The 70,093-nt window shown below is 44.8% G+C and overlaps 5 protein-coding genes and 1 pseudogene across 12 annotated transcripts; 3 read left to right on the top strand and 3 right to left on the bottom strand.

The window, feature by feature from the left end:
* Positions 1-19,328: 19,328 nt before the first annotated feature.
* On the top strand, positions 19,329-24,212 carry LOC125507728 (uncharacterized). 4 transcript variants are annotated; one of them, XM_087518647.1, is made up of 9 exons: positions 19,330-20,003; positions 20,096-20,158; positions 20,237-20,312; positions 20,412-20,454; positions 20,711-20,800; positions 21,703-21,748; positions 21,846-21,923; positions 22,721-22,822; positions 23,833-24,212. In XM_087518647.1, exons 1-6 carry the CDS (start codon positions 19,899-19,901, stop codon positions 21,707-21,709), a joined length of 384 nt encoding a protein of 127 aa, XP_087374773.1. In that variant the 5' UTR covers positions 19,330-19,898; the 3' UTR covers positions 21,710-21,748; positions 21,846-21,923; positions 22,721-22,822; positions 23,833-24,212. The 4 variants fall into 4 exon arrangements, with proteins under 4 accessions (XP_048528188.1, XP_087374773.1, XP_048528181.1 ...); XM_087518642.1 differs by having other exon boundaries at positions 19,333-20,003; positions 20,711-20,863; XM_048672231.2 differs by lacking the exon at positions 21,846-21,923 and having other exon boundaries at positions 19,329-20,003; positions 21,703-21,719.
* Positions 24,213-24,985: 773 nt separating this feature from the next.
* Positions 24,986-28,529, top strand: VPS2.3 (vacuolar protein sorting-associated protein 2.3). The gene is made up of 11 exons (XM_048672205.2): positions 24,986-25,174; positions 25,406-25,450; positions 26,095-26,129; positions 26,378-26,428; positions 26,515-26,619; positions 26,703-26,774; positions 26,980-27,051; positions 27,223-27,303; positions 27,408-27,443; positions 27,533-27,588; positions 28,226-28,529. The coding sequence occupies exons 1-11, from the start codon at positions 25,141-25,143 to the stop codon at positions 28,275-28,277; spliced, it is 639 nt and encodes a 212-aa protein (XP_048528162.2). The 5' UTR covers positions 24,986-25,140; the 3' UTR covers positions 28,278-28,529.
* Positions 28,530-28,679: 150 nt separating this feature from the next.
* Positions 28,680-38,551, top strand: LOC125507722 (uncharacterized). 3 transcript variants are annotated; one of them, XM_087518632.1, is made up of 4 exons: positions 28,680-29,330; positions 29,761-29,898; positions 31,744-31,831; positions 33,569-38,551. In XM_087518632.1, exon 4 carries the CDS (start codon positions 34,305-34,307, stop codon positions 36,537-36,539), a length of 2,235 nt encoding a protein of 744 aa, XP_087374758.1. In that variant the 5' UTR covers positions 28,680-29,330; positions 29,761-29,898; positions 31,744-31,831; positions 33,569-34,304; the 3' UTR covers positions 36,540-38,551. The 3 variants fall into 3 exon arrangements, with proteins under 3 accessions (XP_087374758.1, XP_087374761.1, XP_087374757.1); XM_087518635.1 differs by lacking the exon at positions 31,744-31,831 and having other exon boundaries at positions 33,572-38,551; XM_087518631.1 differs by lacking the exon at positions 31,744-31,831.
* On the bottom strand, positions 29,915-32,766 carry LOC147990860 (protein FAR1-RELATED SEQUENCE 5-like; annotated as a pseudogene).
* Positions 38,552-42,638: 4,087 nt separating the features above from the next.
* LOC125507689 (uncharacterized) lies at positions 42,639-52,140 on the bottom strand. 2 transcript variants are annotated; one of them, XM_048672181.2, is made up of 13 exons: positions 51,675-52,139; positions 51,132-51,306; positions 50,961-51,044; positions 50,631-50,872; positions 50,297-50,522; positions 50,072-50,151; positions 49,905-49,989; positions 49,668-49,799; positions 49,423-49,536; positions 49,290-49,337; positions 49,095-49,179; positions 43,328-43,381; positions 42,639-43,253 (listed from the first exon to the last, which is right to left on the bottom strand). In XM_048672181.2, the coding sequence occupies exons 1-13, from the start codon at positions 51,875-51,877 to the stop codon at positions 43,087-43,089; spliced, it is 1,695 nt and encodes a 564-aa protein (XP_048528138.1). In that variant the 5' UTR covers positions 51,878-52,139; the 3' UTR covers positions 42,639-43,086. The 2 variants fall into 2 exon arrangements, with proteins under 2 accessions (XP_048528138.1, XP_087374754.1); XM_087518628.1 differs by lacking the exons at positions 42,639-43,253; positions 43,328-43,381 and adding an exon at positions 48,556-48,803 and having other exon boundaries at positions 51,675-52,140.
* Positions 52,141-52,744: 604 nt separating this feature from the next.
* Positions 52,745-56,730, bottom strand: ABCI18 (non-intrinsic ABC protein 4). Of its 2 annotated transcripts, none has more exons than XM_048672187.2 (4): positions 56,496-56,730; positions 55,889-56,415; positions 53,362-53,643; positions 52,745-53,207 (listed from the first exon to the last, which is right to left on the bottom strand). In XM_048672187.2, exons 2-4 carry the CDS (start codon positions 56,378-56,380, stop codon positions 53,139-53,141), a joined length of 843 nt encoding a protein of 280 aa, XP_048528144.1. In that variant the 5' UTR covers positions 56,381-56,415; positions 56,496-56,730; the 3' UTR covers positions 52,745-53,138. The 2 variants fall into 2 exon arrangements, with proteins under 2 accessions (XP_048528144.1, XP_048528152.1); XM_048672195.2 differs by having other exon boundaries at positions 55,889-56,412.
* Positions 56,731-70,093: the final 13,363 nt, after the last annotated feature.

Below are 70,093 nucleotides of genomic sequence, written 5' to 3'. Positions count from 1 at the left end.
ATTCATGCCAAAATTAAGAAGAATTACATTGAAATTATGCCAAGTAGTACTCCGCATCAAAAATTCTGTTTTTATCATTTACCTACTCGAGGACGAGCAGGAATTAAGCTTGGGGATGCTGATATGTCTCCAACGTATCTATAATTTTTTATTGATCCATGCTATATTATCTTATGTTTTGGATGTTTATGGGCTTTATTTTACACTTTTATATTATTTTGGGACTAACCTATTAACCCAGAGCCCAGTGCCAGTTTTAGAGTATCGCAGAAAAGGAAAATCAAACGGAGTCCAATTGACCCGAAACTTCACGGAACTTATTTTTGGAAGGAAAGCAACCCGGGAGACTTGGAGTCCACGTCAAGGAAGCTTCGAGGAAGCCACGAGGTAGGGGGGCGCGCCCACCCCCCTGGGCGCGCCCTCCACCCTCGTGGGCCCCTCGTGGCTCCCTTGACGTACTTCTTCCGCCTATATATCTCCATATACCCTAAAACGATCGGGGGGCACAATAGATCGGGAGTTCCGCCGCCAGAAGCCTTCGTAGCCACCGAAAGCCAATCTAGACCCGTTCCGGCACCCTGCTGGAGGGGGGAATCCCTCTCCGGTGGCCATCTTCATCATCCCGGTGCTCTCCATGACGAGGAGGGAGTAGTTCTCCCTCGGGGCTGAGGGTATGTACCAGTTGCTATGTGTTTGATCTCTCTCTCTCTCGTGTTCTTGATTAGGCACGATCTTGATGTATCGCGAGCTTTACTATTATAGTTGGATCTTATGTTTCTCCTCCCCCTCTACTCTCTTGTAATGGATTGAGTTTCCCCTTTGAAGTTATCTTATCGGATTGAGTCTTTAAAGATTTTAGAACACTTGATCTATGTCTTGTCGTGCGTATCTGTGGTGACAATGGGATATCACGTGATTCACTTGATGTATGTTTTGCTGATCAACTTGCGGGTTCCGCCCATGAACCTATGCATAGGGGTTGGCACATGTTTTCATCGTGATTCTCCGGTAGAAACTTTGGGGAACTCTTTGAGGTTCTATGTGTTGGTTGAATAGATGAATCTGAGATTGTGTGATGCATATCGTATAATCATACCCACGGATACTTGAGGTGACATTGGAGTATCTAGGTGACATTAGGGTTTTGGTTTATTTGTGTCTTAAGGTGTTACTCTAGTATGAACTCTAGGGCTGTTTGTGACACTTATAGGAATAGCCCAATGGATTGATTGGAAAGAATAACTTTGAGGTGGTTTTGTACCCTACCATAATCTCTTCGTTTGTTCTCCTCTATTAGTGACTTTGGAGTGACTCTTTGTTGCATGTTGAGGGATAGTTATGTGATCCAATTATGTTATTATTGTTGAGAGGACTTCCACTAGTGAAAGTATGAACCCTAGGCCTCATTTCAACACATTGCAATACCGTTTATGCTCACTTTTATCATTAGTTACCTTGTTGTTTTTATAATTTCGGATTACAAAAACTATTATCTACCATCCATATACCACTTGTATCACCATCTCTTCGCCGAACTAGTGCACCTATACAATTTACCATTGTATTGGGTGTGTTGGGGACACAAGAGACTCTTTGTTATTTGGTTGCAGGGTTGTTTGAGAGAGACCATCTTCATCCTACGCCTCCTACGGATTGATAAACCTTAGGTCATCCACTTGAGGGAAATTTGTTACTGTCCTACAAACCTCTGCACTTGGAGGCCCAACAACGTCTACAAGAAGAAGGTTGTGTAGTAGACATCACCCCCCTCACCGCCGCTCATGCCCCTGTCCCCTTCTGTGCGTCGCGTCCGCCCGCTCGCGCCGATGCCGTACCCTGCTCGCCGCTGCCCTCGCTGCAGCGCTGCTGCTGATGCACCTGCGCTGCTGCCCTTGCTGCTAGCTGCCGCTGTTGCACCGCCGCTCATCTGCGCCACCACCTCCAGCCTTGCCGCGCGCCCAGCTCGCCCCGCGTCGCCTTGTTCACCATCGCGCCCCCTTGCCCCGGCTCCGCCCAGCTCTTGTGTCGCCGGCCGCGCGCACCCTGCGGCCTCCGCCGGCCGCACCGCTGCACTCGGCAGCCGCGGCGCCGCCCGGGTCCGTCCCCGCAGGCACCCCGTGTCCCGCCTCTCACGCACCCGTGACCGCCAATCCGCGCGCCCACTAAGGCCAGCCCCAGGCCACTGACAGGGCCCCCACGCCTAGAATGTTTTTAAAAAATAAAAATAATAAAAATAGTAATTAAAATAATTAATTAACTAACTAAATAATTAACTTAATTAATTCTGATTAAATTAATTAATTATGATTAATTAATCTAATTAACTACTGTTAATTAAGTAAACAGTCTATGACCAGTGGGACCCACCTGTCAGGTTGACCAGGTCAACTGGTGACATCATGATGACGTCAGCAAACACTGTTCTGAATAATGTTAAATTAAATAATTAAATAAATCCTAAAATGATTTAAATCTTTTAAAATTAATATAAAATAAACCGTAGCTCGGAAGGAAAAACTTTGTACATGAAAGTTGCTCAGAACGACGAGACGAATCCGGATACGCCGCTCGTTCGTCCGCCATGCATCCCTAGCATAGAGAACTCACAACTTTCCCCTCCGATTCATCTGTCCAAAAACATGAAACACCGGGGATATTTTCCCGAATGTTTCCCCTTCACCAGTACCACCTCATACCGCGTTAGGGCACCCCTAGCACCGCTGCTTGTCATGTCATGCATCGCTATGCATCTGTTCGCTTAATATTTATTGTTTCTTCCCCCTCTTCTCTCGCTAGACACCGAGACCGACGCCGCTGCTACCCAGTACGACTACGGTGTTGACGACCCCTCTCTTATGCCAGAGCAACCAGGCAAGCCCCCCCCCCTTGATCACCAGATATCGCCTACTCTTCTCTCTACTGCTTGCATTAGAGTAGTGTAGCATGTTACTGCTTTTCGTTAATCCTATTCTGATGCATAGCCTGTCATTGTTGCTACAACTGTTGATACCTTACCTGCAATCCTAAATATTTAGTAAAGGATGCTAGATTATCATCAGTGGCCCTACATTCTTGTCAGTCTGCCATGCTATACTATCGGGCCATGATCACGTCGAGTGTTGATCACGGGTAAATACATACATATATACATACTATACAGGTGGTGACTAAAGTCGGGTTGGCTCGTTGAGTACCCGCAAGTGATTCTGATGTGGGGGCTGAAGGGGCAGGTGGCTCCATCCAGGTAGTGGTGGGACTAAGTTCCCGACGGCCCCCGACTGTTACTTTGAGGCGGAGCGACAGGGTAGGTTGAGACCACCTAGGAGAGAGGTGGGTCTGGCCCTGGTCGGCGTTCGCGGATACTTCAATTAACACGCTTAACGAGATCTTGGTATTTGATCTGAGTCTGGCCACTGGCCTATACGCACTAACCAACTAAGCGGGAACAGTTATGGGCACTCAACGTCGTGGTATCAGCCGAAGCCTTCGTGACGCCGGCGACTGAGCGGCGCGCGCCGGGTTGGACTGCGTAACACAACTTCCTTTGTAATAGAGATTGCTAGGTCTGCTCTCCGGCCGCCCTCGCAACGTGCAGGTGTGCAATGGGCGATGGGCCCAGACCCCTGCGCCATAGGATTTAGGCCAGTGTGCTGACCTCTCTGTTGTGCCTAGGTAGGGCTGCGACGTGTTGATCTTCTGAGGCCGAGCATGACCTAGAAAAGTGTGTCCGGACAAAGGGGATCGAGCATGTTGGGAAATGTGGCGCACCCCTGTAGGGAAGTTAATCTATTCGAATAGCCGTGATCTCCGGTAACAGGACGACGTGGAGTTGTACCTTGACCTTATGACAACTAGAACCGGTTACTTACTAAAACACACCCTTCCAAGTGCCAGATACAACCCGGTGATCGCTCTCTAATAGGGCGACGAGGAGAGGATCGCCGGGTAGGATTATGCTACACGATGCTACTTGGTGAACTTACCATCTACTCTCTTCTACATGCTGCAAGATGGAGGTGGCCAGAAGCGTAGTCTTTGATAGGACTAGCTATCCCCCTCTTATTCTGGCATTCTACAGTTTAGTCCACATATGATACCCTTATGCCATTTGATACCAATGCATACATTTGTAGTGTAGCTCCTTGCTTGCTAGTACTTTGGATGAGTACTCACGGTTGCTTTGCTCTCTCTTTTCCCCCTTTCTATACCCGATAGCTGCGACCAGACGATGGAGCCCAGGAGCCAGACGCCACCATCGACAATGACTCCTACTACACTGGAGGTGCCTACTACTACGTGCAGCCCGCTGACGACGATCAGGAGTAGTTTAGGAGGATCCCAGGCAGGAGGCATGCGCCTCTTTCGATCTGTATCCCAGTTTGTGCTAGCCTTCTTAAGGCAACTTGTTTAACTTATGTTTGTACTCAGATATTGTTGCTTCCGCTGACTCGTCTATGATCGAGCTCTTGTATTCGAGCCCTCAAGGCCCCTAGCTTGTAATATGATGCTTGTATGACTTATTTTATTTGTAGAGTTGTGTTGTGATATCTTCCCGTGAGTCCCTGATCTTGATCGTACACATTTGCGTGTATGATTAGTGTATGGTCAAATCGGGGGCGTCACAATGGTGTTTTCTACTAAATTTAGAGAAATTAAATTCATGAGACATATCATCTAAACTGATAGTAACAACATCCTTTTTGCAATCTATCTTAGCATTAACAGTGTTTAAGAAGGGTCTACCAAATATAATGGGACAAAAGCTATCTTGTGGGGAACCAAGAACAATAAAATCAGCAGGATATTTAGTTTTCCCACACAAGACTTCAACATCTCTAACAATTCCCATTGGTGAAATAGTATCTCTATTGGCAAGTTTAATTGTGACATCAATATATTCTAACTCAACAGGTGTAATATCATGCATAATTTCTCTATATAGGTCAATAGGTATTGCACTAGCACTGGCACCCATATCACATAAGCCATGATAACAATGATCTCCTATTTTAACAGAAATAACAGGCATGCCTACCACAGGTCGAGGTTTATCTTTAGCACAAGGTTTAGCAATTCTAGCAGTTTCATCACAGAAATAAATAACATGCCCATCAATATTATCAGCCAAAAGATCTTTAACAATAGCAATATTAGGTTCAACTTTAACTTGCTCAGGACATGTATATGTTCTAATATTGATTTTATGAACCACAGTTGAAGCTTTAGCATGTTCCTTTATCCTAACAGGGAAAGGTGGTTTCTCAACATAAGAAGTAGGAACAGTAGGATCATTATAAGTGATAGTTTTTTCTTCAACTTTAATAGGTACAGCTACTTTTACTTCTATGGGAGGATGATATTTAAACCACTTCTCCTTGGGGAGATCAACATAAGTAGCAAAAGATTCACAGAAATAAGCTACTATCTCAGAGTCAAGTCCATATTTAGTGCAAAATTTACGGAAAACATCGATATCCATAAAAGATTTAACACAATCAAACTTAGGTGTCATACCTGACTCCTTACCTTCGTCGAGGTCCCAATCTTCAGAGTTGCGTTTAATTCTTTCCAATAAATCGCATTTGAATTCAATAGTCTTCGTCATAAAAGAGTCAGCACAAGAAGTATCGAGCATGGTGCGATTGTTATCAGAAAGCCGAGCATATAAATTTTGAATAATCATCTCTCTTGAGAGCTCATGATTGGGGCATGAATATAGCATTGATTTAAGCCTCCCCCAAGTTTGAGCGATGCTTTCTCCTTCGCGAGGCCAAAAATTATATATATAATTGCGATCACAATGAACAAGATGCATAGGATAAACCTTCTGATGAAATTCCAATTTCAATCGTTTGTAGTTCCATGACCCCGTATCATCACATAGCCTATACCATGTCAATGCATCTTCCTTCAAAGATGAAGGGAAGACCTCTTCTTAATAACATCTCCGGGTACACCTGCAAACTTAAATAATCCACAAACTTCATCCACATATATTAGGTGCTCATCAGGATGCGTTGTTCCGTCTCCTGTAAAAGGATTAGCTAGCGGTTTTTCTATCATACCCGAAGGAATTTCAAAGAAGACACTTTCATTTTCAGTAGGTTCAGTAGGTTGAGGAGCAACTCTTTGCTCTACTGGTCGGGGTGAAGATACCCCGAACAAGCCCCTCAGAGGATTACTTTCCATAGTAACAAGTGACAGTAAATTTCAGCACACTATATAAATTTTCCTTACCAAATTCCACCTACCAAAGGCGCTTCACTCCCCGGCAACGGCGCTAGAAAAGAGTCTTGATGACCCACAAGTATAGGGGATCTATCGTAGTCCTTTCGATAAGTAAGAGTGTCGAACCCAACGAGGAGCAGAAGGAAATGATAAGCGGTTTCCAGCAAGGTATTCTCTGCAAGTATTGAAATAAGTGGTAACAGATAGTTTTGTGATAGGATAATTTGTAACGAGAAACAAGTAACAAAAGTAAATAAAGTGTAGCAAGGTGGCCCAATCCTTTTTGTAGCAAAGGACAAGCCTGGACAAACTCTTATATAGAGAAAAGCGCTCCCGAGGACACATGGGAATATCATCAAGCTAGTTTTCATCACGTTCATATGATTCACGTTCGGTACTTTGATAATTTGGTATGTGGGTGGACTGGTGCTTGGGTACTGTCCTTACTTGGACAAGTACCCACTTATGATTAACCTCTATTGCAAGCATCCGCAACTACAACAAAAGTATTAAGGTAAACCTAACCATAGCATGAAACATATAGATCCAAATCAGCCCCTTACGAAGCAACGCATAAAGTAGGGTTTAAGCTTCTGTCACTCTAGCAACCCATCATCTACTTATTACTTCCCGATGCCTTCCTCTAGGCCCAAATAATGGTGAAGTGTTATGTAGTCGATGTTCACATAACACCACTATAGGAGAGACAACATACATCTCATCAAAATATCAAACGAATACCAAATTCACATGACTACTAATAGCAAGACTTCTCCCATGTCCTCAGGAACAAACGTAACTACTCACAAAGCATAATCATGTTCATAATCAAAGGGGGTATTAATATGCATATAGGATCTGAACATATGATCTTCCACCAAATAAACCAACTAGCATCAACTACGAGGAGTAATTAACACTACTAGCAACCTACTAGTACCAATCTCGGACTTGGAGACATGAATTGGATACAAGAGATGAACTAGGGTTTTGAGAGGAGATGGTGCTGGTGAAGATGTTGATGGAGATTGCCCTCACCCGATGAGAGGAGCGTTGGTGATGACGATGGTGATGATTTCTCCCTCCCGGAGGGAAGTTTCCCCGGCAGAACAGCTCTGCCGGAGCCCTAGATTGGATCCGCCAAGGTTCCGCCTCGTGGCGGCGGAGTTTCGTCCGAGAAGATGGCTTATGATTTTTTTCTCATCGAAAGACTCCATATAGCAGAAGATGGCCATCGGAGGGCCACCAGGGGGCCCACGAGGTAGGGGGCGTGCCCGGTGCGCCCGGGAGCGCCCCCACCCTCGTGGGCAGGGTGTGGCCCCCTGGTGAACTTCTTGCGCTCAGTATTTTTTATATATTCTGAAAATGTCTTCCGTGAAGTTTCAGGACTTTTGGAGCTGTGCAGAATAGTTCTCTAATATTTGCTCCTTTTCCAGCCCAGAATCCCAGCTACCTGCATTCTCCCTCTTTATGTAAACCTTGTAAAATAAGAGAGAATAGGCATAAGTATTGTGACATAATGTGTAATAACAACCCATAATGCAATACATATCGATATAAAGGCATGATGCAAAATGGACGTATCACTACCCCTTTCCTACCTTTAAGCTTAAATAGTCTTCATCGCGAGGGTGTGAGATTGCTGAGTCCCCGTGACTCACAGATTACTTCAAAACAGATGCAGGTGTCGATGATGCCAGTGCAGGGGACGCGACCGAACTCAAGTGGGAGTTCGACGAGGATTCGGGACGTTACTATGTGTCTTTTCCGAACGATCAGTAGAGGAGCCTAGTTGGGGCGATCGGGGATCTAGCATTTGGGGTTGTCTTTATTTATGTTGGTTCCATAGTCGAACCTTGATTGTATTCTGGATGATGTATGCTATATTTATGTATTGTGTGAAGTGGCGATTGTAAGCCAACTATTTATCCCTTTCTTATTCAGTACATGGGACGTGTAAAGATTACCCCTCTTGCGACATGCCTACTATGCGGTTATGCCTCTAAGTCGTGCTCCGACACGTGGGAGATATAGCCGCATCGTGGGTGTTACAACTTGGTAATCAGAGCCTTCCCCGACTTAGGAGCCCCCTGCTTGATCGAATCGCTGGCGTTGTTGAGTCTAGAAAAAAAATGTTTTGAGTCTTATAGGATTATATATATCAGAGAGTAGGATTCTTTTTACTCCTCAGTCCCTTCGTCGCTCTGGTGAGGCCTCCTGACGTAGAGTTTTGACTCTTCTCTCCTCAAGTTTCACGAAAAAAAATTAGGATCACGCGGGTATCTTGGAATCGTTCCGATGGTTTTGTGATGAGAACATTGTTCATGGTGCCTCCTGACATTTAGGGGTTGTGGCAGTGTCCCGGGGAGTTGAGCTCTGAGGTGTTGTCGTCACAATTTTATCGTTGCAGTTCTGGAATACCTGAGTTCGCCGACATCGAAAATCTCCTTTATGCAGTTGTTGGTGAGATAACCTCGACGCCACCCAGTACTGGGGCGGGAGTTCGGGAGTATTGTCATAACTCGTATGACGGATGCTTTCCGAAGGTTGAGGTAAATGATTTCCGAAGGTTTCTTGGTTATGTGTTGAAGGATGGATACAACTAGATGTAGGATTTGCTAGTTTTGGGTGAGATATTATGCTTCCCTTATATCCCCAACACCTGATTGCATAACCACAAAGTTTCGGGAGTTTCATAGGTGAGAATTCATGTAGCTCTAGTATTTCTTTCCGCAGATATTTGGTTTTTGATTGGGTAATCCTTACCAATTATTTTCTCATATCCGTACCTTGTTGCTTTATTCTTCTACCTTTATCTAAGTGGCTTCTCAATTTATGAAAGTGTGATGATTTACTTTGGAATTCATTCATTCATTCTTGTTAGAATGTTAAGGCTATATGTTGCAATTTCGATCCTTTGATTCAGCTTGAATATATGTCTTTCAAGATGCTAATGGATGCCAACCTCTTCAGGATGGCTCCTCCAACGCGTCAGAATCCGGAACCTCCGCCACCACCTCCACCTCTGGAGGCATGGCAAGCTGTCATGGCCGCCACCAACGCCAACACTCAGATGCTTTTGCAACTCTTGCAAGAGCGCAACCAAGGAAATCAAGGCCAAGGCAACAATCAAGCTCAGTTTGCTACCCTCAATCAGTTCCTTGCAAAACAGCCGAAGTCCTTCGGTAACTGTGTCGAGGCCACACACGCCGACGATTGGCTCGTGGATATCTGCAAAAATTTTGAGTGTAGCAATGTCAGGCCTGAGGACTTTGTCAAGTTTGCTTCGTTCCAACTCAAAGACCAAGCTGCTGAGTGGTATCAACAATACAAAGATTCCAAAGGAGGTCGTGTGATTATCTGGGACGATTTCCATCGAGACTTCAAAGCTCACCACATTCCTCAAAGTGTTGCTGAGAGTAAGCACGAGGAGTTCCGCAATCTCAAGCAAGGCAGTATGTCTGTTTACCAATACAACATCCTATTTCAGAGGCTCGCTCGCTTCGCTAAACAAGACATCCCTGACACGAAGAGCATGATTTATCAATTCAGAGGTGGCCTCAGAGAAGATCTGCAATTAGCTCTCGTGCTTTTTGAGCCGACCAAGTATGATGAATTCTACAACATGGCACTAACGCAAGAAGCCGCTCAGCTCAAGTGCGATGCATCTAAGAAGAGAGTCAGGGATGTAGCTCCATCGTCTTCTTCATCTCAAGTGGCAGCTAAGTAGCAGAAGTTCTGGTTGCCTCCTCCTCCTCCGTTTCGGCAGCCTTACCAGCAGAAGAGTAAAGGTGGCAATGGATCTTCCCACCCACCCAACCCAGGCTATCATAACAAAGCGCAGTCTCATGCTCCAAGGTCAAGTGCTCCTTATCACCGCCCGCTCTTAGAGGTTACTTGCAACAAGTGTCAGCAGAAAGGGCACTATGCAAACAAATGCTTAAACCAAAGGCGCCTTCCGCCTCCTCCTCCTGTGAGATCTGCCAGCAATGCAGTGGTCAAGCATAATTTCAAGTTTGCAAAGGTCAACATGATGAACGCAGCTCAGGCAGAGGACTCTTCAGAAGTGATCATGGGTAATCTTCATGTTAATGATATTCCTGCAAAAGTTCTTTTTGACACTGGTGCATCTCTTAGTTTCATCTCAAGACCATTTGCATCTAAGCATGAGTTGGGCTCAGTTCTTTTGGGCGGCTTAAAAAATAAGCCGCCTCTCCTCATCTTAAAAAATAAGCCGCTACCAAAATTTTTTGAGGCTTCTATATTAGTTATCCTATAACTAGTCCAGAAGCCTCAATGAATGAGGGAGGCAGCTTATGAAACAATCTCAGAAGGAGATGGCTTATTTTTTAAGCCGCTAAAAGAACTGGCCCTTGGTTTTCCAAGATTTTCCTAGTCTGTTAGCAGTTGTCTCACCGGGTAAATGCTTGTACACAAGCTACATGGTTCTGGATGTGTCTATCAAGATGGGCGACTATAAGTTTCTGTCTTCTCCTATTGTTCTGGGTAACTCGGATATTGATATAATTCTCGGCATGGACTGGCTTTCTAAGCACAAGGCTCAGCTTGATTGTGTTGCCAGGCAGATTCAATTGACACACTCTTCTGAGGATGTGATCATCTATGCCACTCATGATGATACCATCCGGCTGTTTTCTCTCAATGAGAAGGGCGAGTTGAATGCCATCTCTCAGATTCCAGTCGTTTTTGAATATTAGGACGTATTTCCAAAAGAGCTTCCAGGAATGCCTCCTCACTGGCCAGTTGAATTCGTCATCGATCTTGAGCCTAGTACGGAACCTGTTTGCAAACGTCCTTACAAGCTTGGACCAAAGGAGTTGAAGTAATTGAAGAAACAGCTCGATGAACAAGAGCGTCTGGGTCTGAACAGATCGAGTTCATCTCCTTGGGGTTGTGGTGTTCTTTTTGTCCAGAAGAAGGATGGCACGGTCCGACCTTGTGTCGACTACCGCCCATTGAACAAGAAGACCATAAAGAACAAGTACCCACTTCCCAACATCGATGAGATTTTCGAGCAACTCAAGGGTGCCCAAGTATTCTCCAAGCTTGACCTCCGTATGGGCTATCATCAGATTCGCATTCGTGAACAAGATATCCCCAAGACAACATTCAGAACAAGCTATGGTTCTTATGAATATATTGTCATGTCTTTCGGCCTTGTCAATGCTCCTCCAATGTTCTCTCGCATGATGAACTTCATCTTCAACCCTTACACAAATGATTTCGTCTTGGTATATCTCGATGATATATTGGTCTTTTCCAAGAACAAGGAGGATCATGCCAAGCATTTGAGATTGGTACTCGACAAACTCAGAGAACATCAATTCTATGCAAAGTTTTCAAAGTGCGAGTTTTGGCTCGATGAGGTTCTCTACCTTGGCCATATCATCTCCTCCAAGGGCATTGCTGTTAATCCTGAGAAGGTGTCTGCAATTGTGAATTGGGAACCGCCTCAGAATGTGAAGCAGCTCCGCAGCTTTCTTGGGCTCGCAAGCTATTGTCGAAGATTCGTTGAGAATTTCTCTAAGATCGTGAAGCCTCTTTCCAACCTCCTCGAGAAGCACGTCAAGTATGTCTGGACGCCTGAGTGTGACGTCGCTTTCAACACCCTCAAGGAGAAGTTAGTCACAGCTCCAGTTCTGACTCCTCCTGATGAATACAAACCATTCGAAGTTTTCTGTGATGCCTCCCTGCAAGGTCTCGGTGCTGTGTTAATGCAAGAGAAGAAAGTTGTGGCTTATACCTCTCGCCAGTTGAAGCCCAACAAAAATAACTACCCCACTCATGACCTCAAGTTGGCGGCAGTTGTCCATGCTTTGTTAACATGGAGACATCTCTTGTTGGGAAGGAAAGTGGACATCTTCACTGATCATAAGAGCCTCAAGTACATCTTCACTCAACCCAACCTCAACCTCAGACAGACTCGTTGGGTTGAAATGATTCAAGAGTATAATCCGAGTATTGAATATACTCCAGGCAAGGCCAATGTCATTGCAGACGGTTTGAGCAGGAAGGCTTACTGCAACAGTTTGATTCTCAAGCCCTTCCAACCGGACCTTTGTGAAGCTTTCCGCAAACTGAATCTCCAAGTTGTTCCTCAAGGATTTCTTGCCAATCTCCAAGTCTCTCCTACTTTGGAATATCAGATTCGTGAGGCATAACTTCTTGATGCCATGGTGAAGAAGGTGAAAAATGGGATTGCCAAGAGCCAACCCAAGTACAAGTGCTATCGCCTTGATCACAAAGGTACTCTTTTCTTCGAGGATCGAATTGTGGTTCCTAAGGGTGACCTTCGTAAAGTCATTATGAACGAGGCTCACAATTCCCTCCTATCCATTCATCTTGGAAGTACAAAGATGTACCATGACCTCAAGCAGTCGTTTTGGTGGATTTGAATGAAGCGAGAAATTGCTCAGTTCGTGAATGAATGTGATGTCTACAGAAGAGTGAAGGAAGAACACCAACGGCCAGCTGGTCTCCTCCAACCTCTTGCCATTCCAGAATGGAAGTTTGACCATATTGAGATGGACTTCGTGACTGGATTTCCCAAGTCCAAACGTGGAAATTATGTTATCTTTGTTGTCATCGACAAGCTTACAAAAGTGGCTCATTTTCTTCCTATCAAAGAATCTATCACAGCAGCTCAGTTGGCAGAGCTATACACCTCCAGGATTGTCTCCTTGCACGGCATTCCACAGCTAATATCTTCATATCATGGAAGCATCTTTACTTCTAAGTTCTGGGATTCCTTCCAGAAGGCCATTGGCACCAACATTCACTCCAGCACAGCCTTCCATCCTCAAACTAGTGGCCAAGTAGAGCGTGTAAATCAAATTCTTGAAGATATGCACAAGGCTTGTGTCATTTCCTTCGGTATGAAGTGGGAAGATTGTCTTCCATATGCCGAGTTCTACTACAACAACAGTTTCCAAGCGAGTTCGGGCAAGGCCCCATTCGAGATTCTCTATGGCAGAAAGTGTCGTACTCCTCTTAATTGGTCAGAGACTGGTGAACGCCAACTTCTTGGCAATGACTTAGTCACAGAAGCTGAAGAACTATGCAAAGTCATTCGTGAAAATCTCAAAGCTGCGCAATCACGCCAGAAGAGTTACTATGATAGCAAGCATCATGACTTGGCTTTCGAGATCGGAGACCATGTCTACCTCCGCGTCTCTCCAATGAAAGGTACTCGTCGCTTCGGTATCAAAGGGAAGTTTGCCCCTAGATATGTGGGTCCTTTCAAGATCATTGGCAAAAGAGGCGATCTCGCCTATCAACTTGAGCTTCTGTCCAACTTTGCAAATGTGCACGATGTATTTCACGTGTCACAGCTTCGCAAGTGCTTCAAGACGCCTGAGCGCACCATCAACTTCGAAGAGATTGATCTCCAAGAAGACATGTCTTATCATGAGCATCCCGTCGCTATTCTTGAAGAAACTGAGCGCAAGACTCACAAAAAGTCTATCAAATTCTTGAAAGTGAAGTGGTCACACCATTCCGACCGAGAAGCCACCTGGGAACGCGAGGACCACCTCCGTTCTGAATATCTGGAGTTCTTTCAGTCCTAGATCTCGGGACGAGATCCTTTCGTAGTGGTGGAGTGTTGTAACACCCCGTATGTAACTTACCATATTTGTACTCCGACTCTTGCCATTTTCGGCGTTAAGTTATGAGATTCCCTCGTGGTTGGGTTTTGTCTTCATTTTGCTTTTCATCCATGTCATGCATTTCATATCATATCATCATATGCATCTCATTTACATACGTGTTCGTCTCTTGCATCTGAGCTTTTTCCCCGTTGTCCGTTTTGCGATCCGACACTCCTACATCCTCCGGCGTCCCCTTTCGTCTCTTTTCATGTGCGGGTGTTAAACTTTCTCAGAATAGACCGAGATTTGCCAAGCGGCCTTGGTACACCACCGGTAGACTGCCTGTCAAGTTTCGTGCCATTTGGAGTCCGTTTGATACTCCGACGGTTAACCGGGGAACCGTAAAGGCCTCGTGTGTGTTGCAGCCCAACACCCCTTCAAAGTGGCCCAATAACCTATCAAAACCCCTCCATCCTCTCGGCCATTCGATCACGATCGCGTGGCCGAAAATCGCTCTCCATTTGGACACTCCCACCTCCTTCTATGTATAAATATGTGCACCCCTCCTCCAAAATTCGGGCAAAACCCTAAGATTTTCCCACTCCGCCGCTGGACGTGTCTGTCCAGGCCGGACACCCGCGCCGCCGCCGCCCGAACCAACCACCGCCTGCCACGTGTTGCATCGCCGCCCGTCTCCGCCGCTGGCCCAGCGAGCCCGCAGCGGGCCCGCTCGGCCCATCGCCGCCTCCCGCTCCCCCGCGTGCCCCGAGCCCGAGCGCCGCCGCCTCGCCCGCCGGTGCACTCCGCCGTCCCGCTCACCGGCGCGCAGCCGCCTCGCCCCGGTGACCTTCGCCGCCCGTCGCCGGCAACTTCCCCGGCCGGATCCGGGCAGGGGCTGCCCAGATCCGCCGTCCCCAAGGAACTCCGGCCCCTACCTCGCCGGACCCGCTTCTCCAGCCACCGCAGCATCTTCTCCGGCGACTTCTCCGGCATGCCTCGACATCTGCGACAAGAGCTAACCCTAGATCTGGATCCAGCGGTTGACCTCGTTTGCCCACTAAGTTTTTTCCTCTGTTATTTTCAAGCCCCGTTCAACATGCCATAACTCCACATTCGTAGATTCGTTTTGCATGCATGATATATCAAAATGTTCATCAGGTTGTGCTCTTCATTTTGTTCCATTGTGACCTGCTTGTTTGAGTCCATCTTGATGCCCAAATCATTGATGCAAGAGTGCTATAAAATGTTAGATGCTGATTCTTATCAGATTATGAGCATTTGTCATTTTTGCTACAATTGTTGTGTGCCCCCACCCCATATCACGTAACCTGGAGAGGTGGGGGAGCCTCCCCTAGGGCAGCCACCCCTCCAGGCTTGGGGGGCAAGTTTCCTAGGGGTGGGGGCGCCCAAACCCATCTAGGGTTTCCCCTGTGGCCGCCGCCCCTCCCCTAGGGAACCCTAGGGCGCCTCCTCTACCCTCTTCCCCCTATATATAGTGAGGGAGAGAGAGAGGGAAGCTGCACACCCTTCCCTTGGCGCAGCCCCTCCCCCTCTCCTACACCGCCTCCTCCTCCGTAGCGCTTGGCGAAGCCCTGCCGGAGAACCACGAGCTCCATCACCATCACGTCGTCGTGCTATCGGAGTTCTCCCTCAACTTCTCCTCTCCCCTTGCTGGATCAAGAAGGAGGAGACGTCCCCGGGCTGTACGTGTGTTGAACACGGAGGCGCCGTTGTTCGGCGCTTAGATCGGAATCGACCGCGATCTGAATCGCTGCGTGTACGACTCCACCAACCGCGTTCTTGTAACGCTTCCGCTTAGCGATCTTCAAGGGGATGAAGATGCACTCCCTCTCTCTCGTTGCTAGTATCTCCTAGATTGATCTTGGTGACACGTAGGAATTTTTTTGAATTATTGCTACGTTCCCCTACATGTTTTACCTTAGTGATCTTTAGTAGTTGCGGATGCTTGCTAGAGTTCCAATCATAAGTGCATATGATCCAAGAAGAGAAAGTATGTTAGCTTATGCCTCTCCCTCATATGAAATTGCAATGACGACTATCGGTCTTGTTAACAATTGCCTAAGACAATTCCGCACACCGATCCATCATTATTCCACACTCGCTATTTATAATATTTAGTAATATATTCTAACTTTATGATAACAATACCTACTTTTATATTTTATCTCTCTGTTACCATGCAAAGTTATCCTCTTCATACCCACAACGTAGTTTTATTTCTCGTTTCTAGTTGGAAGCAAACGTTCGGTGTACGTAGAGTCGTATCAGTGGCAGATAGGACTTGAGAGAATATTGATCTTACCTTTAGCTCCTTGTGGGTTCGACACTCCATACTTATCACTTCCACCTTTGGGAATTGCTATGATGATTCCCTGCACTTGGGGATTATCATCCAGCCGGCCCTTGGGGCGCGCCAAGGAGGGGAGGAGTCCTCCTCCTAGTAGACATAATACCGATCGTCACCGAACGTTAAGCGTGCGGACCCTACGGGTTCGAGAACTATGTAGACATGACCGAGACACGTCTCCGGTCAATAACCAATAGCGGAACCTGGATGTTCATATTGGCTCCCACATATTCTACGAAGATCTTTATCGGCCAAACCACATAACGATATACGTTGTTCCCTTTGTCATCGGTATGTTACTTGCCCGAGATTCGATCGTCGTTATCCCAATACCTAGTTCAATCTTGTTACTGTCAAGTCTCTTTACTCGTTCCGTAATGTATCATCCTGTAACTAACTCATTAGTTACATTGCTTGCAAGGCTTATAGTGATGTGCATTACCGAGAGGGCCCAGAGATACCTCTCCGATACTTGGAGTGACAAATCCTAATCTCGATCTATGTCAACTCAACAAACACCATCGGAGACACCTGTAGAGCATCTTTATAGTCACCCAGTTACGTTGTGACGTTTGATAGCACACTAAGTGTTCCTCCGGTATCCGGGAGTTGCATGATCTCATAGTCATAGGAACATGTATAAGTTATGGAGAAAGCAATAGCAACAAACTAAACAATCAACATGCTAAGCTAACGGATGGGTCAAGTCAATCACATCATTCTCTAATGATGTGATCCCGTTAATCAAATGACAACTCATGTCTGTGGTTAGGAAACATAACCATCATTGATTCAACGAGCTAGTCTAGTAGAGGCATACTAGTGACATTCTGTTTGTCTATATATTCACACATGTACTAAGTTTCCGGTTAATACAATTCTAGCATGAATAATAAACATTTATCATAATATAAGGAAATGTAAATAACAACTTTATTATTGCCTCTAGGGCATATTTCCTTCAATATGCCCTTGGGGGACAATGCTTGGTGGCTTGGGATATTGTAACCCTCCCCAGGGACAGTGGGAGGCTTGGAACCAGAGATCTCTGGGCACATAATTTGGCCATGATCTGTCACTTCACCACAAGAGTGTAGTAGGATAGTGAAGTGCCCTGCTTTACTTGGTTTGCGCGACAATATTGTGAAAGCACCATCCCGATGGTGGCCAGCAATGGTGACATAGCCATGTGGAGATGTTTGAAAAGCTCGATGCCTCTGGTTATAAATGCCACAAAGTGTTCTCTAGGGGAAGGCTCCAAGATTTCTTTCTGGTTCGATAATTGGTCAGGTAATGGCTGGTTAAGGCGCTCCTTTCCTACGCTTTTCACTTTTGTCAGGAACAAGTTATGCACGGTGGACTCACAATATGATGGACAATGAAACATTCAATTGCATCCCAACCTCTCCATGACCGCCACACAACAACTGGCTATCCTGCTAGAGAAACTATGTAACATACAGCCGGACCTAGCACACAACGATAAGAGGCTTTCCTCTGTTTATAAGGGTGAAGCAACAACGGCGTACTTTTACGACTTGCTAACTCTTAGAGGTATGAATTAGCCACATGCTACTTTAATATGGGACAACATCATTCCCATGCGACACCGAGTTTTTCTCTGGCTGGCCTTCCATGGAAGGTTGAATACTCGAGATAACATGGTTAAAAATAAGTGAAAAGCTACTGCATCACGATGTGATGTTTGTCCTGCCACTGAATCCATTGCTCACCTGGTGCTGAGATGCAAGGTTGCAGATGTCCTTTGGCAGAAAATAGGGGTGCTAGACCTAGCTGTGAAGGCAAATAACATCTTTGATTTTGTTTCATCACTACTAGCTTTCATCACCACTTGCTTCGTGCAAAATTGGCAAGCTATGACATGTGCTTTTTGCTGCGTGCGTAGTTATATTATGGAGCGTCAGAAATGCCTGAGTTTTTGATAACAAGCGATGGCCTAATGCTCTCATACTCAGTAAGGTCTCAAAGATGATTCATCTATGACATCACTGGGCAAAGAAATATGCAGACCAGCAAGTCATGCTTCGCTGGTTGGAGAGTTTTAGATAGGCTCATGTACCTTCACATGTACTCCTTCGGCCCTAACGTTGCCTTCATGTAATTGACCTCGGTCACTTAGGTATTATACCTGTTTTGAAATCCATAAAGCCTTGTTTGGTTACACCTCTTTTCAAGAGGATTGGAGGATTTGGGTCAATTTTATTTTATCCACCTCAATCCCTGCCAAATTCTATCAATAGAACAAGGCCTAAGGCAGAAACTGCTTTGCCTTTTCTACCTACTCCCTCCATTCCTAAATATAAGTCTTTGTACAAATTTCACTAGGTGGACTACGTACAGAGCAAATGAATGGATCTACACTTAAAATACATATATATACATCTGTATGTAGTTGATAGTGGAATATGTACAAAGAGCTACATTTCGGAATGGAGGGAGTATTTAAAACTATATAGAGGCCGGGCAACTCGCTCCCAGGGCACTCCCTCGATGGCAAGCTTCGTCGGCCGTTCGATTTTAGTCAACCCGGTCTTTTTATAATTCTTGTCCGTTCGATGGTCGCTACGTTTTGACTTGTGCGTTTTCACCGGACGGTAGATCTTGGCCAGCGGATGACCTATGGGCTCGGGTCGAATTTCATTGGCTGTGTGCCAGCTTATTGGGTGCGCGGGGCAGCCTGTCCTGCCGCGCCGCGTGCATGCGAGGAAGCCCGGGTCGCGGGCGCTGTGCGTTGCTCCTCGCGTTTTGTGCATGCGCTTGTGCTGTCCTCATGACGGGTGGGCCAGTGCTGGCCCCAGTCCCACTCATCAGCTGCGGTGACCACATGTCTCGTGTATAGGATATTTCCTCGTTACCTCGGTCAACTGCTTCTGGCGCGGCGCTCCTCACGCGCTGCCCGCGTCGTGCGTTGTGGGGAGTTTACTGCCTCCTGCGTCAGCTACAGAGGGGTGGGTCAACGCATGTGCACCCGGATTGTGCACATGTGTTTGTACTAGTGTGATGACGTGTGGGCCGCCACTGCTCTGGTCCCGCTCGTCGGCTGCTACTATTGTGTCTAGTGCACGTGTACGCCTTTCTTGTGCGCGGTGTTGCGTCTCGTCTGCTTTGGACTTTGGAGAGAGTGGATGGACTGCAGCTGCCCGATGCATGTGCTTGTGGGGCTTGGCTAACCGATGCATCGTGCGTGCCTCACCTCCATCTGCAGTTGGAGAGAGAGAGATGGATTGGTGCCTACGACGCGCTGGTCGACGCGGCGGCCACCGCAGTCCGCGAGCCCGAGTGTACGGTGGCGCTCACGGACCTCCACCGCTGCCTCGATGCCTTCAGCGAGTCCTGCGACCGAGCCAAGGGCCTCGTCCAGGCGGCCGCCGCTGGCCTCGGCCCCGCCGCCACCCGCCACGACGAGCTGTGCCGCGCCGTGCGCGCGGTCGACAAGGATCTCCGAGCCGCCGAGGAGAACGAGATGGAAGAGGAGAAGCATCACCCTCCGACCACGCCGCTGGTGGCCTAGGACAAATAGCCCAATCGATCTACCTCTTCTCCTGTTGAAGTGATGTTCATCGTTCTTGTTTTTTCCATGTGATGTTCATCGTTCCTTTTATTTTCTTGCTTGATGTGCTAATCGTGTTAGTCATCTAGAAGATGAATGAAACTGTGACGGGAAAGGACAGATGGACTGGATATATTGCCTCGCCATGCCACATGGTGGCCGAGATGCGGCAGCCCCATGCTCTGTTCCGATGGGCCTCCTATGCTCGATGTTGCTGCTGGTTGAGGTTCGTCCTTCTCTGGTTCGCATGTTCTTCGCTACTGCTTTTGATTCGTCGTGCTAATTTCGCATGTTTGCCTTTGTTTCCTTCATGGGCAGTTTGGTACGGTTTCCTGTTGTCGCTTGCGTCGAGCCTTGGGTCCGTCTCTCCTTCTCATTGAGGTTAGTCCACTCCTCTTCTGCTTGCCTATAGAATGTTTGATGAAATGCGTGTGTGCTGACGCTTGTTCTACGGTTCAGCCTACTTCTCCTGTCGCTGGCGCTTCTTCTTCTCGTCGGTCCTGCTGCTTACCCAACCTTTTGCTTGCTGCCTCGGGTAAATAGGCCGTTATGTTGCTTCTATGACCGGCGAGTGTTCATTGCATGTCTGTGTGTCGTTGTGCTCTGATCGGTTGTTTTTTTGTGTATTTCGCAGGTTGCATGATCTCTGATGTAGCTGCGTCGTTTGACTCATCAAGGTTTTCTTCTTTCCTTTCTACTACATGTGTGCGTGTTTTACTTTCAGTATCTTCTGTGTCATGTTGTCTGCCTTGGTGATCTTTTAAATATCTGTATGTCGTGTTGATCGTGTAAATGTTCCGGATATGGTTGCGGCTTCTTTATTTATGTTGGACTGTTCTGTGAATTGCCACCATGACACTTGTTGAAAATAGTGTTGTCGGGCGATAATCATTCTTGGCAGTGATTCTTGTTGTGGATGGGATATTGATGCAGATATACCACGGAGGGAAGATCTGCCTCACTGTGCACTTCAGGCGCGCGCACACTAGCGATGGTACAAGATTGGCTTCCTGGTGGAATCAGGTGCGCGTCGTCCATGGTGGCCTGTCGTGGGTGTTGGTGGGCGGCTGGAGGCGGCTGTAGCAGGTCGATTTATCTGACTACTGAAAATGAGCTTCAGAATATCTGTAGAACGTAGCCCACTTCCAGCCAAATATCAATTATGATAAATCCACCATGTACCATGATCATTTTGAATAGTCTTGCTTAAGTTTATGTTAGCCTTGTATGCTGATTTGAGGAGATTGTTAACTTTAAGGTGCGAACATTTATAAAATGATAATTGTACCGTTTTTTGGGATTTTGTGATTCCTATGGAATTAAGAGGTCATCTATTGGCCTATCCCTATTTGTAATTTCAAATAGTTATTTTTTGGTGCACTTCTATTTTAGAAATGAATCAGTAGCCAATTATGCTTGATGTTTCAAGCAGAACTAGAATTGGTAAACAACTATCTGTGAAGCATATATGGAGGCGGGAGTCTGGTTTGTTTTTTTGCTATGTGCCTATTTGCTTAAGAAAATACTTGACTGGAGAGCAGATTCCAAATGGAGATGCAATTTCATGCGTTGGGGGCAGAAGTAGAATAAATAGTAAATCTTGATCTTATGGAGTGATGATTTACATTCTTTGTGTGATGAGATAATACACAACCTAGGTGTTATTTAGCTTGCTACTGTAGAACAACTGACTATCATGATGTGTAGTTTCTGAATATTGAGTCCTCGAGTTTTGGAGAATGGTGCGCTCTAATTTGGAAGTGGTATTTCCTAATGTATTCACATAGTTAGATATCATATTATATATTTTTTCTCTTACTTGAAATTTCTGCCATGTAAAGCTAGGTTGTCTTTGATTTGTTGTTGTGTTAGATATTGAACAGACTGGCTTGTTTGGCTAACCTTCCTTTCCATTTATTTTGCAGACTCTAGAATCGCTAAGGTTGCTCCTTCTCTGTTCCTTTGGTCAAGGTTTGTCCTTGTCATTCTTTTCTAAGCACTGCACTTTTCTACCCTATTTGTTTACTGCTTATTGTTGTGTTAATTCCTCTGGTCCTGCTTTTTCCAGGTGTCGTGTTTGTGTGTTTGTTTTTGTGGTGCTGCTTATATGTGTGACTACCGTATGATCGTATATATATGCTGAAAGGTAAAATGATTTTTCCTTGGCACGATACATAATTTGTAATGAGATGGTAGCACATCAGTGTATTTGGTGAAACTCGAGCTTCGACGAATATGAAGGTCTTTGTGTTGGCATACACTCCTTTATTCCAAATGGTGCTGATATAGGAACACCATCAGGGATTCCATGTGTACCATGTATGTCCATAAAAACAGCATCAATATATCAGCATACTAATGTGCTGATCTAAAAACGTTTTTTTCTAAGTGACGGTTTCGAGTCGGCAAAAATACAGTGTATGTCCATAATGTGATGGCAACTGAGTAGCCATGTGTACAAGGAAGGCATCAGTCTATATCGAAAAACACCAGCGATTTTATCCTAATTGTTAATCAAATTGTTGTTTATTGCTTCATATTACCAATTGCACCTGCTTAAAGATATCCTTAAGTTTACTACCTCCTGTCCTTAGAAGCATCAGTTTGTCCTTATTTTTTGTATGCTCTGTTTCATCTAAATTGCATACATCCATTTCCAACAGAACTAGGGGAGTCCGTATAAATTAGATATGTTCCTTTTCTTCTCAACAGGTGCCTATTATGAGTACTGCAATTTAGACATGATTAAGAATGGTACTGGAGTTTGCTTATCTATCATGATTTTTTAGTTCTGCTTAGTTGATGGCCTCACGTAATGTGCCTCCATGGATGGAGCTTTCCGTGTCTGCCTTGTTGAATGTTCTACCATGGATGGAGCTTTTGCTGATACCCTTTCTGAATAGCTGATATTTATTGTACCTCATCTTCGCTCCTGGTTGGCAGGGAACCCCTCCTGGTCGAGCCCCTAGCCCCCCACCTTGGCAGCTGCCTGGAGAGGAGGATAGCTCGAGGACAACTCCCAATGTGCCGAGGAGATGGGAACATGTGAGCTTCTTTATTTCTTTCTTCCTTCTTTCCTCATCTTCCCAACCTACAATTTGTTTTCTAATTTCTCTACAAGTTTTTCACGGGATATTTTAGGCTATAGCTTGACTTGGCACTATCGTGAAGTGGGGTAATTTTCCATATTGATATGGTTGGTATGCACATCCCACTAAGAAGCAAGGCGCAATAAAAGCTCATTTTCCATTTTGCAAAGGTTCCTTTTAGTAACTGGTGCGTCCATGTTGATGCAGCTACAACTATGGTAATGCAGGTTATACCGCAGGGTCCATGATGCCTTTCTAAGTAATTTTACCGCAGATATTGTAGGGTGTTATGTCGCTTAGCAAACTTTACTCCAGTATATGCAACTTTCAGAGTTCTAATTCGTCTGTGTTATAACAGATTTGGTTTGATCAATTCAAATTTCTTATTCATGCATGTATACACAAATTGCAGGGTGTATTAGCGCTTAGGAAACTTGCTTTTAGTATGCATTATTTTCAAGCTTCAAGGCGTATTATTATTCATTTTATGTTAGTTGTCTGTACTTGGCCTACATTTTTGTTTTCAAATAGTTCTGCCTCTCAATTTGATATTTCTATTTGCTTTTGCTTAGTAATATGATGTATTGTTTTCTTGCTCTAGGCCTACTTGTGTTCAAGGTTTAGTTGATTGTGTTTCTTAAGGGTGTTTTATTTAATGGCATCAACATGTGGCATTAATTCCATTCTGCATTGTACTGTGATTTTTCCAAGCAACACCATTATGGCAATTTTTTGCTCCATTTTAAGTTTCACTTGGATCACTAGCCTACTTGTTCTCACCTCATAATCATGCCCTTTTTTAAGGGTGTTCAGGCATTTTTGTCCTTCTGTAAATTAGTGGCATTAAATTAGTGGTCTTCTATTCGTGTTGCGAACCCCAATATGGCATCTCACCATTCCCCACAATCCACATGTTAACTGTGGATTTATTTAATGATAATAGGATATCAATTGCCTTTTCTTCAGGATAAGTCGACACATAATAAGGATCAGAAGAACAACAGATATGCTAAGAGACAAACCTTTTGGGGTTAAGGATATAAACAACAACAGAGCTTATGAGGCCGAAGAGAGCTCGAGTGGCGTCTTTTGGTTCTTGAAGACCTGCACGTTCCTGGTGGAGTAGAGCAAAATAATTTGGAGGCTTTAAAGCTACCGCACTTCATGTATTTAGGATCAATTCTTTGTTTTAGTTTGAAATATTTCCCATTTCCTCCTATTTGATTGATTCATTTGATGAACATTTTGTCAGGCAAATAAACAAAAGGCATATGTATTGTTACGAGTGAAGCCATCCATACTCCCATGTGGAATTCAAGAAATAGAAAAATGTTATTGTTCTTGTACTAATTGTTTGCTTGGCCAAATGTACTGTAAATGATTTATTATTGTTCAAGGTATAGAGAAATGTTGTTGTTCTTCATTGTAGTGGATGATATCTATCCCAATTATTGAGGTGATGGAAGTACTACTGAGGAGTTTTGTCTTTGACTGAATGAAGCTGTCAAAGAAGAAGAAATAAGTGTTGAGGAAGAAGGGATAAATAAATCGCTTGAGTCATGGGCCGAACTATCTGCCATATAACTGCTTGGAAATATACATATGTCTAAGAGACACATGAATACTTTTTTTTTCAAACACATAAAAACAAATTGATAGAAACACTACTCTTTTGAAATGTGTTTTTTAATACATATTTCATAATAGGCGTATTTACACCTAGGAGCGTCAAAACCCTCTCTCCTTAACTGGTTTTATACATGGTGTTTAGTATATATATATTCTTAGGTTTTTCATCTTTTTCCTTTTTTTTCAAAAAAAATATGCATGACCAAGTTTGTCATCATGATAACCATGTTTCCAAACTTGCTAAAAAAATACAACCATGCCAATTTTACTCTCTCATCATAGTGTCCATATTTTCAAACTGAACCTATTCATATTATGCAAAGTTTCCTTTTTCCCAGACTATCATTTAACAACATAATAAATATGTTTAAAAAATAGCATGATTTAGTTAAAGGTTCTTGCAGCATGAAACTATTTTTATCGACAATATATCTTCAGCAAGTCTCTGCGCTATTTGACACAACGGGCCAACTAGTATATTAAATAACAGAAGAAGAAGTCGGTCAGTCGAGGTAGCCCTTCCGCGCAACTACCAGGAAGAACCCAAACAAACAATCCCCTCACGTACGCGTTAGCCGGCCTTCTTCTCCCACGCCCCACCGCCCCTCCTCGATTCCTCCCGGCGGCGAGCGCACCGAGGAAGTGATGAATCCCTTCGCGAAGAAGCCAACGCCGAGAGGTACGACTCAACCCCTCCCCTTCCTCACCGTTCAAAATTTCACCCGAATTTGGCCTCGGTTCACGTGATCCTTTCCCAATTTGCGCTTCGCGCGCCGGCCGGCGTTGCGTAGCTCGAGTTCTGATCGATCGGATTGCTTTCGGGGATGATCCTAGGGTTTCGTACGCCTGTGTCTAGCTCAATCGTTGTGCCCTGAGCTCTGAATCCCTGATTGCGGTTTCTGCTGTGCAGAGGCGATCAGGAACAGCAAGCGGGAGCTGACGAACGCGACAAGAGGTGAGTAGTTTGTGCTCCGGCACACTTGGCGCTCAAGTGGATTGCCATTTTTAAATGGTACGTTATTAGGTCAGAGTATACCAAGTTACATGTGCTAGCTGTAGTTTGAACCTAATTAATGCAAGTTGAATCGAAGGCTGCTTCATTATATTCGATTGTTTCTGATCAACTGTTCGAGGCAATTGTAGTTCCCATCTAGGGTTATCTTCTGATTTAAGGTTCAATCCCTGTTATTCGGTGTAAATTGAATGGTACTAATTTTATGGCCACAGCTACCAAATTCTCCAAAATTGGTTGAAATTGAATATTATTTACTTAAAGCCCTTATCTGTTGTATACCTGTATAGCACGGTTTGACATACCATCTGTGACTCCGCTCATTCTATCATAATACACATACGCTCCAAGCTTTTGCATGTTTGCTAAATAGAAGTTGTTGAAACTCGGGGAGTTGAGGTTTGACTGAATTGTGAAACATGGAGGGAAATACTATTCTGCATCCTGTCCTAGAAACCACATGTTGAGAATTTCGATCAGTATCAGCTATAACCTTTTATAGAAAACCATGTAAGCCATGCTTTCTCCCAGTAGTTCAACTTTGCAGGTTCGGAGGTTATCTAATTCCTGAAGCGTGTCATCTGTAGGTATTGAGAGGGACATTGGGACATTACAGCAAGAGGTCTGTATGTTTAATCACATACCCTGTCTTGTGTGGTTAATGAGAAATAAAATGCTCAGGTCAATGGAAATGACTTTATACGTTCAGTCATCTGACAAGTTGTTAAAGCTTGCTCCATGTAGTTCTTCACATATTTCACACTCCATATGACGCACACATATTTTCTTGCTGTGTTCCGCTATTTTGTTTGTGCCAGTTGAATAAGCAGTAACCATAGCTTCACCTTGTTTTTTTGTTCCAATTAACAGGAAAAGAGACTGGTTGCTGAAATCAAAAGGACTGCAAAAACTGGCAATGAGGTTTTATTTCCTATATTTCAGTTTCACGCACTAATATTGTTCTAAATCATGCAGTATGGTTCTCCTGATTCCCTTCTATTTGTCAGGCGGCAACTAAAATTCTGGCCCGTCAACTGATCAGGTTAAGACAGAAAATATCTACTTTACAAGGTAGCCGAGCTCAGATTCGTGGCATTGCGACACACACACAGGTGAATATTTTCCTGGTTTTTCTTTCTTCCACACATGGTGGTGAGTTAATTTTCTGTTTTTTGTTGGCGCATTATGTCCTTAGGCGATGCAGGCCAACACTTCAGTCTCTGCTGGCATGCAGAGTGCGAGTAAAGCGATGGGAGCTATGAACAAGGTAATAGGCTACCTAACTTATTGGAATGATATATTCCAGGTGTTAAAATTTAGAAACCAAGTGTATACTATCACGGTATCTTTGAACTTAAATATCTTACAGTAGTAACTTCTGTGCGCCTTTGCTTAAACTGAGCTGCAGAATACAATTTTGTAAGAGTTGAAACACGTGTTCTACTATAAATTTTGTTTTATTTTTATTGCAGCAAATGGATCCCGCCAAGCAAATGAAGGTAATGCAAGAGTTCCAAAAGCAGTCAGCACAAATGGATATGACGGTACGCAACTTATGTCCAGTACTTCCTACTTTCATAGAATGATTGCTTCCAATTTGACAAGATTTTACATTGTATTTCTGGGAAGCTCACAAGCATATGATGGGTTCCTGTGTTAGATTTTGACAAAGTGTATGCACCTGCATGTACTGACTATCCTGATTATTTGTGCAGAACGAGATGATGTCTGACTCAATCGACAATGTCTTAGACGATGATCAGGCTGAGGATGAAACTGAAAAGCTTGCTAACCAGGTTATTTCCAGTGTCCAACCTCAATCCAAATTGGTAGCATCTCTTTGAAAGACTCTTCCTAGCATGTTTCTTCGATTATTCATTCTTTTCAATGTCTCTTTTAGGTGCTCGACGAGATTGGTGTTGACGTTGCCTCACAGGTAGTTGAAGCTACCAGTGCAACCCCTTTTTCATTACTATGATTCTAACTCTTGTTCTAAATTTCTCTTGTCCTGGTACTGTTTTGCAGTTATCCCCGGCTCCCAAAGGAAGAATTGCTGGAAAGAAGGTTCAGGCTGATGAGAGGTATGCAGGATCCTGGATCTGTAGTCGTTTATTTTCTTCATTTTTATACCCCCCTTGGACCCTTCATACCTTGTTAAGGAATCCAGGTTACTACTCCCTCCGTCCCAAAAAGTTTGTCTTAGATTTGTCTAGATACGGATGTATCTAGACACGTTAGATACATCCATATCTAGACAGATCTAAGACAAGCTTTTTGGTACGGAGGTTAATATATTTTCTGAACTTCAAACTGCGATGGACCAAGACTACCTTAGCTCCCCACTGATGTCCTATGCAACACATCGAAATAGTTAATAAATCCTCTTTAAAAAGAGTAAACTCTTAGAGTCGTAATCATATGTTTTTTGTGTACCGAATAAAAAAGAAGGATAAAGTAGTTTCGAAGTAGAACACTTACTTTGATTTTGTATTCACGATATTTTGTCTGCATTTCTTTAAAAGAATTAAACATGATCTGGTTAGGATCTTATTCCTTCGACCATTGCTGACACACACTTATCTCCAACAGCTATTTATGTACTCTTGATCTTTTTTTCGCTCAATGTTGGGCTTACGACTGCTCCCCTTGCTTCCATGAATTTACACCTATGCCTGATATAAGTTGCCATGTTAATGACACTGGTTACCTTGTTTACAGTTCGGAATTGGAGGAGCTCAAGCAGAGGCTGGCTGCTCTGAAAAATCCATAAAGTGACTCCCCTTTGCAACCCTCTCTCCACGCAGAGTGCCTAGGCTTCAAATTCTTGTTGGGGACCTGAAAGACATTTTGCATTTGTGAATATTGGATGGGGGATGGTTTACTAGAAAGCGAGGGGCAGATGACGCCTCCAGAGTTTGACCTTAAGGGAGTCCTGTAAAAAGCTTGATTGCTTGGCTATTACTGTAGCCATGCAGGCTGGAACTGATGAGTTTATGCTTCGATGGAGTTATTTGTTTGGGTAGTTACAGTGCTTAGTGTAAAAAGTCGAGATATTTCATATAGTATCTGTCAGGGCCCTCCCCCTAGCCCATGTGGGCTTGCCTTTGGACATCACTTGGGCCTGGCCCGGCTGGGAATCCTCTGGCCGATGCAGCTACAAATACTTGGGCAAAAGCAACGAACAACCTATCCAGTGGATCACGGACCAACCCGACGGCGGCTACCCTCTTTTCGGACGGGGCTTGCCTGCTCCCGTCCCGTGCTCCCATCCGTACTCCCCTTCGCTAATTCTTTATCTAACGGCTGCGCCAGTTTTCCTCCCTCGCGTGTCTTTTTTCTGGGAAAAAAAACACACGAAGCTCTCGTATTCGTTCCTCCTTTTTCGCCTTCCCTGCCGACAGTCGACCGTCTGGAGCGGAGGCATCGAGTGGATCTGCTACCGCCCCGTATCGTCGTCGCGGCCTCCAGGAGGTCCGCCGGCGTGAAAGGAGGAGCGCGGCAAGCCTGAGTTGGGCTGAAGCTTCTGTCACAGCTATGGCCCCGCGCCCGTCCCAGATTGCGGCTTCTCCCGTCGCAAGACCGGCTCCCCGTCTTGATTCGTCCTCGCGCCAAAGGCCAGGTCTTGGAGTTGCTAGCAGCCATGGTGGAGCTCGGGTCGGGATAGTGGAGGTGGTGGTGGTGGCTGTTGTGCCGCCACTGAAGACCACGGCGGCGGTGGCAGGGCAGAGGCCGCGGCGAGCGACGAGGGCGGCCGCCATCCAGCGGGTCTTCGGGGCCCCGACACCATTCACGCAGCTGCCGACCTCGCCTGCTGCGCGCCATGGTCAGTACAGGAACTCACCGTCGCTCCCTTTCATCCTCCTCTTTACTGTTTTGTTTAGAATACAGATGTATCCTCTGGTTTGCTTGCCATTCAGTTCACATCTGACCAAGTCAACAGCTAGCTACTACCAATTGAGCGCACATGCACATTGGGGCCTTGCAAATTAATTTGTTCCATACAGTGATTCGTTAAAAGCTAAAATTATGTGATTGCAAAATTATAGACCGAAATTAGTTTCTACATGTCCTGGATACCTAGTTAGCTGACCGTTTTCTGTGTGCTGAAGGTGCTCAATTTGATATTTCTTTAAAGATGTTTAATATTAGAGGCAACGAAATATCTTTCATCGCACAAAATGCTGATGGTTTCGTGTACTGGTTGAAAATAAACTGAAATTAATATAGCTACTGATGGTGATATTTGCATACAGGATGAGCCCACAATTCAACTAAGTGAACAAACTACTCCTTAGATCGATGCATGCAAAGTCATATGGTTGGATTGATCCTCGTCCAGGTGACAATGGCGCTCCATTACCATAGTCATCGACTACTGGTCTGTTTGTCAGGTTAGACAAACAAATCTATGATGTTGGTAATAGTACAGTTTATACATGATGCATGACAGATAATACTATTTCTATATTATCACGGTCACAAATTGCTTATTCAATTACTTGCTGATTGACATAGATAGTCTCCTTCAATCCATGGTCGTATACTCATAGGTTCTAATAGAATTGCACACAAGTACATGAAACAAAAATCTATAACATTGATTAAGCTGGCTTTTGTTGTTGGGAGAATGGTAGATTTTGTCCTGGCATCATCGTCGGGGTAGAGGTACCACTGGTAGGATTTTGTTGCTGGAAAAATGATAGATTCTGTCTGGGCATCATCATAGGGGTAGAGGTACCACTGGTAGGAGTCTGCTGTTGAAAGAATGATAGATTCTGTTCCGGCATCATCGTAGGGCTAGAGGTACCAATTGTAGGATTCTGTTGTTGGAAGAATGGTAGATTCTGTCCTGTCATCATCATAGGGGTACAAGTATCACTGGTAGGAGTCTGTTGTTGGAAGAGTAATAGATTTTGTCCTGGCATCATCGTAGGGGTCGACAGACCAATGGATTGTTGCAGACTTGGGTTGTAATGTGCTAAATAGGGGTACACATGATTTGGCGGAGCTCCCAGATGAACCTATGCAGATAAATAGCAAAGCTTAGGTCATAAGTGATTGAAAATGAAAAATAGTTTAAAAAGTACACTTCTTATACCATTTGGGTTGGTTTGTACTGTGGTTGATACCTACGCATTTGGTTTGTCAAAGGCATTTCAGGTCGTTGTTGTAAAGAATGGACTGCCTTCTTTTTCTTCTTTGTTTTTGCTTTCTCCGAGCCACCAACGGGTCTTCCTGATCCTGGTACAATATTTTCTCCGAATTGACACTATGAAAATTAATAGCAAAGCTTAGTGTTGCAGAAGTTTGAAAAGTAGATAAAGTCAAAAAGCTTAGACTTCTTATACCATTAAGATTGGGTTATTCGTAGGCATTTCATTTGCGAAAGGCATTTCAGGTTGTAGTTGTAAAGAATCATCTATCTTCTTTTTCTTCGTTGTTTTTGCTTTCTCCAAGCCACCAACGGGTCTCGCTGACCCTCGTACAGTCTTCTCCTTTACCTTCATACCTCTTGGCATGTGAAGCCCCTCGTTATGCTTTGAAACTCTAGTAGAGTCGATGTTCAGACCTGCAAGTGCAACCGTAAAATTAAATGCAAGTCTTAGTTTGAAAATACTCTATGGAACTACTAGTATAGTATATAAATATATACCTTGTGAAACAGAGGAGTCACCCAAATCCGGATTTGGGTCTGGATCAACTCTAACTTTCAAGCTTTGCTCCACATCTCGTGCTAGCTGCTCTGCGCATTAGCAGCCATATCATATGTTTCATCGGACTCTGCGGCGCGAGCAGCTATGTGGATAAACATTCTGCACAAGTCCTTGTAAAAGTTTGACATTCTTGCTTTTAGATCCTCGTGCAAATTGCGATTGCTTGTTATCTCTAGCACTTTTGGCATCAATTGTCCATCTTTTCAATATATATTGTTCAGGGATATGCTTGATATTATTAATATCAAGTATCTTTAAGCAATGAGAGCAGAGGATTCCAGCAAATTCAAACTTCTTGCAACTGCAATTGACTTTTTCTTCGTTTGGATAAAAACTGACAACATGCTCACGTTGTGTTCCATGAAATTTTACTGTATAAACCCTCTTCTCTTTATCACTTGAATCACAAAGAAATGTGTCATAGTTCAGGGTCCGAAGCACTTGCTCCTGAAACATCTTGAATATTGCGGGAGTATATGTACTTGCGGCTTGCCTTAACACATAGCTTCCTTCTGCCTTCAGCTTGGGAGTACTTTGTGAGGCCTTGAAGTCACACTTGACCTCTACAAATCTTTTATCCGCAACTAGGCGCTCAAAATGCTCGAAAAAAGTAAGCATGTCATATTTAATACTAATGTACCGCTTTAGTTCATTATTCATGCTTTCACTTCTTTGGGTAGTGCTCATGTGGGCTGAGAATGTATTTCTGCCATACACTAGTGCCCATTGCTCCCTTTTCTCAAACAACCTTTGCAGCCACGTATTGTCACGTAGTCCATATCTGTCTAGCATTCTATTCCATTCATTTATAAAATCTTCTTCTTCCTCAATATCATAGATACAATGCTGAAAATCAGCATTGAACTTCTTATATTCTTCAACAACCCCAGCAAGGTGCTTGCAAGCATTTTGATTCATATGCCACACGCAAAGTCTATGGTGAGAGTGAGGAAGGACTTTACTAATTGCCTTGGCCATTGCTGCATCTTCATCGGTCAGAATAGTCCTTGGATGTTTCCCAGACATGGCTGTTAGAAATGTTCTAAAAAGCCAACCAAAACTTTCAGCAGTTTCATCATAGAGAAGTGTAGCACCAAAGACCATAGTTTTCTTGTGATTATTCACCCCAACAATCAAACCAAAGGGACGCCCATCATCTAGTTTCCTATATGTGGTGTCAAAGCATATAACATCACCAAATATTGCATAGTCCGATATCATTTTCGAGTCAGCCCAGAAAATATTAGTTATCAGATCATCCTCATCAACTTGAATTGAATAGAAAAAATTGGCATCTTCTTTTACCTTCTTCTCCATGTATTCTAACACTCCCCCTGTGTCTCCTTTCTTTGCTTGCAATGTTCTCTTAGAGTACAAACGATTTTTCATATCTTCAGGTGCAAACCCAAGATTTGGAAGTCCACATGCTTCTTTGGCCATAAGATCAATAGTTGCTTTATTCAAAATGCCTACAGACTTTGCGACCTCAGCGTTTGCTATTTGTGCTTCCGTCACTTTTCTTTGGGATCTTAAGTATAAGGCCATGTCTCCAGTAGCAAGATTATGATTATGTGCAGCCTCAAATTCATACACATAATATAATCCGTTTTTGAGACTTATCTTCATATGGGCTTGACAGCCACATCGTGTTTCGGGCCTACTGTAACTGAAAGAATCCTCTCTCTTATCTTCTGCACGGAATCCTGTCAATTGAAATAAGTATCTTAGTGATACCAATAGTTATATAACCAAAACAAAATACAAGCAGCCCATACCTTGACGGGAGCATGTAAATGTTCTTTGTTGTATCACGGAAGAATTCTTTACTTTATGTTGACTCCCTCTTCGGATGCTAAAACCAATAGCCTTTGCATACTTGTTATAAAAGGAGTAAGCTTCCTCTTCAGATACAAATTGCATGCCAACCTTTGGTACCCTTTCATCAATGCAATCTGTTGCATTGCTAGGAGCAGTTTCATGCACATCCTATATGAATCAGTATTCGCTTTAGTTAATACTCATATGTTCGGCAGTTAGATTTGTGAAACAACACACTAATTGAATACTACGTGTACACTAAATTATTTTTCAACTACCAGAATCTAAGTCAATTGCAGAAGATCATAATGTTGATTTTGTGAAACTAATATTGATTATGGCTAAAACAACAATCAGACATCTGATTTTATTACATACAGTAGGCCTCGAAAGAATAACATATTCTTGTATATATGAGTGAAATAACATGATTGACCTGACAAAGTAAGTTGTGCAGAACTGCTATTCCTTTTGTGTCAGATTTGCATAGATCTTATACAATCATCAACATTTTTGATTTGTTCTTCAGCAGAGGAAATGGTGCAACTAGTTCAACAAGAAGGACAAGAACAATGAAAAGAGGAGATAAAGAAGAATACGAGTCCGATTTCTTACTTTTGGTCCTGAAGATCCATTGCCGTGTTCATGGTTCTCATGACCACTGCTTGAAGAAGCCATAGAGGACAATGATTTCCTTACTTTAAACCTCGGATCGCTTGATATTTGCACACTTTGCTATCTGCCTGAATTTGGTTTGTGGATGCAATCAGGCTCCAGATTGAAATCTCTTCCGCCTGGTATTTAGGATCTTGTGTTTGTAAAGATTTGCCTAGTGCCTCTGTTTTCCATATTGGCGCCAATAGTTAGTTTGGCGGACATTTTCCCTCCAAAAACAGTTGTGGATATTATGTGAGGGACTGAGGGCGAGGGATATACGGGAATACGGGAGCTCGGGTATTTATTTTTTTTGGCAGAAAAGGCACGCGGGGAAGGGAATCTGGCGCTGCCGTTAGATGAAAAATTAGCAATGGGAGTACGGATGGGAGCACGGGACAGGAGCAGGCAAGCCCCGTCCCCTCTTTTCCCCTTACCTTCCTTCCTCCAATTCGTGTATCTGTGATCCTGTAATCCACCATTGTTATTTGAGTTCATCTGTGAGTGATAGATCGAGGAAGATATCGTTAGGTTGTTAACATCTGGTATTCAGAGCCAGTAAATTTCACCACCACCTCCTCGATTTCCCAATTTCCACCGGCGACGGCACCATGTCCGATCAGGAGCAGTCTCCTTGTTCCCTGGTCTATCCACCGGAGTGGGACACCATGACCGCAGACGAGCAGATGTTGTGGTTTCTCGCGCAGCTATCGGCGCAGATGGATAGCATCAAGTCCGAGTTCGCGGCCGCGCGTGCGGGCGATCCAGTCGGGGCTACCTCGCAAGTCGATCTGCCTGCCTCCCCTCCTCCTGCTACTGCTACCTCGTCTCACATCGACCTCGCATCCACGACTACTTCACCCACCATCGACGAGGAGGTCCACGACACATCCCCTGAGTCTTCCCTCGACAGCAACCGCCACGTCCCCGACACGGGCATGGACGAGCACACATGGGTGGAGGATATTCCAGAAGTCGTCACCGAGCTCGCCGTCCTCCCCGGCACCCCCTCCTCCACCACTGAGGCCCGGGTGGTCCCCCACGATGCGTCCGAGGACTCCATCAACGACAAGCCCGTGACCTGTTCGACAGAATGCTCGAACCAGGACAACAACACGAGGGCGTTCCCACCTTCAGTCATGACAGTGCCGCTCCTCTCAACAGCCGCACCAACGCTCGTCACGGATCTCATTCACTCGGGCACCGATGCCGTCGTGCAGCCGTTCCGGAACCACGACCTGGACGTCTCGCCGGGGCATGCAGGGCTGCTGATACGGGCGTCACCATGGCCATCGTTTCTGGTGGATCATATTGCAGAGGGAAACGAGGTCCGACCGACTCCGTGGTCATCATTTCAGATGCATTTTGCTGACGGCAATGATGTACGGCCCGTGCCGTGGCCGTCGTTTGCTGGTTCTCTTGAAGGCACGACTCTGAATTATGAAGGGCTGCTGTTGCAAGTTACTTATGTGGTGCAGCGTTTGCCGGTTGCTCTGAATTTTTTGAGAGAATACTGGAGGTATCTACCAAGTGTGCGACTGAAGTCGTTTGAAGTCAGTGTGCCATTAGAGAAGTGTGATTGTGTGCATCTTGTGTCAGCAGACGGAAACGAGGTCCGACCCATTCCATGGCCATCGTTTCTAATTGGAAGGTTCATGAAGCATCTAATTATGTTAGTTCAAGTGCATGACAGTGGTTTGATTAGTAGTAGATTTCTGATGGAATTAAGCCATGTTGGAAATCTTGTGTGTGGTCTTCTTGGAAACGGCATAAGGATATTCCCAGGTCAGCTCCTGTGTTTGTGGTCTTTGCAACAAGATGAAGATGATTCATGCCTCAATACACATGTGAAGCTCTTTCATTACAGTAAACAGTGGTTTTCTGAACTTTGTGCATTTGCTGAACAAGAGCAACTCACTTTCTTGGTTTCCACTAAGCACGATTGTGGTAGTGAGATGATCTGTTATTGTGCACATCCCGGAACAAATAGCAATGATTTCACCATTCAGTCTGATCTCCCTAGTTCTTTTGAACAATTACAATGTGGAGTTGCATGGACTCTCAGTTTTGTGCGGAAAACAACTGTCTGCAGGCCCTGCCTTAGGCATGATTTTCAGTTTCTGCTACCATCCAACAATCCTCGAGAAGTGCATGGTTTGTCTGAACTACAAATTGTGGAATTTATTGAGCATCAGTTTATTAATCATGTGCACATCAGTGAGTTGGCTGGCTGTTTTTGCCTTGAGAAATTATGGGGTGCTGGTGACATTGTGCATCAAAGCCAGGAGCAGTGGAACTTGTCGGAACATCACTTTCTGGAGCAAGCTGCTACATGTAATATTCCTTGGCATGAGAAGTTGCTAGGGACCATGAGGACCATGAGCATGTATTGGCTATTTTTGAGTCAAAGGGAATATAAGAGGAGTGACCATCTTGATATGAACTGCAATTCTAAACAAATGATTGGTGGTTCTGGAGCTAGAATTCCGCTTACTGTACTACTGGTCCCTTTCGAGTTTCGCTCCTCATTTGGTGAAATAATGCTGGGTGGAAATGCTTATCAACTGCTTATGGTACATATCGCCACAGCCTTCCCAAGCGATCTACCAGCGAAGTACTTGTTTGACGACACTACTGGACCTGTTCACCATTTGATACAGAAACCTATTGTAGCTAAGTTGCAGCAACATGTTACAGAGCCTGGGAATTATTTTGCATTGTTTCAGCTGGAGTCCCCAAGGCCACTTAACATCATTATTCTTGCTCAGTTGTCTTGCTTCAGTAAGAAGGCCATATGCAACGTCCTCGATGCGGCTATATCTCCCACGTGTCGAAGCACGACTTAGAGGCATAACCGCATTGAAAGCAATGTCGCAAGTGAGGTAATCTTCACACAACCCATGTAATACATAAAGGAAAAGAGATACATAGTTGGCTTACAATCGCCACTTCACACAAATACATGAATAAAACATTACATCATCCAGATACAATCAAGGTCCGACTACGGAACCAAAATAAAAGAAGAACCCCAAATGCGACAAGGTTCCCGATCGACCCCAACTGGGCTCCACTACTGATCAACTAGAACGAAACAAAACAAAGGACAAGATCTTCATCGAGCTCCTCCTTGAGCTTGCTTGCGTCACCTGCACGGTCTCATCGGCACCTGCAAGCTGGTTTTTGAAGTATCTGTGAGCCACGGGGACTCAGCAATCTCGCACCCTCGCGATCAAGTCTATTTAAGCTTATGGGTAAGGTAAAAGGGTGAGGTGGAGCTGCAGCAAGCGACTAGCATATATGGTGGCTAACATACGCAAGTGAGAGCGAGAAGAGAAGGCAAAGCACAGTCGATAAAAGTATGATCAAGAAGTGATCCTAAAACAACCTACGTCAAGCATAACTCCAACACCGTGTTCACTTTCCGGACTCCGCCGAGAAGAGACCATCACGGTTACACACGCGGTTGATGTATTTTAATTAAGGTCAACTTCAGGTTTTCTACAACCGGACATTAACAAATTCCCATCTTCCCATAACCGCGGGCACGGCTTTCGAAAGTTCAAATCCCTGCAGGGGTGTCCCAACTTAGCCCATGACAAGCTCTCACGGTCAACGAAGGAATAGACCTCCTCCCGAGACATTCCGATCAGACTCGGTATCCCGGTTCTACAAGACATCCTCGACAATAGTAAAACAAGTCCAGCAAGACCACCCGATGCGCCGACATCCCGATAGGAGCTGCACATATCTCGTTCTCAGGGCAACACCGGATAAGCAATCCGTACAACTAAAACCAGCCCTCGAGTTTCTCCGAGGTGGCGCTGCAAGGGGCTCTAGTTTGGACCAACGCTTAGACAAGCACTGGCCCGGGGGGTTAAAATAAGATGACCCTCGGGATGCGCGACTCCCAAGGGAAAAAGGCTAGGTGGCAAAAGGTAAAACCAAGGTTGGGCCTTGCTGGAGGAGTTTTATTCAAGACGAACTGTCAAGGGGTTCCCATTATAACCCAACCGCGTAAAGAACGCAAAATCCGGGAACATAACACCGATATGACGGAAACTAGGGCGGCAAGAGTGGAACAAAACACTAGGCATAAGGCCGAGCCTTCCACCCTTTACCAAGTATATAAATGCATTAATTAAATAAGAGATATTGTGATATCCCAACAAAATATCCATGTTCCAACATTAAACAAACTCCAATCTTCACCTGCAACTAATAATGCTATAAGAGGGGCTGAGCAAAGCGGTAACATAGCCAATCAACGGTTTGCTAGGACAAGGTGGGTTAGAGGCTTGGTTCAACAATATAGGAGGCATGATAAGCAAGTGGTAGGTATCGCAGCATAGGCATAGCGAAAGAGCGAGCAACTAAGCAAGCAAAGATAGAAGTGATTTCGAGGGTATGGTCATCTTGCCTGAGATCCCGCAAGGAAGAAGAGCGAGTCCATGAAGAAGACAAACGGACATAGTCGAACGGTTCCTCACAAACGCGACGTTAACGGAACCAACCCGAAGAAGCAACACCGGAAAGAAGCACACAACATAGTAAATAAACAACACGTGGACATGGCATGATGCACAACCAAGTATGATGTATGTACGGTTTAATGATACATGGCATGGCATGGCAAAATGCATAAACAATCCTACAAATTAAGTGGAGCTCATTATGCAACGGAGTTGCATATTGAAGAAAACACCACATGACTTATTTAGTTCTCTCTCGTTTATGTACCCAACAAGATTAAATGTTTATTAACATGGCAAGAGGGTGAAGCACAATAAAACTACCTATCTAGGCAAGTTTAAATGAGGCCGGAACATCGAACAACAAATCCGGAAACTCCTCATGAGCATATTATAGATTTGGTACTGTTCTGCCCTAAACCATATTTTATAGTTGTTAAACATGCAAAGTGATGCCACCATGTTAAACTAGGCATTTTTCTACCTCATTTACATATAAAGTTTGTTTAAATCCGAGCTACGGTTATTTAGTTATGAATTAAAGCATTTTAACATGACATAGAAGCAAATTTAATCAAACATCATTTTAAACATTTCAAACATAGATGAAAGTTGGATATTATGAATCTAGACAAAATTCTAAGCAAGTTTCATATATAACTTATTTAGATCCGATGCACGGTTCATGAGTTATTATATGCATGATCCACAAGGGTTTTCCTGCAAAAATGCTCTCCTCTGGAAAAATAGACAAATTGTAGATTTGAAAAAAATAGAGGCGGGCCGAATTGGACTGGGCCAACAGTGCACAGCGGGGTTCTTACCCAGTGGGCCTTTTCCCAAGGCGGTGGAAACAGCAGGCCGGGCGACTGGGCCGGGAGCTGGGCCTTGGGGCGCATCGGCCCACGCGGGGCCCACACGAGAGGCGCTCTTCCTCCTCGTGCCCGCACGAACCGAAAGGCAAAGATGGCGGCGACGGCGCAGGCCGGCGACGGCGCAGCAACGGCGGGGAGGTCGCGTGGACATGGAGATGACCGGATCTGGTCGCGCCGGGTCCATTCCGGCCAGATCCAACGGCGGTTCGCTGTGGGCGTCGGCGAGGGAGCCCTGGTGGCGGCGCTGACCACGTGGAAGCGCAGAGAGGTCAGGGAGAGAAAAAGAGAAGAGAGATAAAAGGGAGAGGAGAGGGACGGGGTCGACCTGGTGGAGCTCGTTGCTGCTCCGGCGAGCAGCTCCGGCAAGGACGCCGACGGGGCCTGGTGCGGGAGCTTCCTCCCCTGGAGCTCGGGGACGAGGGAGCGGGAGACGACGCGGGGGCTGTCCCGAGCCCCAGATGGGCTCAGGTGGGCCGCGGCAGGGCTCGCAGGGCCGGCGGCGGTGGGGAGCGCTGGGGTGAGGTGGCGACGCCACATGGCGGCCCAGGGGTGGCTGGAGACGGCCACGGGCGACGTGGCACGCCCGGATTGGTCCGACGCGGCGGCGCGGACATTGTCCGACGTAGGAGGATTTGTCCGGTGGCGCGAGGGGAGGGATTTTAAGGTTTGCACCGCGAATTTCGGGAGGGGAGCACATATTTATAGGTAGAGGGAGCTAGGAGAGTCCAAATGAGGTGCGGTTTTCGGCCACGCGATCGTGATCGAACGACCGAGATGATGGAGGAGGTTTAGGTGGGTTTTGGGCCACTTTGGAAGGGTGTTGGGCTGCAACACACACGAGGCCTTCTCGGTCCCTCGGTTAACCGTTGGAGTATCAAACGAAGTCCAAATGTTACGAAACTTGACAGGCGGTCTACCGGTAGTAAGCCAAGGCCGCTTGGCAAGTCTCGGTCCAATCCGGAAATGTTTAACCCCCACACACGAGAAGAAGGTAGAAATGACCACCGGAGGAGATAGGAGCGCCGGAATGCAAAACGGACAACGGGGAAAATGCTTGGATGCATGAGACGAATATGTATGCAAATGCGATGCACATGATGACATGATATGAGATGCATGACACGCAAGCATGACAAGGCAACAACAGCGAATTACTGGAGGACACCTGGCACAACGGTCTCGGGGCGTTACACCATAGGTGAATCTTTGCTTGACAAGAAGGTCTCTTGGACGCCGATTAATTTTGAGGATATTGTGCTACCTGACAACAAGTCATCTATGTTTATTTCCCTTCTTTCTACAAGGAAGTGGAGCGTAGCAGGAGACTTTGGGTTGGATATAACATTCAGTATCCTGAGAGGCCCATCACAAGACGTTGCTGAACTAGATGGTATAGTGGGCAAAGTGGAACAAATATCTCATATGGACAAGCCCATTCATCAGTTAGTTCAGCAGTAGATGTCACTACCTGACTCTGATGAGAATGCAAGCATGCATGAACACATACAAAATGCAATTGTGCACAAGTCATGGGATCCCGGGAGTGTTGCCATGCCAGCTTGCAATCCTCGGTCGTTGAAGATCCTAATGTCGATGCTCACCAACCATGAAGCACAAGCCATGAGTGGTATGTCGTTCTCTCAATGTTGCGACGTAGAACATTTTCAAGAAGTAGGGAATGCCATCGTGGTCATTCTTGCTGCCGGCTTGGTGCAAGGCTACGTCGACCACAAGTACTACATCAACGTCTACAACGACTACTTCCTCGACACCTCCTTTGGTCAGGTTGCCATCGGCCACGACTACTACAACCTCGTTGTTCAAGTCAACCCCGACTTCGACTACCACCATGACGTCAAGCTAGTCAAGCAACACCGACGGCAATGGGACCCGGGCGGTTCTCAATGGCGCCATTCAAGGGGCAAGGACGATCGAGTGCAATGGGATTCAGGCGGGTCTCGGTGGCATTGGCTTGGGGGCAAGCCGAATCTCAAGGAGGGGGGATGTCAGGGCCCTCCCCCTAGCCCATATGGGCTTGCCTTTGGACATCACTTGGGCCTGGCCCGGCTGGGAATCCTCTGGCCGATGCAGCTACAAATACTTGGGCAAAAGCAACGAACAACCTATCCAGTGGATCACGAATGAACCCGGCGGCGGCTACCCTCTTTTCCCCTTACCTTCCTTCCTCCAATTCGTGTATCTGTGATCCTGTAATCCACCATTGCTATCTGAGTTCATCTGTGAGAGTGATAGATCGAGGAAGATATCGTTAGGTTGTTAACAGTATCTCTTTGCTCGTAAGGTTTAATGTCCTTTGAGATGGTTACACATTAAAATTCGTTTGTGGACCAAAAGTAAGGCACACAGGCACAACCCAGTCCAGGACCAAAATTACACATTAATGGTGGCGTTATGCCAGTTTATGGACCGTCCAGTGATAGTAGCCCCCCCCCACACACACACCCTAGAGAGATTGATCAGTTTTGACCTATTTGTCACTTGGTTTTGCATGTTTGCGGTGAATGGTATGGCTCATGTATGTATTTTGCATGACCTGCGAGTCATGGGTTTGTCAAGTCGGCTAGAGCCTAAGCACTATCACTATAATGTACTACAAACTACGTGCCGGCTTGTGATTCTTTGTAATTCATTACTAGTTGTAGTAATATTGAAGGACATAGAGCAACTGCGTTGCTCGGGTGGAGATCCGACATGCTATTGGAGTTAGGACCGGCTGGAGGACCTTCATGGAGGAGACATACTATATTCATGAAATATTTATTTGTTTGTGATTGATATTGGTTCTATTTGTATGCATGTTGAATGGTAGAAAGATCCCTCGTAAATATCAAGCACATTTGCCACCCCAGATGTTGCACCTTCTCATGTCTTGTACATCTAGCAGTGGGCTCATGAAATTATTTCTATGCATGTTGAATGATAGAAAGACCCCTCATAAATATCAAGCACATTTGCTATTTTAGATGTTGCACCTTCGCATGTCTTGTATGTCTAGCAGTGGGCTCATATAACTGTGGTGCTGCTAGGTGTCCTTGGGCTAGAGGGTTTGTGTCGGACACGAACATACACGACATCATTTTTGTTGACAAGGCTATCCAAACAATTTTGGGCCTTGTGGCAAAAATAGGTCAGGAGATGGGGTATGAGATACCTCCCCGACTGATAGGAGTTGCGGTATGAGATACCTCCTCCTCTACGACGCTATGATAGGTAGCAACTGTGGCCCAGCTAGCCGGACAACGAGCGAAGATCCAAGTCTGTTCGGACCTTGATGAGATTTTTATTATTTCTGGTGTTCATTGTATTGTCATGACTGAAGATGAATAGATCGAAAAAATTCTCGCAGAAAAAAAGTCATTGGTACCTGCACACAAAACACAACACCAACTTATCCCCAACACGTGAAGAAGGTTGTCAAGTTTCTTGTCGTGCTAGTTACAAGATTAAATTGCACGGAATAGTAGGAATTGATAGACAGATAAAATAAAATAAAAATGGTAGAATAAATAATTGTATTTTTATGAGGTTTTCTGGGAGGGGATGGCAAGCGAACGCATCTTTTTAGCAGTTTTAGTTACAACGCCAGAATAAACGGTGACAATTTTAGAAGAAAAATGCCTTCCTCTGAAGAAAAATGTAATCCTACAAAGAAATTGTCATGCTAAGAAAATGTCACGCGAATCTAAAGAAAATCTAGCAAAAAGTTTGCAAATGTCATTCCTCCCAATAAAGCTATTGAAGTCCAAAAAAGAATGCTATCCTCCAAACAATTATAGAATGCTATCCTCCAAACAATTATAAACAATCACCATGTTTATCCTTTCTTCTGAAAGACCCCTAGGTAGCTTTTCCAATCGTTTTTGCATGTGCAATATCAACCCCTTTCAGCTAGTCCGGTTTGAAATAACACTACGAGCTAGATCGACGCATAACGACATACATAGATCGATCCAAGGGAACATCACCGACTTGACGACATAGCGTAAAGGTCCAGAGTACACAAAGGGAAAGAAGCGATGTTGTCGTTAATCCATTGGCAAGGCGAGGTTGGGCTTGTCGGCGGAGGGGGGCGGCAAGCTGAGGCTCCTCGTCAGCTCGGGCTCGGGCTCCGTCTTCCGGTTCCGGACGCTGCCTTCACCGTCGTCGTCGTCTTCGGTGGCCGCTTGCTGCTCCTCCTCTCCTTCAGGCTCATCTATCGTAATTATAGCAACATAAGCTTTTCGTCAAGAAAAACATATCAAATTTGAGCACGAGAACGGTGTGCACCGAAGAGGGACATGACGTTTGGTCTCTTCGCCTTCTCCTTCTTCTTCAGACCAGCTGTGTGCGCGTGCAGTGGGTTAAACAAGGCATTGTTAGTGAGCAACAAAATGATAACGGTATAGCACGACACTGTTTATGGCTGTTCGTAAATTTCCTCAGAATTTCCTAAAACTCTGAAGATTCAGAGTCACTATTTAAATAACAAGGTCAAGTCTTGAAGGATTGTTATGTCGTCTAAAGTTTTGAAATTTTTCTTAAACTACTCATGGGGATGGAGAATGCTATGAAGAAAAAAGGAAACAAATTCAACTAATAAGATCATTTGTATTCCACACACAAAAAAAGGGATTCTCTCGTAAGCATTCCAGTATTTGGAGGAATGTTTGTGGTTTTAAATTTCATATAATTTCATACATTCAAAATCACTTTTTGCATTTTTGGCAGGTGTAATGCAAACAACTTTTCAAAGCCAGATTAGGGTTCATGTTAGACGAGATTAGAAAGTTTTGGGTTTATATTGATTGATTCATAATTTAAGCTTCAATTTCTTTGCTACCTGTTAGAGTTATATTAGTGATATCTTTTGACCTTTGTATTCTAGTTTTTTGGCATTCTTTTGTAACCTTTTGGCATCCTCATGTATGTGTATATATGCTGACTTTGGATTCTTAATAATATATGTTGCATATTCCTAACCTGATATCAGAGTCTTAGAATTTATTTTTTCACACGCCGCAACTCGTGCTTGATCCTTTCTCCGCGCAGCCTTCGTCTCTTTGCCGGCTCCCGGCTGCCGCTGCCCTCCCTACCCGCCACGTTCATCGCTACTCTGGCTGTTGCTGTCCACGCGACGTCTCACCTCCGCGTGCTGGCCTGACGCGCTCCAATCCTGCGTGCCGCACGGCTCCCAATCCGATCTTCCGCCCGCTGGTCAACCTCCGTTGGCTGATTTGCTAGAGAATCCTGCACTCTACACACACCCGTTCCTGATTACAAGTCCCGTGGGCTCAAGTCGAGACTCCATGTGCTCATCGATCACCAGGCGCCGTGAAGTCTGCCGCTACTGCTCGCGCCGCCGGCTGCTGGTATTCGCTGCATCTCGCCTAATACCGCCGGATTCTGCCACTCCCGCTGGTCAACGCCCGCTGCTCGATCCGCCAGTTGCTCCTTACCGATCGCTGCTCCGCCTGGTCGGCTGCTGCTGTTTCTGTTTCGATCGAACCTGTTTTGATCGGATCGAGCGCTCACTGGGTCCGCCCCGCTGGATCGATCTGGTCCTCGTTCGGCTGGCCTCCCGTCAGGATCGATCTGCTGCTCCTGACCGCTCTCGTCCAGACCCATCCAGACCCATCGGGTGTTCAGTTAACTGTGTTGGGGCCTTTCGGGTCTGTGGTTGACCCGATCCAGATCGGTTGAAAAAAATGCTCTCGTCGGGGCTGGTCTTTCATCCTAGCTATCCGGTGATTTTTTTACGGTGTTCCCTGTATTGATCCTGTCTTGCACACACGTCGTCGCTCGGTATTTAGTCCTCGTCTGTTCGTGACATCTCCTACGATATCTTCAGCGGTCTGTATTGGTCGCTATTCGCCGAATTTTCTCTCAGCTTCTTCCAGCGGTGGTGATGCTCGCTCTACGTCGACTCGTCTTGCGGCTTTTGCACGTGGTGGTGGCCGCTCTACGTCGACTCCTCTCGCAGCTTCCGCCCGCGATTGTGACCGCTCTACAACGACTTATTTGATGGCTTCCGCACGTGATGGTGACCACCCTACATTGATCTGGCGGCCTCCTTACATGGTGATCGTCGATCTACGTCGACTCTGTTGGTGGCTTTCACATGCCACTCTTCATCGACTCGCTACTCTTCGTCGACTCTGCACTCGGTTTCCACGGGCGGTGGTGTCCGCTCTTCGTCGGCAGATGTCTCTACCTCGACCTCTACCGCTGTGTCTCTGTCTACGGATGAGATTGCGCAGCTGCGAGACCTGCTTGCTGCTTGGGATTCTTCACCGATGGGTTTTGTAGTTTCTGTGGCCGACTCTTCTGGCACTGAGAGATCACCTTCTACTCATTCACATACATCCCCATGTATTCTTGATACTGTAGCATCTTTTTGTATGACTTATGATTCTTCTACTTTGACCTCCGTTCGACCTGTCGAGTCTCCTGTTCGCGTTCTTACGGCTGATGACACTCCTCTCCTTGTAGCTAGTCGAGGCACTCTTAGCACTTCTTCATTTCATGTTCCCTCTGTCGCTCATGTTTCTCGACTTACCATGCAAGTCATATCTGGTGGTCAGACTGTTGACTCTAGTTGTAAGGTCATTCTCGACTTTGATTCATGTTCTGTTCAGGATCATCGCATCGACGCTCTGATGGTCTCTGGGAGCTTGACTGGCTTCGTCTTCCCTCCACTGCCACCACCACCACCACCAGTCTCGTAGCCCCTATTGCTGCATCTACCAGCTCTTTTCGACAGTGGCATCATCTTCTTGGCCATTTATGTGGTTCTTGTCTCTCGTCTTTGGTTCATCGCGGTGTTCTGGGGTCTGTCTCTGGTAACGCTTCGTTGGATTGTCTGGGTTGTAGGCTTAGTAAGCAGATTCAGCTACCATATCCTCATAGTGGGTCAGTGTCCGATCGCCCTTTTGATCTCGTTCACTTTGATGTTTGGGGTCCGGCTCCCTTCACTTCGAAAGACGGTCATCGCTACTATATTATCTTTATAGATGACTTTTCTCGGTACACTTGGATCTATTTCATGTCTTCTCGTAGTGAGGTCTTATTTATATATAAAAAATTTGCTGCCATGGTTCATACCAAGTTTTCCACTCCTATTCATGTTTTTCGCACAGATTTAGCTGGTGAGTATATCTCCCATGCGCTACGAGGATTCCTTACTGAGCAGAGTACTCTTACTCAGTTCTCTTGCCCTGGTGTTCATGCTCAGAATGGTGTGGCTGAGCGCAAGCATCGTCATCTTCTTGAGACGACGCGTGCCATGATGATCACCGCCTCTCTTCCGCCTCACTTTAGGGCTGAGGCTATTACCACTTCTACCTATCTCATCAGCATTCAGCCATCTGCTGCTCTACAGGGTGGTATCCCTCTCGAGCGTCTTTCTGGTCGTTCTCCTGATTATTCGACGCTTCGTTTGTTTGGTTGCGTTTGCTATGTTTTGCTTGCCCCACATGAACGCACCAAACTGGCAGCTCAGTCTGTTGAGTGTGTCTTTCTCGAATACAGTGATGAGCATAAGGGCTATCGGTGTTTGGATCCTGTCGGTCATTGGATGCATATTTCTCGAGATGTGACCTTTGATGAGTCTCGTCCCTTCTACCCGCGTCCATCCTCCTCGGCCTTTTCCACAGAGGACATCTCTTTTCTTACATTTCTGGATACACCTCTCGTTGTACCTAGTACTCCTACTCCTCGTCCCACTGTTGCAGATCCGACCCCGTCCTCTTCTATGATTTCTTCTCCTTCCTTATCGCATAACTCTTCACCTTCATCATCGATACCTTCTCCTTCTTCACATTCATCACCGATACCTTCCTATTCTCCACCTTCATCACCGATACATTCCCCGTCACCACCTCCAGTGGTTCCACCTCTTCCCTCCTTTCATTTCCATTATACTCGTCGTCCACGTATTGCAGATGAGTCTACTGATGTGCCCTCTACTTCTGGTGTGTCGTCTTCCTCCTCTCAGCCGACTTGGTCTTCGTTCTCGGACTTGTCCACCCCCTGACAGATATTCTCCTTCTCGCTATGGTCTTTTGACCATTCTTGAGCCGACTTCTTATCGAGATGTTGTTGTTCATCATGAATGGCAGTTTGTGATGGCTGAGGTGATTGCTTCCCTTGAGCGCACCGGCACATGGGATCTAGTTTCTCTTCCTCCCGGTGTTTGTCCCATCACTTGTAAGTGGGTCTATAAAATAAAGACTCGCTCTGATGGTTCTCTTGAGCGTTATAAAGCTCGTCTTGTGGCTCGTGGCTTTCAGTAGGAGCATGGTCGTGATTATGATGAGACTTTTGCTCCTGTGGCCCATATGACCATTGTCCGCACACTTCTTGCCATGGCCTCTATTCGCCATTGGTCTGTGTCTCAACTTGATGTGAAGAATGCCTTTCTAAATGGTGAGTTGCGTGAGGAGGTTTATATGCAGCCACCACCTGAGTATTTTGTTCTTGATGGCATGGTTTGTCATCTTCGTCGCTCTCTCTGTGGCCTTAAGCAAGCCTCCCTGCCTGGTTTGAGCGCTTCGCCTCTGTGGTGACAGCAGCTGGTTTTTTGCCCAATGCTCATTATCCAGCGTTGTTTGTCCACCTTTCTGCTCGTGGTAGGACTCTTATTCTTCTTCTATATGTTGATGACATGATCATCACTGGCGACGATTCTGAGTACATTGCCTTTGTCAAGGCCCGTCTCAGTGAGCAGTTCCTGGTGTCTGATCTTGGTCCTCTTCGTTACTTTCTTGGGATTGAGGTTTCCTCCACCTCTGATGCCTTTTTTATTTCCCAAGAAAAGTATATCCAGGATCTTCTTACTCGTGCGGCTCTCAGTGATGAGCGCATCGTTGAGACTCCTATGGAGCTTAATGTTCACCTTTGCACTTCAGATGGTGTGAGCCCTTGTCTGATCCGACGCGTTATCGTCATCTTGTTGGGAGTCTTGTCTATCTTACTGCCACTCGTCCGGATATCTCCTATCTTGTCCATATTCTGAGTCAGTTTGTTTCTGCTCCCACTTCAGTTCACTATAGTCACCTTCTACGTGTTCTACGATATCTTCGTGGCACAATCTCTCGTCGTCTCTTTTTCCCCCATTCTAGCTCGTTACAGCTCCAGGCCTATTCGGATGCTACGTGGGCTAGTGATCCTACGGATCGCCGTTCACTTTCCGCTTACTATGTTTTTCTTGGTGGTTCTCTCATTGCATGGAAGACGAGGAAACAGACTGCAGTTTCCCATTCGAGTGCAGAGGTTGAGTTGCGAGCTATGGCTCCTCTGACAACAGAGGTGACTTGGTTACGATGGTTACTGGAGGATTTAGGTGTTTCTGTTACAACACCTACCATCCTCTTGTCAGACAGTACAAGTGCTATCAGTATTGTGCGGGATCCCGTGAAGCATGAGCTTACCAAGCATATTGGTGTTGATGCTTCTTATGTGTGCGCTGTTGTGCAGGATCATGTTATTTCTCTTCAGTATGTGCCTTCTGAGTTACAACTAGCAGACTTCTTCACGAAGGCCCAGACTAGAGCGCAACATGGATTCCATCTCTCCAAACTCAGTGTTGTGGATTCACCATGAGTTTGAGAGAGGGGGGGGTGGTAGAGTTATATTAGTGATGTCTTTTGACCTTTTGTATTCTAGTCTCTTGGCATCCTCTTGTAGCCTTTTGGCATCCCCATATATGTGTATATATGCTGGCTTTGATCTCTCAATAGTACATGTTGCATATTCCTAACACTACCTGTCAATGAATGATACGCAAGCTTAGCGTATTCGCGAAAAAAGTTAAAGGCTCAAGTCAGACCAAGCACAACAGTTCATGATTCAAAATAGATTTGTTTCTACCTAAAAAAAACGTGTGGCATAACAAACTCATGCATTTTGAAAATTGACACAAGATGAATAACTTCAACATGTTCACACAGTTTGAATCATGGTATATCTGCTTATATAATCGGCTATAACAAGAACAAATGGTGGCAATGGAAGAGGCAAACATAGTTATTTAAAGAAAGTCGAAAGTACACAGTACCCATTTCAAGAACTTCATCATCATTCACAAGTTCAAAGTTCTTGTAAGTATAGCCCACGAAATTCAAGTCCTTTGATGAAAGCATCTGCAAGGCAAATGACAGAATGTATGGGGAAAAAGGCGGTCCAAATTATTGCATACATAGGTTGAAATTTGTAATGTTAACGAAAGAGTTTATATATAAATGCAAATTACCTTCCTCCAAGGGCCTGTCTTTGATGAAGCTTGAGAATGATCCGAAGACTGCAAATACAACATAAATTAAAAAAAATGTACTGACTTCTGGAGATGAAGTAGAACATAATTTAGAAGAAAACCAACTACCCACCTCTTCAAATTTCTCAAAATTCTGAGTGTCCAACTCATCCGTTACTTGAGGTAAATATGCAGCTTCGGTTTCATACAATTTCTCCCAGTCTACTTCATTAAACCAGATGTGCTCCTAATATTAAACATGCAAAGTAGTATGAACAAAAATTCGGTAGTGGCACCATTTTTTTATGTTCTTTTTAAAGGACTCAGATATTTGATTGGAGGCATGTTTCAAGGCATTCTTAAAGGACACATAACAACCTTAATTTCCTCTGCACCTTTTGTACCAAGGCGTTGGTCAACGCTGCATAAGAGTCTACTTATTAGATCTTTTGCATCCAGCGTTAGCCGTGCTTCTTCCGGAAATTTAAGGTGAGTTCTCCAGTTCACAATCTGTCGTGGCCCGCATATACGCAACAAGAACAAAATTGCATAAGATGAAAGCAGAGAACAATAAAACTTGGAAATCCGAGTAGAATGGGGGATACCCATGACTACCTTTCTGCAAGTTGTCATAGGTTCGTCCGAGTAGAATGGGGGATACCCCACTAGCATTTCATACATGATAGCACCAAGTGACCACCTAAACAAAGTGGAAACCATTTTGTATTTGAGTGAAACTCAACAGATGCAATGGCATGTGATATACCGCAAATTACGCTTACCAATCGCACTCCATCCCATAACCTTTCTTCAGAAGAACTTCTGGAGCAATGTAGTCGGGTGTACCAACAGTGGAGTAAGCCTGCAATCATTTAAGGGCATGTCAGAAACATGGAAACAGTTCAAAAGCGGCCGAACGAACAATAATGCCCGCTCTCTCATAGTTTATTTATGGATAAGCTACTAATGATTAATGATCAGTTCAATAAGGTGTAGGTAATACTGACCAAAGTTCTTCTGTTTTTTTGCCAGTGCTCCAGCTGCTCTTGCTGTGTGCGTTTCGGCGTAGTTTGCTGCCTTCCATCACCATGAGCCGATGATGTTCTATTAGGCGTGACATCCTTCTCATTCAAGTCAGGGAAGGCTGCATAGTCAAGCGGTTTGCATAGCCCAAAATCGGATAGTCTCAAGTGGCCATATCTATCTAGGAGCAGATTATCAGGCTTGATATCTCTGGAAGATCAAGTACCAAGTTCATAAGGAAATCTCCAAAATATCAAGTACGTATAATTTATAGGTTCCTGCAAAAAAATGTACCATTTATAGGAGCTGAACACATACCTGTGGATGTAGTTGTGCTTGTGGATTGCTTCTATTGCGAGAACCGTTTCGCCGACATAGAACCTAGCCTCATCCTCGGTCAACGTGTCTTTTCTCATCAGCAATGTCATCATGTCGCCTCCAGGAAGGTACTCCATTATGAGATACAGAAATTCGTTATCTTGGAAAGAACAATACAGCTTCACAATGCAATGGTGGTCCACTTCGGCAAGGAGGTTCCTTTCGGCTCTGACATGCTCAACCTGTGTGAAATCCAAAGTATGATCAGAGACGGAGCGAACAATTCGACGTAAACGCACACCCAGAATTCTTATCACAAGATAGCCATACCTGACCTCGGCGAAGCATTTCTGACTTCTTGAGTTTCTTCATTGCGTAGACATTCCGTGTGGTCTTCTCTCTGCAGATCCTAACCTAGAAGGAAAATTTTGCAGCAATTGGGAAGAAAGAACAGATGGAAAGAGGACGTAGAGTGAGCCTACATTTGCATGGAAGTTTTACCTCACCAAATGCTCCTTTCCCTATCATTGTCAGCAGGTCAAAATCCTCGGCACTCATTTTGTGCCTCTGCAAACGCATGTACTCTGTCTCCTTCTTCTCAAATTGCTTCAGGATGTTGTTCTGCTCCTCCTCGGACACATTGGCATCTGCTAGCTTCCTTTCAAAACTATACCGTCTATATCGTGAAACAAAAAAAATCACCAGTTAAAGCATTATTCCTTGAAATTAAACATGGCCAGCAATGTAAAATTCTATCGCGAGCAAAATCATGTGACGAGCATATATGCTTAATGGTTCGTAGGATTACATTAATCCACAACTTATACATATAGTACAATTACCACACAAATTATTCCTGAATCCAATCATTTCTTTTATCGGGGATCACAAGGTTGTACGGAAACGACACGTGAAAGGTCTCACAATTATCATTTTGCATATGGGCAAACATATTACATCATGGGCCGGTAAAATACTAGACCTTATTGACAGTTAAAACTTATGACAATCGGCCAAGATGCGGCACGGATCCTCATTACTTACCTCTCTTTCCTGTCCTGTAGATGTTTCATCTGCTCCTTGTAGTGCTTCTCGATGTACTGTTTTGCCGCGGCGACCCTTTGCTTCGTCGCGCTGGAAGGTGCTTCATCGGTCCCTTCCTTGCCACTTGGAGGCATATCTTTCTTCTTGCCGATGGATTTCTCCCTCGTTTGGAGCTTGTTGAACCAGCTCCTCGCAGAATCCATTGCAAACGGGATAACAAGAGCAAGAAACAATCAAATGCATAAGCCTATGAGGCACCCTTGTAAGAAACTGCATCCAATACTTGTCTTGACTGAGGCAAAATTTGTTTGGGGTAAAAATCCATCTACATGTGAATGAACTGCCCCCGAAGTTAGGATCACAATTTTGTTTGCATGGCTCCAAAATGGTGGGGAATTTTGGCCTGAATTTTAGGCCCAAGCGCGTCGAAATATAGTCGCCAAATGTTTTAGCTGGTGGCACAGAAGCCAGCCTGTAGGTTAGAAACAGGGGATGCTAAAAATACACAGTTGAATGAGTGGCTTTGGTTGAGTGTGTTTCCTAAGGAAAAAAATGTACTTCCTCTTATCCATATAAAGTTGTACTTCCTCCGTAAACTAATATAAGAGTGTTTAGATCATTAAAGTAGTAATCTAAACGCTTTTATATTAGTTTACAGAGGGAGTACTACAAAAGCTGCGGCAATTAATATGGATGGGAGGGACTACAATAATCCATTGACAATCTAACAAAGTAAAATTATTGAAGCCGTGATGCCGTTTTTATCAGTTTTGTGGCTTTGCTTCACTTCTCTTCATTTGATATGGGCAAAATCATGCTGGCGTCTACTTAAATAAAAAAATGGTGCTGTCGTCCATGTATGGCAAAATGCTCACATATTGCTTGTTTTGCTCCCTTCTGCCAATGGTAATTTTTGTTTTTAAATTTCATTTTGTCAAGGTATACACTTCATATTCAGAATCATTCTTGGTTTCACGACTGTTCAATGTTGCTATTCCAGATGTTTGTATGGTGGTTGTTGCTATAAAACCATTATCAGATCAGCACAGAGAACAAACATAACCGTGCTCTAGTTCTCAAACGAATCTTCGCAAATGATAGAATAAAACAAGCTTTTCGCATAAACAGTACTCTCGAATCTTTCAGGACAGAAATACATGTGGAGGTCAGTATGATTCTTGTATCAGTATATGAGATCCGGCAAACACAAATATGACAAACAAGGAAACCCACACTTCTATTCAGGAAAATATTCAGACTTTCGGAGCTCCCTGATTCCATGCGGGTTGATGCCTTGATAGATAACAGCACCTCCCCAAAGGTTTATTTTTCAAGTACCAAGTGGATGCAGATCGTCATTTTTCACCATGTGATTTCATAGGGTACAGGCTCCAGTGAGTAGAAATTTTGTATACTTTTTCAGTCACACAGTTTGTCTGTGACACAACAGATGGCATTCTGTTGTCAAAATGCTGCCCATCCGGCACCGGTGCTTTTTGTTTGTCCCAGTTCGGTCGATGAGGGTAGGCTTCGCTGCATACCACAGATAATGGAAGTCCAGAAGAGAGGAGATGTGTAAGCCACCCAGACAAGACAGAGCAAAATGAGAAGCTGGGCGGGTATCACTTACAATCATATATTGCAAGAAGTGTAGAGATTGTAGTGAAGAACAAAATTTAATTCTCACCTCTAGAGCAGAAATATCTGAAAAGGGGTCGATGCTTTTCTTGGTAGGTTCTTTTGAGGCCCTGGTTCCAGCATTGGGTCCAGAACTCATTCTTGCAGATGCAGAGTCATTAGGGGGAGGTGGGAGCGGAGACCGAAGCTTCCCGGTTGCACCTGGCGGTGGTGCAAGGAGCATGCTTGCTTTAGGTTTTTCAGTGGCCCCACCAGATAAGCCAGCAGAGGAAAGCATGCCACTTCCAGTTGATGGCTTGTTTTTCACGTTTATCCTAATTGTTTCACCTTCCTACAACAGCAGGGACACCATCATCAAAAGGTCAGGAACAGATATAAAACCATAGGGGTCATGCATCAGGCAAAAGCATTAGTCCCATTACCCTGATGGCTTAACCTCTTATAAAGACAAACTACTCCCTCCGTCCCAAAATAAGTGACTCAACTTTGTACAAGCTTTAGTGCAAAGTTGAGTCACTTATTTTGGGACGGAGGGAGTATTAGAGAACATGCATGCATCTTACAAGAATACTGGATAAAGTGTGTCTCAGCTTCAATTTTTTGCATCCATATAAGAAATAATAGACCAAAAAAGTGGTGTATCATATCACAAATATCAACCTTGTGATAATAACCAGAAATCTAACTCTATCAAAGCTTCACCCATCTAGGACTACTAGATGAGCAGAAGTTACATACACATGGAGAAAAATGATAATGGACATGGGATGAACAATTCATGTGTAGACTCTAATCCAGTAGAACCTAGATCGCTACATACAATTGTGACACCATTTTTGGCCAGCTAAGCCAGTAACCGGGTAATTCTCACCTATATGCGGTGGTTTGGTCCGATGTTTTCTCATCTTCATGGCATACCTGTTATGTTAAAAACCAAATTCATTGCATCTATAGCTGCCTTCACTTCATGTGGTCTTAATATATCCCTCAGCAAGACCCTAAGTCGGTGTGCAAGTGGGTCGTGTCAAGACTAGGGATGCACACAGACGGCGTCCGCATGCCGTGACTGTTCGCATACCCATAATTAAAACTAGTACGGTTATTAAAGTAATTAGGATTAGTGCAATTTTGGCCGCGCGGACGAGAGCGGACGGGAGCGGACACGTCTGCCTGCTTCCCTAGTCAGGACGGCCCACCAACACCCATCATTGTTCTTTTGCTGGACCATGAATGCAATGATATATGCACAAAGTGAACCGACAATCAAGAGCATCTTCAATCGATGATGTAAAATACATCACCAAATTGTGCTTCGAGTAAAATTTACATCACCAAAAACCTCCAACTCCAACAGATGATGTAAAATAGGGTACTAGTGCTCCAATAAGTGATATAAAACAGGGCAGCTGCACAACAACCGCTCCACAATTTCATACACATTTCAACCAAATAACATCAAAATCATCTCCAATAAATCCTAAATCATCTTAAAATCATAAATCATCTCAAAATAAATCCTAAATCATCTCAAATAAATCCTAAATCATCTCAAACAAATCATCATCAATATTCGAAGATGGTAGTCAAGCGAGTCATAGAGCCTCTCCTCTGCCTCGTTGACGCGTACCAGTAGGGGGCTGCCCGTAATTTCGGCGAGGCGGCGCCCGCGATGCCGACCGAAGCAGCGGCCGCTCGGCTTGGTCGCGGCGGTTGCGCACCTGCCCGCGGTAGCTCCGGCGGCTAGAAGACCTACGACGGACGACGACCACGAGCTCCAGGAGCCATCACAGGCGTCGGCGCTCCGGCCAACAGCCGAATCAGCCGAAACTCTGCGCAGTGGCGGATCCAAATCGGCACGGCGACACCTCCGGCGGCTATCTGGGGTAACGGGGGTGGGGAGGCGGGGTCACGGCAAACTCAGAGGAGGACGGACGAGTGGCAGCCGCAGCCTTGCCGACCGAAATCGCCAGCGGCGGTGGTCGGGTGGAGAGCGGGCACGCGGCGGGAACGTTCCGTGTGGCAGTTGGGGCTGCGCGCGTTTTGCTCACGTTTTGCTCGAGCGGCCCAAATGATGCAAATTTGCATCACTTGGTGCCCTATTTTACATCATGGAGAAAACTCAAGCATTTTTTTTTGCATCTACATCATCTATTGGAGCACCGTTTTTGTGCCTTCGTGAAGTAAAAATCAGTTATTTTTACATCTACATCATCTATTGGAGATGCTCTAAGTGGGAGATAAAGCAATAATGAAGTGGGCAAGTAAGCTATATCACCAAATGTCATACAAAGCAATTAGTAACATATCTGTGATTGTTCATTTGGTCATTATGTAACTTTATACTGGCCCTTATTATTTTGAACAAAGAAGTCGACATTTTGTAGCAGCATATTAGATACTTCCTACTTGGATAAACAGTTTGTATCAGAACACATTTTCAATTCATTTATGAAAAATTCTGAACATATTTCAGATAAGGAGCAACTAATTTGGCAGTGAAAATGTAGCCTTTGATCAATCAGATTACACTATAGCTGAGCAATAGCAAAGAGAGAAGCTGGGCATTTTTCTGTTACCTTGAGCCGGCGATTCACCGCCGGGTGGATGTCAATCTGGCTATCGTCTGCCTCCTCGCCACCGGTCTCCTTGTCTTGCTCTCTCTTGACATACTTCTCGTGATCCGACAGGGCGACGTTGAAGTCGAAGGCCTCATTGCGCTCGCCGAAGCCCAGGCCGACGAAGGCGTGCTTCCCCCTGCCGTCCTCGATGCGGAGCACGAAGTAGCGCGACGAGTCGAGCACGGTCTCGACGGCGCTGTCCCTCTGGCCCGGCAGCACGAAGCAGGCGGCGAAGAGGTCCCCGGAGCCCGGGTCCTCGAGCCGGATCTCGCAGCGGTCGCCGCACGACACCACGCGGAGGCGGCCCGTCCAGATCTTGTCCGTCTGCAGCCACTCGCCGCACTTGTAGCCGCCGCTGGTGGTGCGCGGCGGGATCTTGAACACCGACACCTCGCGCACCACCAGCAGCGTGTGCTCGAAGGCCTCCTCCTCCTCTGGCAACGACGCCATGGCCCCTCCTCGCTGCTCACCGCTCTACTTCACTGCTGCAATCGAATACACAATGGCCGCGGGATCAGATTAGGAGAGGGTGCTAACATACGACCAAAGATCCGGATCATCTCACCTCCGCGGGTAGTGGCGGATTCTGGGTTTGATCTGACGCAAAATGAAACCTCTTGGGGAATCTCTTGGGATTTTTGTTCGAAGTTGAGGTTTGGATTGGGTTCTTGATGGGAAGAAAGGTAGAGAAGGAGAAGACGTGGTATCGAAGGGTGGAAGGTGCGAGGAGGAGGAGGAGCAGCAGCAGCAGCAGAAATCAGAATGTTACGCTTGACGATTTGCCCCTCTGATCGGGATACTTTTCTGTTCCAGGGTCTCCTTTGCAAACGTCCAGTCGAGCGTGCCTGCGCCGTCAGATTTCACATTAACTTACCCTAATACTACCCTAATTTTAATTATTTTTTGAAAAACTACCCTAATTTTAATTATTTTTTGAAAAACTACCTAATTTTATATATCTCCTAGGCACCATGGAATACGTGGGTTTCATATCGTTCATGATACTGTCCGTCCGATGATAATTCTAAAAGCCCACTATCCGGCTACGTGTCTGGTGGACGGATGATAATTCTAAAAGCCTGAACCATTGTTCGATAGAGCCGCAAACAGAAGTGGGATCCTTTATGTGAGTTGTTGGGCCTTTACAATAATGTTATGTCGTGCTCGGCGTTTTGCAACACGAGCCTTGTTGCAATCCCGACAAACAGGTTTTATTCTACGTCAATGTTTTGTAAAATATTGCAAACGTCCAGTCGAGTGTGATTGGATCGTTAGATTTGACATCAACGACCATAATTTCATATCCCCATGAGCGTTTACAATTTCGCCCTGATGACACGGATCAAACGAAGTTTCCATTTCCTTTCAATAAGAGCTTTCATTTTCATGGATGAGAGAAAGTGAGTTTAATGTTTATGGTGCATTCGTCAATCTTAAAAGTTGTTAGATCTGCCTCTCAAAGGCATCTATAGGGATAGAATGTGTGTGTATACATTTACAGGTTGAGTGTGTGCATGTATGTGAGCATATGCACTTGTTATGTGTTTATGAAAGAAAACAATGATGATACCACAAATAGATGAACCAAAAATTGCTACTGTTATCTGAGATCTTGCTTGCTAGTTGTTGTTCAACCTTGTGCCCACAATCTTTTTTTCAAAAAAAATTCTTAATGCATTTTAGGTGGCAGATTAAAAGTAAGGTCTGCAATTGGTAAACAATCTATATCAATCTTAAGTTTGGTGTTACATGAGTAGGACGTTACATGAGTCTCCATATAAGTTCTTTATAGCATCTACAACCATGATTGGCAAATTGTGGCTCCCAAACACTCACGGGGGCGTCCGGCCGCGTCCGCTGGCAGTGCCCGGTCAGTTGCCATTCTGCCCTCCCCACAACCTCAAATGTCCTATGCCCTTTTCATACAAACACATGCAAGTACGTAGACGACATTACAAACGTAGAACATAACATTTCAGTCATCGAACATCCAAAAAGTTCATCCAGAAGGGGCGGTGGAGTTCAAATTCAACCTAAATATGCTATAAAAACAACTAAAAATATGAACATAGCAGTTTGGGGTGGCCGGAATTCGCCACTTCCTGGTCGAGCCCTTGCCCTTGCGGTCGGCGACGCGGCGGTCCATCTCCTCCATGTAGGCGTCCGCAACGGGAGGATTGTCGTTGTCGTCGTTCGTGGTGGTGTTGCTCTCCTCCGACAAGGGGATGTACCCGGAGAGGCAGTGGAGGAGGCGTTGGTGCTCCTTTTGGCGGAGTCCTTCTCCCTCGCGTGGCGCTCAGAGCCTTCGCATTCTTGCGCCGGAGGCGCCGTGCGTCGGTCCCTACCGTGGTCAGGGAGCGTTGCATGACATAACGGAGGAGGGCCTCCTCCGGGTCGACGGGGACGGACCATGCGCGTTGGCGGGAAGAGCCAGGCACCACCATCGCCGTCGCCCGCTGCCGCCCGCGTCGGGCCGCCTTGCCTCCAAATTCGGGATGCGCATGTGCACGGTAGCCGTGAACACGAGGACCCAATGCTGCCCAGGGCGGTGCAACCGCCGGAGGGGAAGGGGACACGCCCGCCCTGCTTTGGATCTGGACTGGCACGGGACGGGCGGTCGCAACTCATGTTACGGCGGCGGGACATGGAGGAGCTGGCGGATGCGACGGAGGTCGAGCTGAAGGAAATATGCCCTAGATGCAATAATAAAGTTGTTATTTATATTTCCTTATATCATGATAAATGTTTATTATTCATGCTAAAATTGTATTAACCGGAAACTTAGTACATGTGTGAATACATAGACAAACAGAGTGTCCCTAGTATACCTCTACTAGACTAGCTCGTTAACCAAAGATGGTTAAGTTTCCTGACCATAGACATGTGTTGTCATTTGATGAACGGGATCACATCATTAGAGAATGATGTGATGGACAAGACCCATCTGTTAGCTTAGCATAATGATCGTTTAGTTTTATTGCTATTGCTTTTATCATGACTTATACATGTTCCTCTGACTATGAGATTATGCAACTCCCGAATACCGAAGGAACACATTGTATGCTATCAAACGTAACAACGTAGCTGGGTGATTATAAAGATGTTCTACAGGTGTCTCTGATGGTGTTTGTTGAGTTGGCATAGATCAAGATTATGATTTGTCACTTCATGTATCGGAGAGATATCTTTGGGCCCTCTCGGTAATGCACATCACTATGAGCCTTGCAAGCAATGTAACTAATGAGTTAGTGATGTGATGATGCATTAGGGAATGAGTAAAGAGACTTGTCGGTAACGAGATTGAACTAGAGGTATGAAGATACCGACGATCGAATCTCGGGCAAGTAACATACCGATGACAAAGGGAATAACGTATGTTGTTCTGCGGTTTGACCGATAAAGACCTTCGTATAATATGTAGGAACCAATATGAGCATCCAGGTTCCGCTATTGGTTATTGACCGGAGATGTGTCTCGGTCATGTCTACATAGTTCTCGAACCCGTAGGGTCCGCACGCTTAACACTCGATGAAGATTTGTATTATGAGTTATGTGGTTTGATGACCGAAGCTTGTTCGGAGAGGATGAGATCACGGACATGACGAGGAGTCTCGAAATGGTCGAGAGGTAAAGATCGGTATATTAGAAGGTTATATTCGGACACCAAAATGGTTCTGAAGTGTTTCGGGTATTTTTCGGAGTACCGGGAGGTTACCAGAACCCCCCGGGGAAGTAGTGGGCCTTAATGGCTTTAGTGGAAAGGAGATAAGGGCCACAAGGGGTGGCGCCCCCTGGCCCCATGGCTGGTCCGAATTGGACTAGGAGGGGGCGGCGCCCCCCTCTTTCCTCCTTCCCTCTCTCTCCCTCTTGGAAAAGGAAGGGGACTCCAACTAGGATTGGGAATCCTAGTTGGACTCCCCTATGGCGCCCCCCCCTTAGGCCGGCCTCCTCCTCCCCCTCCTTTATATTCGTGGGCAGGGGCACCCCAAAGCACAACAGACAATCTTTAGCCGTGTGTGGTGCCCCCCTCCATAGTTTACCACCTCGGTCATATCATCGTAGTGCTTAGGCGAAGCCCTGCGCCGGTAACTTCATCATCACCGTCACCACGCCGTCGTGCTGAGGAACTCTCCCTCGTCCTCAACTGGATCAAGAGCTCGAGGGACGTCATCGTGTTGAACGTGTTCAGAACATGAAGGTGACGTATGTTCGATACTTGGATCGGTTGGATCGTGAAGACGTTCGACTACATCAACTGCGTTACTAAACGCTTCCGCTTTCGATCTATGAGGGTACGCGGACACACTCTCCCCTCTCGTTGTTGTGCATCTCCTAGATAGATCTTGCGTGATCATAGGAATTTTTTTGAAATACTGCGTTCCCCAACAGTGGCATCTGAGCTAGGTCTATGCGTAGATGTTATATGCACAAGTAGAACACAAAGAGTTGTGGGCGATAATAGTCATACTGCTTACCACCAACGTCTTACTTTGATTCGGCGGTATTGTTGGATGAAGCAGCTCGGACCGACATTACACGACTGTGTTCATGAGACTGGTTCTACCGACGTGCTTCGCACACATGTGGCTGGTGGGTGTCTGTTTCTCCTGTTGGGGAACACAGTATTTCAAAAAAATTCCTACGATCACGCAAGATCTATCTTGGAGATGCATAGCCACGAGAGGGGAGAGTGGAGAGTGTGTCCACGTACCCTCGTAGACCGAAAGCGGAAGCATTTAGTAACTCGGTTGATGTAGTCGAACGTCTTCGCGATTCAACCGATCCAAGCACCGAACGTACGGCACCTCCGCGTTCAGCACATGTTCAGCTCGATGACGCCCCTCGATCTCTTGATCCAGTTGAGGACGAGGGAGAGTTGCGTCAGCACAACGGCATGGCGACGATGATGATGAAGTTACTGACGCAGGGCTTAGCCTAAGCACTACGACTATATGACCGAGGTGTGTAACTGTGGAGGGGGGCACCGCACACGGCTAAGAGAAGACTTGGTGTGCCTTTGGGGTGCCCCCTGCCCACATATATAAAGGAGGGAGGGAGAGAGGCCGGCCCTCCTAGAGGCGCGCCAAGTGTAGGGAGTCCTACTAGGACTCCCAAGTCCTAGTAGGATTCCCTTTCCTTTTTGGAGTAGGAAAGGAGGAAAGGAGGGAGAGGGAGAAGGAAAGGGGGGGGGGGCGCCCCACCCCTTGTCCAATTCGGTTTGGGCAGGGGGGAGGCGCACGCCACCTCATGGCCCTTCTTCCCTCTCTCCACTAAAGCCTAATAAGGCCCATTAACTTCCCCCGGCGAATTCCCGTAACTCTCCGGTACTCCGAAAAATACTCCAATCACTCGGAACCGTTCCGATGTCCGAATATAGCCTTCCAATATATTTATCTTTACCTCTCGACCATTTCAAGACGGGAAAACTTTGTTTTTTCCACTCTAGCTTTTGCCCACTTTGCTTATGCCACTCTAAAATTTGACATTTCACACCACTCTTAGCTTTTGACAATATATCACTTTTTCCATTCCGTGACAAAAGCAAAATTTTCAGAGTGGCAATTGTGATACATGTCAAACGCTAAGAGCGGCAAAAGTGAAATGAAAAATTATCGCTCTTGCCATGGAATGGCATTTGTGATGTATTGTCAAAAGCTAAGAGTGGCAAAAGTGAGATGTCAAATTCTAGAGTGGCATAAACAAAGTGGGCAAAAACTAGAGTGGCAAAAACAAAGTTTTACCTTTCGAGACTCCTCGTCATGTCTGTGATCTCATCCGGGACTCCGAACAAACTTCGCTCATCAAACCACATAACTCATAATATAAATCATCATTGAACGTTAAGCGTGCGGACCCTATGGGTTCGAGAACTATGTAGACATGACTGAGACACATCTCCGGTCAATAACCAATAGTAGAACCTGGATGCTCATATTGGCTCATACATATTCTATGAAGATCTTTATCGGTCAAACCGCATAACAACATACGTTATTCCCTTTGTCATCGGTATGTTACTTGCCCGAGATTCGATCGTCGGTATCATTATACCTAGTTCAATCTCGTTACTAGCAAGTCTCTTTACTCGTTCTGTAATGCATCATCCCGCAACTAACTCATTAGTCACATTGCTTGCAAGGCTTATAGTGATGAGCATTATCGAGAGGGCCCACAGATACCTCTCCGATACACAGAGTGACAAATCCTAATCTCGATCTATGCCAACTCAACAAACACCATCGGAGGCACCTGTAGAGCATCTTTATAATCACCCAGTTACATTGTGACGTTTGATAGCACACAAAGTGTTCCTCCGGTATTCGGGAGTTGCATAATCTCATAGTCAGAGGAATATGTATAAGTCATGAAGAAAGCAATAGCAATAAAACTAAACGATCATTATGCTAAGCTAACGGATGTGTCTTGTCCATCACATCATTCTCTAATGATGTGATCCCGTTCATCAAATGACAACACATGTCTATGTTCAGGAAACTTAACCATCTTTGATTAACGAGCTAGTCAAGTAGAGGCATATTAGGGACATTTTGTTTTGTCTATGTATTCACACATGTACTAAGTTTCCGGTTAATACAATTCTAGCATGAATAATAAACATTTATCATGATATAAGGAAATATAAATAACAACTTTATTATTGCCTCTAGGGCATATTTCCTTCAGTGTCCCACTTGCACTAGAGTCAATAATCTAGTTCACATCGTCATGTGATTTAACACCAATAGTTCACATCTTTATGTGATTAGTTCACATCTCCATGTGACTAACACCAAAAGGGTTTACTAGAGTCAATAATCTAGTTCACATCGCTATGTGATTAACACCCAAAGAGTACTAAGGTGTGATCATGTTTTGCTTGTGAGAGAAGTTTAGTCAACGGGTCTGCCACATTCAGAGCCGTATGTATATTGCAAATTTTCTATGTCTTACAATGCTCTGTACGGAGCTACTCTAGCTAATTGCTCACACTTTCAATATGTATCCAGATTGAGACTTAGAGTCATCTGGATCAGTGTCAAAGCTTGCATCGACGTAACCGTTTACAACGAACTTTTTGTCACCTCCATAACCGAGAAACATGTCCTTATTCCACTAATTAAGGATAATTTTGACCGCTGTCTAGTGATCCACTCCTGGATCACTATTGTACCCTCTTGCCAAACTCATGGTGAGGTACACAATAGGTCTGGTACACAACATAGCATACTTTATAGAACCTATGACTGAGGCATAGGGAATGCTTTTTCATTCTCTTTCTATTTTCTACCGTGACCGGGTTTTGAGTCTTTACTCAACTTCACACCTTGCAATACAGGCAAGAACTCCTTCTTTGACTGTTCCATTTTGAACTACTTCAAAAAACTTGTCAAGGTATGTACTCATTGAAAAAACTTGTCAAGCGTCTTGATATATATCTATAGATCTTGATGCTCAATATGTAAGTAGCTTCACCGAGGTCTTTTTTTGAAAAAACTCCTTTCAAACACTCCTTTATGCTTTCTAGAAAATTCTACATCATTTCCGATCAACAATATGTTATTCACATATACTTATCAGACAGGTTGTAGTGCTCCGACTCACTTTCTTGTTAATATAGGCTTCACCGCAAGTTTGTATAAAACTATATGCTTTGATCAACTCATCAAAGCGTATATTCCAACTCCGAAATGCTTGCACCAGTCCATAGATGGATCGCTGGAGCTTGCACACTTTGTTAGCACCTTTAGGATTGATAAAAACCTTCTTGTTGCGTCATATACAACTCTTCTTTACGAAATTCATTAAGGAATGTAGTTTTGACATCCATTTGCCAGATTTCATAAAATGTGGCAATTGCTAACATGATTCGGACAGACTTAAGCATCGCTATGAGTGAGAAAATCTCATCATAGTCAACACCTTGAACTTGTGAAAAACCCTTTTCGACAAGCTTTGTAGATAGTAACACTACTATCAGCGTCCGTCTTCCTCTTGAAGATCCATTTATTCTTAATGGCTTGCTGATCATCGGGCAAGTCAACCAAAGTCCACACTTTGTTCTTCATACATGCATCCCATCTTCGATTTCATGGCCTCAAGCCATTTTGCGGAATCTGGGCTCATCATCGCTTCCTCATAGTTCGCAGGTTCATCATGGTCTAGTAACATGACTTCGAGAATAGGATTACCGTACCACTCTGGTGCCGACCATACTCTGGTTGACCTACGAGGTTCGGTAGTAACTTGATATGAGGTTTCATGATCATCATCATTAACTTCCTCACTAATTGGTGTAGGCATCACTGGAACTGATTTCTGTGATGAACTACTCTCCAACTCGAGAGAAGGTACAATTACCTCATCAAGTTCTACTTTCCTCCCACTCGCTTCTTTTGAGAGAAACTCCTTCTCTAGAAAGTATTCACTCTTAGCAACAAATATCTTGCTTTCGGATCTGTGATAGAAGGTGTATGATGCCTACTACACAACCTTCTTCTTGTAGACGTTGTTGGGCCTCCAAGTGCAGAGGTTTGTAGGATAGTAGCAAATTTCCCTCAAAGTGGATGACCTAAGGTTTACCAATCCATGGGAGGCGTAGGATGAAGATGGTCTCTCTCAAGCAATCATGCAACCAAATAACAAAGAGTCTCCTGTGTCCCCAACACACCCAATACAATGGTAAATTGTATAGGTGCACTAGTTCGGCGAAGAGATGGTGATACAAGTGCAATATGGATGGTAGATATAGGTTTTTGTAATCTGAAAATATAAAAACAGCAAGGTAACTAATGATAAAAGTGAGCACAAATGGTATTGCAATGTTAGGAAACAAGGCTTAGGGTTCATAATTTCACTAGTGCAAGTTCTCTCAACAATAATAACATAATTGGATCATATAACTATCCCTCAACATGCAACAAAGATTCAATCCAAAGTCACTAATAGCGGAGAACAAACGAAGGGATTATTATAGGGTACGAAACCACCTCAAAGTTATCCTTTCTGATCGATCTATTCAAGAGTACGTAGTAAAATTTTCTACCGTAGAGTCAAGACAAAAACGTGTGCCAACCCCTATGCATAAGTTCATGAGGTCACGGAACTCGCAAGTTGATCACCAAAACATACATCAAGTGGATCACATGATATCCCATTGTCACCACAGATAAGCACGTGCAAGACATACATCAAGTGTTCTCAAATCCTTAAAACTCAATCCGATAAGATAACTTCAAAGGGAAAACTCAATCCATTACAAGAGAGTAGAGGGGGAGAAACATCATAAGATCCAACTATAATAGCAAAGCTCACGATACATCAAGATCATGCCACCTCAAGAACACAAGAGAGAGAGAGAGATCAAACACATAGCTACTGGTACATACCCTCAGCCCCGAGGGTGAACTAATCCCTCCTCGTCATGGAGAGCGCCGGGATAATGAAGATGGCCACCGGAGAGGGATCCCCCCCTCCGGTAGGGTGCTGGAACGGGTCTAGATTGGTTTTCGGTGGCTACGAAGGCTTCTGGCGGCGGAACTCCTGATCTAGGTTATTTTCTGGAAGTTTTGGGTTATATAAGAGGTGTTGGAGTCGGGAACAAGGTAGGGGGGGTCTTTGGGCTGTCCACGAGGTAGGGGGGCGCGCCCAGGGGGGTGGGCGCGCCCCCCACCCTCGTGGGCAGCCCAGGACTCTTCTGGCCCAACTCTTTTACTCCATATCCTTCTTCTGGTCCAAAAATAAGCTCCATGAAGTTTCAGGTCAATTGGACTCCATTTGGTTGTCCTTTTCTACGATACTCAAAAACAAGGAAAAACAGAAAACTGGCACTGGGCTCTAGGTTAATAGGCTAGTCCCAAAAATCATATAAAATAGCATATAAATGCATATAAAACATCCAAGGTTGATAATATAATAGCATGGAACAATAAAAAATTATATATACATTGGAGACGTATCAAGCATCCCCAAGCTTAATTCCTGCTCGTCCTCGAGTAGGTAAATGATAAAACGGAATTTTTGATGTGGAATGCTACCTAACATAATTATCTTTATTGTGGCAAGAATATTCAGATCCATAAGATTCAAGACAAAAGTTTAATATTGACATAAAAATAGTAATACTTCAAGCATACTAACCAAGCAATTATGTCTTATCAAAATAACATAGCCAAAGAAAGCTTATCCCTACAAAATCATATAGTTTGGCCATGCTTCATTTTCGTCACACAAAATGCTCCCATCATGCACAACCCCGATGACAAGCCGAGCAATTGGTTCATATTTTTAACGCGCTTCAGCCTTTTCAACCCTCACGCAATACATGAGCGCAAGCCATGGACATAGCACTATGGGTGGAATAGAGTATGATGATAGGGGTTATGTGAGAAGACAAAAAGGAAGAAAGTCTCACATTGACGTGGCTAATCAATGGGCTATGGAGATGCCCATCAATTGATGTCAATGCGAGGAGTAGGGATTGCCATGCAACGGATGCACTAGATCTATAAATATATGAAATCTCATCAAAAGAAACTAAGTGGGTGTGCATCCAACTTGCTTGCTCACGAAGACCTTGGGCATTTTAAGGAAGCCCATCATTGGAATATACAAGCCAAGTCCTATAATGAAAAATTCCCACTAGTATATGAAAGTGAAAAAAATAAGAGACTCTCTATCATGAAGATCATGGTGCTACTTTGAAGCACAAGTGTGGAAAAGGATAGTAACATTGTCCCTTCTCTCTTTTTCTCTCATTTTTTTATTTTTTTTTATTTTTTTATTTGGGCCTTATTTTCTTCTTTTTTATGGCCTCTTTTTTTTCGTCCGGAGTCTCATCCCGACTTGTGGGGGGAATCATAGTCTCCATCATCCTTTCCTCACATGGGACAATGCTCTAATGATGATCATCACACTTTTATTTATTTACAACTCAAGAAGTACAACTCGATACTTAGAACAAAATATCACTCTATGTGAATGCCTCCGGCGGTGTACCGGGATTGCGATGAATCAAGAGTGACATGTATGAAAAATTAAGCATGGTGGCTTTGCCACAAATACGATGTCAACTACATGATTATGCAAGGCAATATGACAATGATGATGCGTGTCATAATAAACAGAACGGTGGAAAGTTGCATGGCAATATATCTCGGAATGGCTATGGAAATGCCATAATAGGTAGGTATGTGATGTCTACTACACAACCTTCTTCTTGTAGACGTTGTTGGGCCTCCAAGTGCAGAGGTTTGTAGGACAGTAGAAAATTTCCCTCAAGTGGATGACCTAGATTTATCAATCCGTGGGAGGTGTAGGATGAAGATGGTCTCTCTCAAACAACCCTGCAACCAAATAACAAAGAGTCTCTTGTGTCCCCAACACACCCAATACAATGGTAAATTGTATAGGTGCACTAGTTCGGCGAAGAGATGGTGATACAAGTGCAATATGGATGGTAGATATAGGTTTTTGTAATCTGAAAAATATAAAAACAGCAAGGTAACTAATGATAAAAGTGAGCGTAAATGGTATTGCAATGTGTTGATGTAGCGACCAGACCTCAAACAGTCTGATCTCTGTGCTCCGGTGTCATCCCTGGATCAGTAATGCTGACACCACACAGTACTTGGAGGATTTATAGCAGAGTAGCAATCACACACTTATTACATCGAATGTCTCAAAAGAGAACTTATTACAATAAATATGGCTTAAGGCCATCTAATTACGATAACAGCGGAAGGCTTGGAAGATAAGTGAGTCCATCAACTCCAACGGCATCACTGAGTATAGAACCACGACCTAAAAACTCCTTAATCGTCGTTTGAAAAGTCTGCAACATTAACGTTGCAGCCCGAAAACGGGTCAGCACATGGAATATGCTGGCAAGGTAACACATAGAGAGTAATGGAATGCAACAGCTATACTATATGCATATTTGGCTGGTGGAAAGCTCTATGGTTACAGTTTTGCATAAAGCCAATTTTTCCCTACTTCAAAGGAATAAATTTAATTACTATCATGGTGGTTGTTAAACATTGAGAATGGTTGACAGCATTCTCAATCCCAATTAAGCATCATCATTAACCCAACAACATTAATTTTAGAGTAACATGTTGAGATTCACATGATAATCCAGATACTAGATACTCAAGATGTCCATAACCGGGGACACGGCTAATCATGATTAGTTTGTTACACTCTGCAGAGGTTTGCGCACTTTTCCCCACAAGACTCGATCGCCTCCGTTGGATTTCTCGCACTACATGGTGTTTGAGAAACGGATGACCGAGACACAGTCTTTCAGAAGCGCTAGCACCTTACAATGGATAGACCGGTACACCTACTTTCCCCTACATCTGCTAGTCTACCCTGTAAGAGTTCGCACGACTTAATCAACTATGCCAGAGCCCATAATGGCTTGTGGCTGCACACGGAAGTTTCTAGTTTGAAAAATCTCATGATCCCTTTGAGCCTGGGTGGCGGTCCAAAAGAAAACAGGCATGTCCTGGAATACCCAGGTGCCTCAATCCACCCAGATGTGTGTTTAAGTTGCCACCTTAGATAAACCATTAATTATCAATCTCACATCTTTCATGGATTTCACTCACCCAATCCACGTCTACTAGCATAGCATGGCATAATAAGCAAACGTAGAAGTAACTCCCAAAGGTTTGATAATAAACAGGTAATAGGTACTACCTCATCTACTTCCCATCCCACAGTTTAATTAGATCCTAATCATGCAATGTGTGAAGATTGATCTAATGCAAAAAAACTGGGTTGTAGAAAAGGTATGATCAAAGTGTTACTTGACTTGTTGATGATCCGTGAAACCTAACGATTCGAAGTAACAGGCGGCGCACTCCGGGTACTCTATCGCAGGCAAACAAACAAGCATACAATAAGTACTCATCTAATGCACAGGTAAAACTCAAATAAGAGATCTAACCAGAAGGTTCAACTTAAGAACTCCGGTTGGCAAAAGGAATCAAATCGAACGAAGCAAAGAAAGTCAAACGGCGAAAGAAAACAACTTCGTTCTAGTAATATGAACCTAAGTCAAATTTTACAGTAGCAAAAACTTGTTCAAGTTGATTATTCGGATAGAGGGTTTCGAGACGAAACTCCAGGCGCTTGAATCGCCTGATTCCGATAAACGAGCGAAAAGAAAATAACCACGGAAAAATCCGACAAAAAAGAAAAACGACGAACGGAATTTTTTTAAACGGCACGGATTTCGAGGTGCGGCGAACCTCAGGCGACGCGCGGCTCCGGTGGATCGGTGACGGGGCGGCGGCGGCGGTGGCAGCTAGGGTTAGGGTTTCGGGACGGCTGGGCCTCCGGGCTGGCTTGCCCCGGCTTATAAAGGCCCCGGCCAGGCGGAGTCCTGGCCGAGTACGGCCCAAAGTCGGTTCCGTTTTTTTTTCGCTCGGAAGAAAAAAAAAAGAAATACTAAACGGACTCCAAAAATCCCGAAATAAATTTTCCCGGACTTCTAAAATCAAGCCCGACAAAGTGAACATTTATTTGGGCCCTAAATGCAATTTTGAAAAACACGCATTTTTCCTAATTCAAATAAAAACAACAAAAAAAAACTCCGAAATAAAACTATTTGATTTTTTATTAAATCCTCAATATTTCTATATTTTGGGAAAGTCATTTTATTCCCTCTCTCATATTTTTGTAATAGAAATAATTGATGATAAAATAAATAAAATCAAATGATCCTATTCTCAAAATTTGAGAAAAACTCAAATATGAAAATAACGAAATCCCCAACTCTCTCCGTGGGTCCTTGAGTTGCTTAGAATTTTCTAGGATCAAAACCCAAAGCAAATAAAATATGATATTCATGATGATCTAATGTATAACATTCCAAATTGAAAATTTGGGATGTTACAGTTGAAAAAAGGCCTAGGGTTCATACTTTCATTAGTGCAAGTTCTCTCAACAATAATAACATAATTAGATCATATAACTATCCCTCAACATGCAACAAAGAGTCACTCTAAAGTCACTAATAGCGGAGAACAAACGAAGAGATTATGGTAGGGTACGAAACCACCTCAAAGTTATCCTTTCTGATCGATCTATTCAAGAGTCCGTAGTAAAATAACACGAAGTTATTCTTTCCGTTCAATCTATCATAGAGTTAGTCCTAGA

Source organism: Triticum urartu, chromosome 1A (genome assembly GCF_056163025.1).
Source record: "Triticum urartu cultivar PI428250 chromosome 1A, HENAU_Tu73, whole genome shotgun sequence".
Classification (NCBI taxonomy): Eukaryota; Viridiplantae; Streptophyta; class Magnoliopsida; order Poales; family Poaceae; genus Triticum; species Triticum urartu.
This window is presented reverse-complemented; position numbering and strand designations above follow the sequence as displayed.

Bases quoted from the DNA above. Each gene is read 5' to 3' on its own strand.
- LOC125507728 (XM_048672224.2), top strand. From the start codon at position 19,899: ATGGACTGGATATATTGCCTCGCCATGCCACATGGTGGCCGAGATGCG. The intron at 20,159-20,236 runs GTTAGTCCACTC...TCTACGGTTCAG, and splicing joins CGTCTCTCCTTCTCATTGAG to CCTACTTCTCCTGTCGCTGG. The intron at 20,455-20,710 runs GTTTTCTTCTTT...ATATTGATGCAG, and splicing joins GCGTCGTTTGACTCATCAAG to ATATACCACGGAGGGAAGAT.
- LOC125507722 (XM_087518635.1), top strand. From the start codon at position 34,305: ATGTCCGATCAGGAGCAGTCTCCTTGTTCCCTGGTCTATCCACCGGAG.
- VPS2.3 (XM_048672205.2), top strand. From the start codon at position 25,141: ATGAATCCCTTCGCGAAGAAGCCAACGCCGAGAG. The intron at 27,304-27,407 runs GTTATTTCCAGT...TGTCTCTTTTAG, and splicing joins CTGAAAAGCTTGCTAACCAG to GTGCTCGACGAGATTGGTGT. The intron at 27,444-27,532 runs GTAGTTGAAGCT...ACTGTTTTGCAG, and splicing joins GTGTTGACGTTGCCTCACAG to TTATCCCCGGCTCCCAAAGG.
- LOC125507689 (XM_048672181.2), bottom strand. From the start codon at position 51,877: ATGGATTCTGCGAGGAGCTGGTTCAACAAGCTCCAAACGAGGGAGAAA. The intron at 50,873-50,960 runs GTATGGCTATCT...GATTTCACACAG, and splicing joins AAATGCTTCGCCGAGGTCAG to GTTGAGCATGTCAGAGCCGA. The intron at 50,152-50,296 runs GTCAGTATTACC...AAATGATTGCAG, and splicing joins AAAAAAACAGAAGAACTTTG to GCTTACTCCACTGTTGGTAC.
- ABCI18 (XM_048672187.2), bottom strand. From the start codon at position 56,380: ATGGCGTCGTTGCCAGAGGAGGAGGAGGCCTTCGAGCACACGCTGCTG. The intron at 53,644-55,888 runs GTAACAGAAAAA...CTGCTGTTGTAG, and splicing joins CGGTGAATCGCCGGCTCAAG to GAAGGTGAAACAATTAGGAT. The intron at 53,208-53,361 runs GTGAGAATTAAA...TGTGGTATGCAG, and splicing joins CAGATATTTCTGCTCTAGAG to CGAAGCCTACCCTCATCGAC.